This window comes from Nannobrachium achirus (assembly GCF_963921795.1).
Source record: "Nannobrachium achirus genome assembly, chromosome: 3".
Lineage (NCBI taxonomy): Eukaryota > Metazoa > Chordata > Actinopteri > Myctophiformes > Myctophidae > Nannobrachium > Nannobrachium achirus.
Window position 1 is genome coordinate 26,876,790 of NC_137812.1, and position 60,175 is coordinate 26,936,964.

At 42.1% G+C, this 60,175-nt stretch overlaps 3 protein-coding genes and 1 long non-coding RNA gene across 6 annotated transcripts; 2 read left to right on the forward strand and 2 right to left on the reverse strand.

Annotated features, from left to right (window-relative positions):
* The first annotated feature begins 4,161 nt into the window (after nt 1-4,161).
* On the forward strand, nt 4,162-19,357 carry LOC308281298 (SERTA domain-containing protein 2-like). Its single transcript, XM_080721443.1, has 2 exons — nt 4,162-4,301; nt 15,865-19,357. Exon 2 carries the CDS (start codon nt 15,869-15,871, stop codon nt 16,946-16,948), a length of 1,080 nt encoding a protein of 359 aa, XP_080577569.1. The 5' UTR covers nt 4,162-4,301; nt 15,865-15,868; the 3' UTR covers nt 16,949-19,357.
* A 3,055-nt stretch (nt 19,358-22,412) lies between these two features.
* aftpha (aftiphilin a) lies at nt 22,413-41,359 on the reverse strand. 2 transcript variants are annotated; one of them, XM_080721436.1, is made up of 10 exons: nt 41,225-41,359; nt 37,188-38,875; nt 35,259-35,425; nt 32,536-32,662; nt 30,697-30,753; nt 29,914-30,036; nt 29,041-29,104; nt 26,761-26,844; nt 25,910-26,036; nt 22,413-22,637 (listed from the first exon to the last, which is right to left on the reverse strand). In XM_080721436.1, exons 2-10 carry the CDS (start codon nt 38,835-38,837, stop codon nt 22,493-22,495), a joined length of 2,544 nt encoding a protein of 847 aa, XP_080577562.1. In that variant the 5' UTR covers nt 38,838-38,875; nt 41,225-41,359; the 3' UTR covers nt 22,413-22,492. The 2 variants fall into 2 exon arrangements, with proteins under 2 accessions (XP_080577562.1, XP_080577563.1); XM_080721437.1 differs by lacking the exon at nt 26,761-26,844.
* Nucleotides 41,360-44,327: 2,968 nt separating this feature from the next.
* LOC308281301 (galectin-related protein-like) lies at nt 44,328-59,574 on the reverse strand. 2 transcript variants are annotated; one of them, XM_080721447.1, is made up of 7 exons: nt 59,403-59,574; nt 58,889-58,911; nt 48,568-48,610; nt 47,996-48,097; nt 47,792-47,880; nt 45,877-46,060; nt 44,328-44,850 (listed from the first exon to the last, which is right to left on the reverse strand). In XM_080721447.1, exons 3-7 carry the CDS (start codon nt 48,598-48,600, stop codon nt 44,707-44,709), a joined length of 552 nt encoding a protein of 183 aa, XP_080577573.1. In that variant the 5' UTR covers nt 48,601-48,610; nt 58,889-58,911; nt 59,403-59,574; the 3' UTR covers nt 44,328-44,706. The 2 variants fall into 2 exon arrangements, with proteins under 2 accessions (XP_080577573.1, XP_080577572.1); XM_080721446.1 differs by lacking the exon at nt 58,889-58,911.
* LOC308281303 lies at nt 54,155-56,391 on the forward strand. Its single transcript, XR_013961831.1, has 3 exons — nt 54,155-54,214; nt 54,313-54,392; nt 55,053-56,391. It is a non-coding gene; the product is annotated as an uncharacterized lncRNA (long non-coding RNA).
* Nucleotides 59,575-60,175: the final 601 nt, after the last annotated feature.

Below are 60,175 nucleotides of genomic sequence, written 5' to 3' on the forward strand. Positions count from 1 at the left end.
ATCCACTCCATCAACCTCCACCTACTTTCACCCAGCTCTATTCACTTTCCCCCAACCTCCACCCAGTTTCACCCAGGCCCACCCACTTTTACCCAACTCCCCCACTTTCCTGCCCCTTGGAGTCGGGTGAAAGTGGGTGGAGGTGGGGGGGCCAAAGTGGGTGGATGTGGGAGAAAGTGGGTGGAGTTGGGTGAAAGTGGGTAGAGGTAGGTGGGGGGGGGGGGGGGGGTAAAAGTGGGTGGGGGTGTGTGAAATTGGGTAGAGGTGGCTGGGTTAAAGTTGGTGGAGGTGGGTGGGTGGAGGTGAGTGAAAGTGGGTGGAGGTGGGAGGAAGTGAGTGGAGGAGGGGGAAAGTGGTTGGAGGTGGGTGGGGGGCTGAACGTGGGTGAGGTGGTACAGTGGGTGGAGGTGGGTGAAAGTTAAAATAATATAAATTTCGGAATGGTGGGGTTTCGGAATGGTGGGGTTTCGGAATGGACGCCCGTCCCCATATCGTAGACCTATGATGTCTGACATCAAACAATCCCTTTTATGCCCATATCTAATGTCATGAATAGTCACACCTGCAATCGAATTCCGTCCATGTCCCTTGTATGCCCATACATGGAGATCCCTGATGTCATCAATATTAAAGGGCCAGTTCACCTCTGGGACAACCAGATCTTATTTTATTGTTGTTTGGGACAAGATCAACACAATCCTGGGTTATTTGTTGTGTGTATGATGCAGCATGATGACTCATATGATCATCAATCATTCATGCTGAAATACTAAAATATCTCAAAACACAGATTGAACACGAAACATAGGATTGTGTTGATCGTGTCCCAAACAACAATAAAATAAGATCTGGTTGTCCCAGAGGTGAACTGGCCCTTTAAGCCCATATCTGGGAATTCCCATACTGTATATGGACATATTGTGTCAGTCTCATGTGGTCTACGACGTCAAACATCTATGCCAGTGTCAGACGTCAGTCATCTCCATATTTGGGGAAATATGGCCACATTTTGTCCAAAACAACCAACCGGGTCTGTGCATTTTTTTGGTCAAAGTTGATCCCATGCCAAAGCGCTAGGGCTCATCCAGCAGTCTGCTGTCACCCAGACGGATGCGTACATGCGCCCATGTGTGCGACCTCGCCTCTGGCCTCTTACTGGTACAGAATACTGACATGAAAGTTCCCTTTAAGAATGTTAGCAATACTCCACTGTTGTCCAGTAGTAAATGGTAAATGGTGCATTTATATAGCGCTTTTATCCAAAGCGCTTTACAGAGATTGTGCATTACATTCACCCATTCACGCACACATTCATACACCGGTGGCGGAGGAAACCATGCAAGGCACCAACCTGCTCACCGGGAGCAATGTGGGGTTCAGAGTCTTGCCCAAGGACCCTTCGACATTAACTCAGGGGGAGCCCGGATTCGAGATCAGGGTACTAAAGTATAATCTGATTTTTAGTAGGAATTGAATCTTAAAAATCAATTTTCTTTCAATTGCCTGATATTCTAGCTCCATCAAAAAATGAAATATTGGTTCATTTTTCCAATTTCCGAGCTTGCAAAAAAATCAGGAAATTGCTTCAAATTTTCTCAATTTTTTGAATGAATAGAGCTAGAATATCAGGCAATTGAAAGAAAATTGATTTTTTAAGATTCAATTCCTACTAAAAATCAGATTATACTTTAGTTCCCTGATCATTCGAACTGGGAACCCTTTGGGAACCCTTCGTGTTCTAATAACGGTTTCTCTACCCCTGAGCTATGCCGCCCCACAGTAGTATGAAACATTCAGCCATCATGCAGCCACAGATGGGGTGTGCCATATCTTTTATGTCCTATGTTCATTTGAAAGGGATCAGCTGCTAGTGTTGGAAAGTCCACTGCTTTTTATTCTGACCATCTGGTAGCAATTATGTCACGCTCTGCCTGACTCGGGGCTAACCAGCACATTACCAAACAGATGCCTCAGAATGGCACACCGTGATCACATCACTCTTTCCAGCATATAAGCGTCCCTGTACACAAACACACGCAAGCATGTGCCTAAAACACACACACACACACACGCGCGCGCGCACACACACACACACACACACACACACACACACACACACACACACACACACACACACGCACACACACTGTGATTGATTGATGGATTGATCGATCTGTTGATTGATTGATTGATTGAATACTTTATTAGTCAGAGTCAGAGATGTAAACGAGGTAGCCTGCATAAAAGGATAACAAAAAGGTCCATTGTGGTCCTACCGGTATGTATTCAATTCAACATAGCATACAAAATTAACAAAATAATACATATCCTCAACAAATACAAACACTATTTGTTCAAAAGAGATTGGAAATGACATTTACCTCCCATTTTGGTCTCCTGATAGATGTTCTTTGCAGGGATAATTTAGAAAGAAACCAGTGATACACCTCCTTTAATGCGTGGTGTCAGTGCATTCCACGTTTTGGTGTCAGAGCAATAGAAAGTGCACTGCTGACAATGTACACCATGCTGATGATGCCTTTGTGACTGTGTGTGCGCGCTTATGAAAGTTTTATGAAAGCTTTGCTTTGCATCTGAGCACCAAGAAGCTGAGCGGCTTCATGGTCCATCCTGTTCCATCTTCTCCCTAAGTATTCTGTCACATCATGCTGGGTTTGAACTGATTTTGCATACAGTAGTCTATAGTCTATTAGTAGGCTACTGTGCCTGCCATTGTTGCTTAATGCCCCCCCCCCCCCCTCACTCTTTATCAGGGTTGCCAACATTGGACTGTCAGAATTCAGGAGACACTTTTTTGGGGGGCGCGCGGAACTCCCCCACCCGGGGTATGGGGGTACTCCCCCCAAAACTTCTTAACGGATTTATATTTTCCTGTGTTCTGTTTTTTGCATGTTTGATACTTTTATCAGGCTTGCTTTACTAATATCAGACTTGAAATGCCAAATGTAAGTGTTTTTGACAGATTTGATGACTGTAAGACAAGACATCTTTAATAATGACTTCTCATCTTTAAGTCATAACTTAAGTGAACACCCCCCAAGACCCCCAAGCGGGGGGTCTGTGGGTCCACCCCCAGAAAAATGTTAACATAGTAGATGTAATTTTCTGTGTTCTGGTGAATTTTGGGAGTTTGTTACCAAATCCAGGTGAAATTCAGGAGAAATGACAAGTCAGGAGCACCGCAGGAGATGGGGTCAAAATTCAGGAGACTCCTGACAAATTCAGGAGTGTTGGCAAGCCTGCTCTTTATTGGCATGGGAAACTTATGTATTAAGCCTATATGAAAGAAAAGAAACAATAATAAATGTACAGTTAGGTAGGCTAACACTACAGAGTCTCTCTCTCTCTCTCTCTCTCTCTCTCTCTCTCTCTCTCTCTCTCTCTCTCTCTCTCTCTCTCTCTCTCTCTCTCTCTCTCTCTCTGGCAATTACCATGTCTAGTGTTGAATAGCTTGAATACTTTACATAGTTGCGGTCTTTCACTCTCAGCGGGAGGACCTGGAGTAGGCTACAGTTAACACTCCGATAAAGCAATAAGAATAATTTAGAATGTTATGTGGGCTACTCAATTTAACTCAAACAGGACAGAGGTGTAGTGTGAGAGAGCGGTATGATATTTTACAAGACGACTATGCATGTTTACAGTAGCCTATTATAGCCATATATTATAGCCTAATTATTTCTTCTTAATTGAATTTGGATAATAAGAATAATATAGCCTACATTTGCTCCTGTTCAACGCAACCTAGGCTATGATAGGCCAGTTTGATTTGGTATAGACTATCTATAGACTATAGCTGATCTTCATGCTTCATGCATATGGCAGGGATACTTGTAGATCTACTATTTTCTGCATAATATACGACTCCGTGTGTGTCGTGTTGTGGATCGTAGATGAAGAGGAGGGGGCGGACCTTCTTGTCGAGGCGGAGCAGCGATCCAGTCCAACTCTCCTCTCGACGTCACATCGGTGGTTGCTGCTCGGCGAGGGTGACACAGTCATCTGTCCTCGGCCTCTTGGCTCGCTCGCCATTTGTGTGTGCGTGCGTGGCTGCGTGCGCGATTGCGTGTGCGCGCAGATCTGCTGCTGCGACTACAGTCACCTCTCGCTCTCGCTCTCTCTCTCTCTCTCTCTGGCTGGGGGGAGGATAATGAAAGAAACGTGGGGGAGAGAAACGTGAACATTTGGAATCATCGATGTCCCTCTTCTCCACCAGCCCGTCTGCTGCCGACGGCCACTCGGTGACACCGATGCGGGATTGTAAGATCGAAGTACATGTGGTAAGTTATGGCTTCCATAATAATATCCCGCTTTGATTGCAATGCACATATTATCATTAATATAGGCTACTTATTTCACGCGTGTCTCTGTGTGGCGTTTAAAGAAACCCCTCCACGCCGGGCGTGCATAATATAATGAGTAGCCTATTGCAAAAAGACTCAAGACAGTAGCCTACAGTATGTGTGTTTGTTTGTTTTTTGGTCGCAGTGTGTCGCCGATAGGGCTGATCGAGTCACAGAGTTGTTCCACTGCAGCGCGCCGTCGTGACAACGTTGTTACATTGTTACAGCATTGTAACGACGAGTCGCTCGCCTTTATTAACAGAGAATGAATAACATTTCATCAGTCAGTCAGTATAGCCCATATTCCCATAATAACCCTCTGAGTTCTCTGTGGCAGCTGGCGGCCGGTCGGTCAGTGTGGGACTATGGCGCCCCCCACCCCCACCATCACACTGCACAGCCTTAATCAGTGGTGTAAAGTAACTAAGTAAATTTACTCTCAAGTACTGTTTTGAGGCTATTTGTAGACTACTTTAGTTGAGTTGGCTATTTCCAATTACCAATACTATTACTTCTACTCCACTACATCTCGGATCCAAACATTGTAGCCTACATTTATTTGACAACTTTAGTTAGGTCTACTAGTTAATTAGGCCTACTTTGTAGATTTTTATTATTATTACAAAACATACATTAACCACTTCAGCCCTAACATTTCGGCCATTTGAAAATAGTGAGCTTAGATATGCTATTTTCAAATATTTTCTATACATTTGAAAGGTTGCGAAATGTTACATTTTGCATTTTGAGTAGCCTACTACATGTTGATACCAATAGGCCTATACTTTTGTACTTTTACAATAGTAAATTTAGAATTCCCAACTTTTACTTAACAGAGCATTTATACAATGCAGTATCGATACATTATACTCTCAAGTAAACCATGCGAGGAGCCTATACTTCTTCCACCACTGGCCTAATGTTGTTGAAGGCAGCACTCAGCTGCTCTGGGACTGGGGGTCGGGGCAGCTGTTGTGACAGGTTTAGACAGGGGTCACTACTGAGACGCAGAGGCATTATAGACAGTGTAATTGGCATATTATAATATAGGTTGTAGCCTAAAACTTTAACTTTTTAGTGCTTTAGAGACTGGTGTCAGTGCATTGAAATGGAGCAGAAGCAGCAGGTATTATGCAGGCCGTTGCCTGTGAAGAATGTTTCAGTTTCAGACCTTTAAAGTTGGAGTGGGCGGGGCCTCTCAGCGACGTAACTGAGAGCTGTCGTGCGTGTGTGTGTGTGTGTGTGTGTGTGTGTGTGTGTGTGTGTGTGTGTGTGTGTGTGTGTGTGTGTGTGTGTGTGTGTGTGTGTGTGTGTGTGTGTGTGTGTGTGGGTCGTAGTACAATTGCTACTTTGTGAGTATTATGTTATGTAAGGCCAGGGGATGTCTTAAAATGTCTCACAAACACGTTTCTACAGCTGATCCCTCTTGATAAGGGCCATTATACTGAGGTCTTTACCATGTCCATAAAGTCTTGCATGCAAGGTCCTGTCATATGAAATATGACATATGAAACACACAAAGCTCACAGAAGGGACACTGTAATGATCCAGTCCAATCTGTCTTTTTTAATTTTTGATTTGTAATTATTTGTCATGATTCATAAAAAACAAAGTCTAACCAGGCGGTCCATTAGGCCTAGAATTATTGAATGCTTTAACCAGTGAAAAATAGCAGATATACAAGCTCACAGCGCGGCACCGATTGCCGCGCTGCGAGCTTGTAGATCTGCTATTTTTGAAAAAGTCGTGAAAATGTGTGCAAATCTTTGAATATATGTATTTTCAAAGCGAACGTTTGTAACTCAGATTTTGCTTCTGGGGGTGGTCCCTGGAACGAAATATTTTGAGATGCGGGTCCGTGGCCAAATACATATCATTTTGGGGGTCCTTGACATGAAAAAGTTTGAGAACCACTGACAAAAATAGCAGATCTACAAGCTTGTATATCTGCTATTTTTCAATAGTTAAAGCATAAAATAATGATACACAATAATGTGTACCCGTTCTAAATGGGTTAAATTTGAAAACAAATAACATGCAAGTTCTTTTTTACAAACAGCCAGGATTCACAAACTAGTAAGATGCCTCAGACATGCGACCTGGGCGAGGTCGCACCAATTCTTGGCCATCTGGCCAGTGATGTATATCGGACCAGTTACCCATAATTATGGATAACCCATGTACTTTATAGGCATATAGTACATCCCATTTATGCCCATACATGGAGATCCCTGTCTGAACCATGCAGCCACACAGATATGGGCTGTCTTCCTCCATATATGGGCAGTCCCATTTGAAGTCCTGTTAGATATGGGCTTAATATTGATGACATCAGGGATCTCCATATACGAGCATAAAAGGGATTCTGTTAGAGTGGTTCCCATGACATCACAACATACAATATCTTTTATGCCCATACATGGAGATCCTTATCTGAACAAGCCACACAGATATGGGCCATGTCATGGCCATCTGGCCAGTGATATATATTGATGACATCAGGGATCTTCATATATGGACATAAAAGGGATTCTGGGGAATACCCATGCATGGACTTTTACATAGGTGCTGTCACCGATATCACCTGTGATGTCACAGTGATCTGTCAAGGGAACCAACCCATAGACTGTAAAAATGACAAGCTGTGACATTTCTCATAGTAAACTGCGACCTTTGGTCGCAATCAACACACATTATGCTGTTAGACCTTGATATTTGCTGTACAGTAAAAAGAGGGAAAAGATTTTTAAAAAGCCCTATTAAAATGCCATATTACCTGTTAGCATGTATTATCAAAAATGGTGAGCATGCATGAAGATATTGAAGTGACTCACACTCACACACACACACACACACACACACACACACACACACACACACACACACACACACACACACACACACACACACACACACACACACACACACAGTGGCACCAAACAGACAACATTCCATTTCAGTGACTAAAGTCCACCGTAGCTTCCTCGACTCTCTTCACAATCTGGCCCGGTTTCCAGTAAACACATATATAGCCCCTTTTCCACTGGCCCAACACCACACCACTCCACACCACACCGTCCACTTGTGGCAGGTTTTCCACTACAAGGACCAGGGTAGAGTGGTGTGAAAGTGGTACTAAACGTGGTACTAAAAAAGTATCCAATCTAGAGTAGGTCTGAGCTAGGCCAAACAGGGCCAAACACTTCATAATGACTGATCACTCACTGACTTTTCATTTAGACCACCAGGATATAGTTGTAATACATGATAATAGATTCTATTGTGTTATAACCACTATTATAATCTATTATAGTTTATTATAATTACCATAGTAACACATTCATACTTTATAGTATATTATAATCACAGTTATAATCCATTATAGTGTATTATAATTTAGGATAGTTGTAATACAAATTTATATTTGTATTATATTTTATAATCACGGTTAAAACGGTAAATTTGTTTCTTACCGATAGGGGTACTTTTGTGTAATGGAAAATGTAGATATTTCTATGTGGTGCGGTGTGGTGCGGTGTGGTGTGGTGCTAAAGCTGCAGTGGAAAAGGGGCTTATTTGTGCTCTTTTTTTTTTTTTTTGAAAGAGAGAGCAAAAGTTTACCCAACTATTTAAGCCTAGTTGGGCTGCAGATTCCGCGCTTTCTCTGCAACTGATTGAAAATAGATCAACATTTCTTAAACCAGGCCCAATCATTTAAACCTAGAGCACCAACTTGAGAGAAGTCTTGCAGGGCTGCCCAGTTCTCTTGGTTGTTGGTTTCTAATATATATCAACCTAGATTTTAACACTTAAAATCCTGCATACAAATAGAAGACACATATCTATAAGGAATACGCCACTGATTGTAGTTTAATCTGAAGGTCATTTTGTGGGACATCAAGGCAAAAACAAATACATAACTGAGGGACATGGAATTGTCCAGGCATGTGTTCTCCTGAGTCTGAGCCTGCTTTTTAAGTTCCTTACTTTGAACACATACATGTTGTCTGGCTTTCCTATACACGGATATGCAGAATTATATTAGCAAGGTACAGAATCCAGAGGTATTCCTGGGAATCAGCACAGCAGAAATAGGCTCTTTGCACAGCGGCTCTACTTGGAAAGAAATTGGGCCCCTTCCTTACTTCCTTCACAGGTGTTACCAATACTGATTAAGGCTCTGGTCCAATCTGGTGAAACAGAGTTGGGGTGCTGATATTGTGCATGTTGCAAATAATTTGGCGACCCCCCAAGGGGTCCTGACCCACAGGTTGAGAAACACTCTGCTACACCAGTGTGTCTCAAAGTGTCCTTGAGGGGGGTTCCAAATGGCCCCTTATGGCTCTGTATACTCTCAGAGTTACGATGGTCCTTGAAATGAAGAAGCTTGAGAAACCACTGTGCTACATTAAATGGAACAGAGCCTTCATTAGTAACATTGATGACACCTGTGAAGGAAGTAAGTTCCAATATGGCTGCTGTGCATATAGAGCCTATTAGATGCCCGAAAAGCCTCTATACTCTAGGCTGCTTCCTCGACTCCACACACTGACCGGAGCCTCGCTGAACTGCAGAATGTTACTAGGCAGCTGCTTTTAAACAGCCACTCTCCCCCCACAAAAGACGGGTACAACGATACCCTGACCTTTCAGTATCAACGCCATTGAGGGCAAAGTGCTGAGGGGAGAATGCACACATTAGAAGTGCTGCCTGCGTGTGTTACTTGTGATTTACTGTATCCTTGAAGGCCCATGCAGAGAGTTCAGGCAGGGACGGACTTGCACCTCCAGAGATGGGCAGAGAGGGACGCAATCGTCCCTGGAGTTGTCTGTGTAATTTGAGCGCCAACACACAAGCTGTGGGCCGGCTGAGTGTAGTGTAGTGGCTGGCAGTGTTGCCAGGTTTTTGTGAGAGAAATGAGCAACCATGAAAGCAAGCAATGAAACCATAGACATAGAAAGGTAGACGCCTCCTTCGGCTAGGGGGCGTATGCATTGAGCAACTAAGGGAATTTTCATCGCTTCAGTGTTCATTGCTTCCGCGTGCGTCACACATACGGAAGTCGGTATGCCAATCAGAGGCAGGTGGGGGCTGGTCTTTACGTATGCAGCCTGTAAGAACAGCTGAGCAGCGCAACATCAGAACTGGCTCTGTTGAATTGAATTGTAGTCCTTGGATAAGGAAAAGACACGCTGTGATTGGCCAGTAGTCACTTTGACTGACAGCGTTCCCTTAGTTTTGCCAGGAAGTTCGGACTAGAACCTTTGCACATCGCTCCAATTAACTGCAGAGGAGAACGAGGCATCTAGCTCTTTATATCTGTGAATGAAACTATGAAAGCAAGCCCAAAAGAAGCTACTATAAAGCTACATCATCCTACATGGGCCCTTTTAACCTACTGTATGTACATCTGCTATTTTCAAAAAACTGTGCAATATTTATGAAACATATTAACAAAATCGTATGGGGGTCCCTGGCATAAAATATATTCAGACGGGGATCTGCAGAGAAATACATATCAATTTGGGGTCCTTGACATGTTCGCGAACCACTGGTTTAAACAACAATAGGAAACAAGCCCAAATAAGCAACTACACATTTAGAAACAACCCCCAACTACCGATATTTACAAGCGACTTTACAGACAAAAACAAGCACAAAGTCGCTCATAACAAGCGGACCTGGCAACACTGACCGAGCAGCAGTGCTCAGTGAAGGGCTGAACAGAGCGCTTGCAGTGGTGTTGTAACACGACACCGTTTCTTATTGTTTGCTCAAAGGAAAGGTATGTGGCTTCTGAGTCCACCCTATACACAGCTGCCTGTCTGCAGCACTCCCTCCCCCAGCACTCCCATGGCCCACTCAGTGTCTTCCTCATTAATTTTAGGCCTAGAGTTATTGAACGCTTTAACTATTGAAAAATAGCAGATCTGCTGCGAGCTTGTAGATCTGCTATTTTTGAAAAATGTGTGAAAATGTGTGCAAATCTTTGAATATATGTATTTTTAAAGCGAACGTTTGTGGGGGGGGGGGGGGGCGGGGGGGGGATTCAAAAGACACTTATAGAATCGGGTCAAAATTCTAATTTTCACGATTTTTCTAAAATAGCAGATCTACAAGCTTGCAGCACGGCTCTCGGTGCCGCGCTGTGAGCTTGTATATCTGCTGTTTTTCAATAGTTAAAGTATAAAATAATGATACACAATAATGTGTACCCGTTCTAGCTCTCTCAGCGCCTGATTTTGTTTGTCTTAAGTCCCGTCAGCGCTGTAACCATCCACTATTTTCTGGTAAACGATGAATCTGTCTATATTTATTTTATTAATCTATGCGTTCAATAATTTCTATGTTAAATGACTGATGTCAGAATTATGTTAAATGCTTGCCACACGTTACTTGAACACAGGTGTCTTGAGATTGCTTAAAGGCCTGCTGACACGCCCCGAAATTATAATAGTATGATACAGTAGGTTACATTATTATACACGTGGTCTCTCTGAAAACGGTCTGAAATAGTTTGAAACTCGTCACAGTGTAATCTGCCCCTAGCCCCCCAACAACAGCCGACCAGTACAGTAGTAGTCTAAGTACAGTCAATTAATTTGATTGGCTTATAATTGCGCATTCTCACAATGACATCATAAACATATTAACTAAAAATGTAAGATTACTTTTTAAAGTGACAGTACCCTTTTAGATGGCAGTCCTACTTTAAGTTGTGTTCTGTTAACCGATGTTATCGTTTACCCAGCAATAAAAATAAAAGAAACCTATTTATAATATGGACCTTTTGATGAAGTTGCGAATAGCACTCTCGAAACATTTACATGACACATCACAATACCGATTATTTGCTTAATAAAGGTTTATTTGAAACATCTTCTGTTCGATTCAATTAATTGTTTGTTTTTTCACCCATATTTATTCCCACCCCTATGCCATTTAGATTTTCCCCAGTCCCTCAATCTCTCTTTCTTTGCGTCTGCTCTCCTTTCCATTGATTGCAGCAATGTGTATCTACATGCTGTAGATCGGCTATTTTCACAATTTCTGCCTCTAATATTTGACAATTTGGCCAATGTTTAATTTGTCATTTTAGAGGTATTAAAAAAAGTCCTTAAATTATCACTTTAGAATGTGCAGATACCCTCTATACACTTAAACTGTATGTTGGTTTGTTTACTGTTGAGAGAGAGAACAATGTTGCACATTAAGTTAATCATTTGGGAACCCCCCAAAATAATTTGGGGACCCCACTGGGGGTCCCGATCCACAGGTTGAGAACCATTGGGCTAGAGAGAGATAGGCCCCACATTGCCCAGTCCTGAGTCTGTCTGTGTCAGCAGACGGCGACCTGGAAGGGCCCCACATGTATGAAAAGACTGCCTGGGTGCAGGAGGAGGGAGGGAGGGGGGCGGATGAATAATTGTGGGTGGGTGGTATGTTGGATAATATAATATAACCCCCCATACTATAGGCCAGGGGTCTTCAACGTGTTCAGGACCCCTTAGTTGAGAGAGAGAGATGACGCAGGGACCCCAACTACATATTGTATAAATGTGTGATGGAAATCTTCATCGATTTCATCGATAGATTGATTCATAGACTGACAGCACAGTCATCAGTCTATTTTGGATTCATGTTAATGTGTATTTTCAGACATTTAACCACTTGGTACTTGGTCTGCTCTTTTTCCCCTCCACACCAAACCTATTTGCCGAAAATAGCCGATCTATAAGCTCTCTGCGCTTGTAGATCTGCTATTTCTGGCTAAAGTTCTCAGAATAGGGATGCAAGGGTTCAAATTTAAAATAATTATCCTATCACACAAGGATTTGGAGGCCCCCCTATAACTCTTTAAGGACCCCCTAGGGGTCCCGGACCCCCTGTTGAAGACCCCTGCTATATGCACTTTCAGCATGAGCACAAAATGCAGCCGGGGTGGACTCGTGGCCCGGTGGTCAGCGTATACCCGTCCCTTATAATCCAAGGTTTGTTCCACGCGACAGCAAGTGCATTACGGTGCGTCCCCTCAGCTGCCACACGCTCAGAGGACATGTCCTTGAGTGATGCGTGATTCGTGCTCTGTCTGTCGTACACCCGTGTCACTCGCTCAAAACAGCCGCTCTTCGAGCTCACAGTGGGCAGCAGATGTGACATGACCCTAACCCCCCCAACCCCCCCCCCCCCCCCCCCCCCATTGCCAGCGCTACCAAAGGCCCAAAACGGCGGTTTTGGCCGTGTGTATGTGGAGCACACGTCGTAGGCCTGTCACAATTATTACATAATCGTCTAATCGTCTAATTGAGGTAATCGCAATTATTTGGCATAATCATCATAATTTCCATGTTGAGAAATGTTCATATGGTTTCGAAATGTCATAATCGTGACAGCCCTATAAGCACACACTAGGGATGGGACGATAAGCGATATTATCGTTTATCGTGATGAAAAACACCCATATCGTGGAGATTTAATTTATCGTGATATCGTCCTCCGTCATGCACTGGGATCAATTCACCTTTTATTTGCCGAGCTGCATATCTTGTACCACTTAAACCCACTATAATTGGTAAAAGGTACTTACGTGCTTGATACAGTTTTTATTCACTCTCTATCAAATGTCTTTTGCGTTGTGAGCTTGTAGATCTGCTATTTTTTGGCAAATGTTCCACCCCGGGATAATGGATTTTGATTATCGCGATAATATCGTAAATCGCGATTTATTTTGTCACAATAATCGTGATATGAAATGTTCATATGGTCCCGTTCCTTGCACACGCCGCACGTGGATCTGCCTCTCACCTCTCCTCTCATCTTCACACTGCAGCATCAGCTGCAGCCGCGCTGGCTGCAAGAGAACCCCCCCCCCCCCCTCCCCACCTTTCTACTTTCTTCCACCCTGGATTCCCAGCTGACCGCATTCGTCATAGTAACAAGCCAGTGCAGAGCTCGCCCCGGCAGCAGTACCAGTGCCGTCTCTCTGCACGTGTGAATGTGCAAGCATGCACCTGAATGTACACAGTACAGTTTTTATTACGTATTGATAATACTTTTTCAAATGTTGCTCACAAACTGCTCTCTCTCTCTCTGTCTTTGATTTCGACACGCAATCAAAATGAACCATTCGCAGGGGAATCCTTTCCTTTTCATGAATCCTTCTTGCGCGCGTGTGTGTGTGTGTGTGTGTGTGTGTGTGTGTGTGTGTGTGTGTGTGTGTGTGTGTGTGTGTGTGTGGTGGTGGCAGCAGCTCACCGCAGAACCACCTGAAAGAGACAAGGCTTTTTAGAGATTGCTCAGTTGGCGTGCTGGGGTAGAGTTACACACAGAGCTGAAACCATGCACTCTAGGAGAGGTGTGTTCCGTCTTGGATGACAGTGTGGAGCAGCTCAAAGGCATGCGTTCCCTTGTCTACCAACACAGCTTCAGTTTGTATTATCTTGGCCTTTGTCTGCTTCAGTGTTGATCTTGACAGCAAATTGTGATTTAGTTTTAGTCCTTAGTCTTTTGAACGAAATTCCATTTAGTTTTGGTCATGTTTTAGTCGTCTTGAAACGATTTAGTCTAGTTTTAGTCGACTAAATATCATAAGATTTTAGTTGAGTAAATCTACGGTTGATTTTGACCACACAAAAAAATATGTGGCCTTGATGGCGTCGTAGAGGCTGATTTTACACTTGGTTGCAAGCTGATAATAGCCGATCTACAAGCTCACAAAAGGTCACCGCACTGTGAGCTTGTAGTTGTGAAAGAACTGTGATTGACTCGCTGAGGGATGTTGCTGGCCATGGTACGAAGAAAAAGGATTTGAAAATGTATAAATACCGGCATACAGAATGAAAAAAAAAGAAATCTTCTTTTTTTCTGTTCTTCCACGTTGGTAGGCTAAAAGTTAGACTGGTGGACTTGTGAACTGAAGGTTGCTGGATCAAATCCCCATTCTCCTGTCATAAAATATCTACACCAGGGTTCCCCAATTAGTTTTCCCCAAGGGCCGAATTATGTCTAGGGTACCAAGCCGAGGGCCACAACATTGCAGGGGGCGACGGTGGCGTTCCCGCTACTCCAGCGACAGTTCAGATATCGTCGTTGTCGGGTGAAAATCTTGTATGTCCAAAACCGTTCGTTTTGCATCATTTAAAAAATTATTTAAACTAGTGAAAACAGCCGATCTACAAGCACACAACGCCTCCCACTTTTGTGAGACGGCCTTGTATGATGAAGCAGGGCTTTACTTTGCAAAAGAACATACACATTTGGAGATACGAGGTTTCCACCCGACAACGACGATATACTCGTGTTGTTGCTGCTCTTATACCACTATTATTACTGGGGTTGGTGGGGGCCAGACAGTAGCCTTGCGGCCCGCGGGCCACCTATTGGGGAACCCTGATCTACACCTTGAACATCGTTGAAAGTCTTTGAACAAAGTTGCTTAAAGGCTAACTGTTTCTGTGGAAGTGCACCCAGTTCACAAGTCTAGACGTCTGTGGTCGCACTGGGGAGCTCCCAGGTATGAACTGTAACTGTAGCATAATTACTGCCTGAAACCATTCATGCATACTTGGCATTCCTAAATGAGATGGTGTTTATACATATGTTTCCATGGTGACAGTGTAGACAGTGTAGATCAGGATTTATTTTTGGATGGTTTTCCTACATGCTGATTCCCTGCATGTTTCCAGCCTATGTAGGGACGAAGTGAATCCGGTGTTGCCAGGTTTAACAAGAGAAATAAGCACAACACATTTTTTTTACCAACACAAATCTGGTACAGGGGTCCCTGACACGAAACATTTTTAGATGGGGGGGGGGGGGGGGGTCCTTGCTTGGACAAATACATACCGGTATTAATTTTGGGGTCCTTGACATGAAAATGTGAGAACCACTGGTTTAAACAACATCAGGAAAAAAGGCCAAGATAAGAAACTACACTTCAGAAACGAGCACAAGATAAATAAATAAAAATAACGCAACCCGCAACTACCAATATTTACAAGCCACTTTACAGAAAAACAAGCCTCAAAGTCGAATTGGCTGGGTGGGGGGCTGGCTTGTGGGTGGTAATAAGGACAGAAGCTTGGCCATTTCCTGTCCTGTTGACACGTGTTGCCTTGTGCTGTGTGTTGTTGTGAGGCAGTGGGGAGGGGAGCGCTCACTGCTGCCTCGGCCTCCCACCCGCAGTCAGCTGACTCCTGATCACATGGGAAGTTAGGAACTATTCAGCTGACAGAGGAAACACCCCCCCCCCCCCCCCCCCCCACACACACACACACACACACATACACACACATACACAATTCAATTAAATTCAAAAGACTTTTTTAAAAATGTATAAAAACTATTATAAAAAAAGAACATTTAAATGTATATACCGGTATATTTTAATTACTACTCGAGTCGTGACCCATGAGAATTGGTCTGTGACCCACATATGGTTTAGCTAACGGTCCTACCTGTCGCTGACATGCTATTTATCCCCCCTGTCTCTGCTCCACAGATACATGTTGGGTAACGGGGTGAAGCGGAAACTGCACGAGGACGAGGATGGACTGGAGGAGGAGGGCTTGGCGGCGGCGCCGGTGTTCGGGGGCGTGTCGCGGGGGCCGTCGTACGCCCTGCAGCGCCAGACGGTGCTCAACATGTCCCTGGTGAAGCTGTACGGCCCGCGAGCCGCCGGCCCCGACCCGGGCCTGCAGCGGCGCGTCCTCATCAACAACACCATCCGCCACATCCACGAGGAGTTCAAACAGGAAGGGGGCGCAGGAGGCATGCGCGCCGCCCTCTTCTTCGCCGTGCAGCCCGCCGCCGCGCCCCTCCCTCCTCCCCCCTCCTCATCCTCCTTCACCATCCTCTCCTCCCTGGACTCCCCCGGCCTCACCCCCGCCTCCCTCCTGGACGAGGAGGACTCCCCGCTGTTCTTCGCCCTGCCGCCCCCCTCCTCGCCGCACCCCGCCGCGCACCATTGCTCCTCCTCCGCCCGCCCGCCGTCGCTGCCTCCTCCCCTCGCCCCCCTCCCCCCCTCGCCCAAAGACAGCTTCTCCACGGCTCTGGAGGAGATCGGGGAGCTGTGTCCCACCGTTGTGGCGGCGGAGGAGGCGGCGGAGGAGGCGGCGCCGTCGTCGTCCTCGCCGTCGTTCTCTCCCCCCTACGTCTCCTCCGGTGCGCTCTCGTCGCCGCCGCCGGCTCAGGCTCTATCGGTGGATGTGAGCATGAAGGAGGCTGGGCTGAACTCACAAGAGGAGGAGGGGGAGGAGGAGGAGGAAGAGAGAGCAATGGAGAAACCTGCTCCTCCTCTTCCGCCTCCCAGTACCACGGACAGCTCCTCCTCGCCGACGAGCTTTCTGACTGACTTTGCCCTCGACGACATCCTGTTCACCGACATTGACACGTCCATGTACGACTTCGGCCCCGGCGGCGCCTCGCCCGCGGTCACCTCGGCGTCCAAGATGGCTCCCGTGGTGATGGCGGACGACTTGGTGAAGACCATCTCCGGCTACGGCGGCGGCGGTTCCCAGAACCAGCCCTTTAAGATGGACCTGGCCGAGCTAGACCACATCATGGAAGTGCTGGTGGGCTCCTGAGGGACTATCAGAAGCACCTCAGAGGGACATCATTTATAGCTCACCAATTGAGCTGTTTTGTACAGTTTTCTACCTGTGTCCGAGAATTGTAAGAAAAGCTAGACATTGTCAGAGACTTTTCTACTCTGTGCATGCTTTTCCCGATGAGAGAAAATGTCAGATGCATTTTTGACAAAAATAATTTATGCAGCCGAGTGCCTTCGTCCATGTTCGACCATTTTTATCAAGCGATTACATGTTTTTGTTTAGCCAGAACAGAACTACACATTTTCTCTGAAAGGTTTCTGGCAAAGAATGGACTCGGTTTACAATAACATTTCTTCACTAAACCTTTTTTTTTTTTTTTACGTAGTCTTGACTCTTACCCAAAAGTTTCAAAAAGTCACAATGAACATGCAAAAGTTTCAAATCCAAAGTTTCCATCCAATCCATCTAAGGTTGATGAATCTACCATCAAGTGGTTTCTATGTAGCATTTTCACAACTGGTCTACCTTTTATACTGAACACCACTACTGCTGGTACAATGTACTGCTACTAATGGGTAAAACGTATTTTCAGAAAGTATGTTTGTCATTTTCTCATTTACGATTTTTTCCCCCCTCAAAATTAACCAGTGGGTATGTTAATAGGTTTCAATGGCCCAGAGGTCAGGGGACATACTTGTATGTACAGTATGCTAACTGACCATATGCAGGTAAAAAAGGAAAAGAGAAACACCAAATGAGCTGTTTCCAACGGCAGCGTCATGACTGCTTTCATCTCCTGTTGCTGGCTTACTTTCGCTGTGTGACCCAGATGGAATTGGTCAAGTGTGAAATGGAAGTGTATCTTTTATGAGAACATTTGCACATGCACCAAACACAAAAACAAAACCATACTTTGAATCGTCTATTTCTGATGAAGTTATTTATTGTCTCTTGGCTATGGTGTACAAATATTTATTGTAACATTAATATTTTGTTTGTACAGAACATAAATGCATAATATTCTTTTTGTGGGGGGGGGGAATGAGTGATGTATTGCATATTCTGTAATATATTTGAGCATTTCAGCTGTCAATGCCCGTATTCCAGCCTACTCAGTCCATAGTCCCTGTGTGTGTGTGTGTGTGTGTGTGTGTGTGTGTGTGTGTGTGTGTGTGTGTGTGTGTGTGTGTGCGCGTGCGTGCGTGCGTGCGTGCGTGCGTGTGTGCACTGAGAATGAGAGATAAAGGAATTTGCAGATTCCTTTATTTTGTCATACTATCCACATGAATTGATTTTCAGCAATCAGTGGTGTAGCTATGTTAAGTTTATTCAGTTGAGTTTTAGAACTGAGCATCATAATGATGGTGTCAAAGTATGAATTAAGATGCTTTTTAATAACTATTGGGTACTCACTGAATAAGCTTCACTCTGCCACATCGGTTTTTATTTTCGTTTCATTTTGTTTTTACTTTAAAAGAAAGTGTGCAATCAGCGCCTAATTTATGCTCCATCATCGTACGATGGTGTCATGCTCTGAAAATAGCCGATCTGCAAGCTCACATGTCACGACACCATTGTACAAGGGTGCAGCAGGTCTACCATGTCGTTCCAGAGACGGGGTTTGCAGTGCACTGCCAATGCCATCTCTTGGGCACTGGAGTGTTTTACAAATCTGTCGGGCAGAAACCTCCATATTCTAACCCAGGGGTCTTCAACAGGGGGTCCGGGACCACTAGGGGGTCCTCAGAGTTACTACAGGGGGTACTCCAAATCTTTGTGTGATAGAAAGAAAAATCCTTTTTAGCCAGATTCTTAACCAGATTCTGAGAACTTCAGACAAAAATAGCAGATCTACAAGCTTGTACATTGGCTATTTTTGGCAAAGAGGTTTGGTGTAGAGGGGAGAAGTATTGACGGTTCAAGTGGTTAAATATCTGAATCCAAAATACACTAATGATTGTGCTGTCAAACTATGAAACGATATGGAATCTATGAAAAGGTTGTGGGGGTCTCTGCTGCATCTCTCTCAACTAAGGGGTCCTTGGGCTGAAAACGTTGAAGACCCCTGTTCTAACCTTTAGTTTTATTCCCCCCACGTAAAGTAATGGCCTACTTGATCATACTACAGCGTTACACAAAAGCATCAGAAGTAGCGTTTTGAGCTTGTGGATCTGCTTTCCACCTGACAGAGACGATATCCAATATTCTGCTGTAGGCTGACTGAAAGGAGAACGCAGAGCCAACCATCTCTAATGAAAAAAACATTTTGACTGCTTCTCTTGCTGGTCTGTGGCATAAAGCATGGGTCTTCAACAGGGGGTCTGGGACCCCTAGGGGGTCCTCAGAGTTACTACAGGGGGTCTTCCAAATCTTTGTCTGATAGAAGCTTTTTTTTTCTCCTTTTTTATATTAACCTCTTGAACACTAATGTCCAAATTCTGAGAACTTTAGCCAAAAATAGCAGATCTACAAGCTCACAACGCCTCGCGCTGCGAGGCGTTGTGAGCTTGTAGATCTGCTATTTTTGGCAAAGAGGTTTCGTAAAGAGGGTAAAAAGAGCAGACTAAGTACACAGTGAAGGGTCAAGTTTATTAAGTATTGACGGTTCAAGTGGTTAAATATCTGAAAACACAAGTTGACATGAACCCAAAATACACTGAGAAACTATATGGTATCTATGGGTTGTAGGGGGATCCCTGCTTCATCTCACTCTCGACTAAGGGGTCCTTGGCCTGAAAACGTTGAAGACCCCTGGCATAAAGTAAATGCCACTGTTATTTATTTGTTTTTCAGTTTTGTGTTATGATGTATCTTGCATCTGCCTGTTTGACCATACAGACAAAGGTCAAGCAGGTCAAGCCTAAGGTAGGCTAAAATTGTTCTTTCGACATTTGTGTGATTCTGGTGGTTAAATGGTCAGTCAGGTGCTATGATATTGTAAAATTGCGCTTCATTGCTGACCTCGAATCTGTGCCTTGTCTTATGCAATATATTACATTTTCCTGAAAGATATTTAAATGTCTATGATATGGATTCAATTCTGATGGGATTACAGTTTTATAATTTTATTTTCTACAATAAATTAAAATGGAGAAATGTTGTGTCCTCCTCATCTCTATTCTTACTATTCCGAACTAAATGAAAGGTTCGTACGGATAGGAATTAGTAAGCCTAACAAAACTAAATGTATACCATTCATTTAAACTTGGAATGCAATGTGTTCCGACTGAGTGAGTTTGTTTAAATGGAGAAGCAAACCCAGGCTACTGCAAATTCCAAATTGTGGAGCTCATGTTACATGAGTCAATCATTCCATAAACACCTTGTATTTATAAGTTTTTGTTTTTAAAGGAGAACTTTTGTTTTACAAAAAGGGCTCATATTTTAGATTGTAATTAGAGAAAAAAGATGTTAAAATGTTTTCACACAATAAGCCAGCGATTTCTTTACTACTATTGACAGTAACACTACTAGCCCCCATAAGTCACATCTGCGCATGAAGGATTGCTGTGCATCTTGGAATTGCCTGGGCGTATTGTGTCTAAAAATACATATTTAGCCACTTACGCATGCCCCCATGCACTGATACGAAATCGTTAAAATCGCTAGAACTATAGAAAGCAGTACATTAATTAACTTTACCAGGCACAGACAATTTCCCCAAAGTAGCCCTCTCTCCAAAACTGGTATATGAAGATATTTATTGTACATGGTACATAACCTGACTTAATATATTTGAAGAATTCTGCATGGGCACAAGAAGGCGGACCACAATATTTCTCTTAAATTATTTTAATTTCTTGTGTACACTAAAAGTAAAATTTACACACTTAAATTCTCAAAAGAACCCGGGCATGCATGTTAACCTTTTTACAGGCTCTTCAAGTGATTCAGTTTTTTCCATAGGAATTTTCCCGTACATTTTACAGTCCATAGTTTTACTGTACACAGTCTAAAGCCACAGTGAACTATGATTACATCCATTTCATCTTTACAATGTGCAAAATCCTCCTGGGAGACAGGGCTGACAGTGGTACAACAAAACAAATAGAAAATGAGAGCCAAAGAACAAAAAAAAGCACTTCGTATCAGAACAGTGTAACATTGTGTAACCAAATGCATCAATGCAGAAATTGGTCCCTTTTACTTTCCTTTAACGCGATTCAACCTTCAAAGTCTAGTCATCTTTACATGTTTCAGTGGTTTCAACCAATACATACGAGTCATTCTTAAACCCACTCCCACCCAAAAAGAAAGGTGAAGAAAAACATAATTATATATTAAACACAAAAAAAAAAAAAAAAAAAACTATCAGTGTCATGGTACGTCTCAAAAATCAGCCAGCCACTTTGAAGATGAGATGAAACTTTGATTGATCCACAGTGGGAAATTAGGTAACGTGATGTTTTATCAGCATACTGGATTTTTAGATCTGACATCTGAATGATGGATGGCTACCTGTCAAAGTGGCTGGTAGTAGTGTAGACAAACTTCACAGCCCTAGGCCAAAGTTCGGGTTGCATTTGGCCAGGGTTAGCCTGGTTTTCTACCCTTCTACAAAGTACAGTTATATTCCATTCTTATGGAAAACGGCTGGGCTGCACTGAAGGGGGTTAAGCGATAAAAACAAAAGCAAACTTTAATTACGAGACAAGAGTTAACAACAGCGCATTGTAGCCATGGGTCAAGAAATTAAGTTCAGGATAAAAATCTATTTTCTACGTAGATTGAACAAAACAACATAACAAAAACTAAGGCCTTTGACACAAAAGGAAAAACATTCAGCTGGATTTTGCAGGCAGTGTGGTTTCAAGTTAATATATATATAAATGTATATTTTTAAGCTTATATATATATTTATATATACTATATGTCGTATATCCTGATTCACTTTTATTTGTCCCTCACATATAGAATTGACCAGTGTTTAATTTCCTTCACAAAGACACGAGTACACACTCCCACCACAGAGAACCATAAAATAATCTTTCAAAAATTATAATAAAAAAACAAAACAAAAAAAATCTAAATAAACAAGTTTGTCCCTGATTATATACACATCGATTCTCCCAAATATAAACGGGACACCTCTCCTAGGAACCTTTAAATTAACAACTCTACAAATATGATCTCTTCTGCTAGTTTAGCTTTTCTGCTTTAGCAGGTCGTCAGCTAACCTTTCCCCCACACACACTGTATGACAAGATCATTTCCATCTCAGATGGACTACGTTTAAATGCTTCAATTGATAAAAAAAAGAAAAAAAGAAATCAAATTAAAATCAGGAGGGGAGGAACGCGCCTTTAAGCCACAACACGTAAGCTAACACAAAAACAAACAAACAAAATGAATCCTCATTTATACTTGGTTGCATGCTGGTGTTGGATGCAGTAAGTAGCAGCAGATCTACAAGCTCACCACACGTCGCGACGCGTGGTGAGCTTGTAGGTCTGCTGCTATTTACCGAGCACAACACCAGCATGCAACTAAACGAGGCTCGAGTTTGAGAAAGCAAGAAGAGATAGAACAGATGAGTTAGATGAGTACAGGGGGTGGGGGGTAAGGGGGGAGGGGCTATCAGTCCGGTGTGGGCTCTGTGCAGCCCAGGGGTGTAAGCGTTGTGGGGAACATCAGAACCTTGGCCGTCATGAAGGAGAGGTCCGGAAGACCCGCGATCACCTTGGACGCCTCCTCGCTCAGGTTCTCCTCTTTCCTCGGCTTCCTGCCAGTCAAAGAGGAGACAAGGAGATGATGATTTTCTTATTGACAGGGTTCCCACACATTTTTACCAATTCATTTCCAAAACTTTTCCAAATTTTCAGGACTATATAACAATAATTCAGCTCAATAACGAGTCGTTTACTCCTATGCGCAATGCCCAAAGACAGGTAGTGTATGCCAGTGGTTCTCAACCTTTTCAGGCCTTGACCCCCGAAATAATCATGTTTTAACTGGGGACCCGGCACCCTGACAAGCACTAAGAGTTGAGGAATTTTGTATAACACGGTTTTATTGTGAAAATAGCAGATCTATTCTACATGCTCACGTTGCGAGGCGTTGTGAGCATGTAGATCGGCTATTTTCACAATTTCTGCCTCTAATATTTGACAATTTGGCCCATGTTTAATTTGTCATTTCAGAGGTATTAACAAAATCAATAACCAAAGACAATGCATAGCTATTTTTTCCGGGACCTTCCAGGACCCTTGATAAATTCCAAAACTTTTCCAGTACTGAAAAATATTTTTCTAATTTCAAAATATTTCCAGGAATTTCATGACCGTGGGAACCCTGTATTGATTACACACAACCAAAATCAGTTTGAAAACATGACCAACGACAAAAAACTCCCATACCTACTGGGAGAAATACAACAACGTGCGAACACAGCAGCAAGATGTGTTAACTGTTGCGATAAAAGAAGGCTAGAGACTGGAACACAAGCACCCTAAGGACTACAAGCCATTGATGGACATCTAGACCTACTGCACATACAGTATGAAACAGAGCTGCTACCTTTAAACACATTTTAAATCTGAGTCTTATTCTTATACTATTTAAATTGTATTGAGAAAAAACAATGCTGCTATTGTTCCAAAAGCTTTATACCCTGTATATATAAAATGACACAATGCGACATAGCTCTGTTTACACAAATCTGTACCCCCTCCAACTGTATATAATGTTCCCCATTTTCAACAGATTTTATTTTATTTTGACACTTGCTTTGGCATAAAAGATCAATGGGATTGGTATTTAAAGGGACAGTGCTCTAAATGTCCCTCATGCCAGTCTAACTACTTTCTCTAAAGTGAGTGACACCCACAGCCAGTCTGGTAACACCCAAATATAGAACAAACATGGGGAAAGTTCTCATTCTACTGCTCTGCCACCAAAATGTGGAATTGAAGGATGTGTAACACTGGTTTCTTTTCAAATTGGCCTGAGAGAAGAAAAAAAAGGAGACCAGCAAGGAGAGGTGAATTCCCGTCAAAACGGCTGCCGGTTTTCCTTTTTCCCCTTTGTATCTGTTGATATGTACATTTTTATGCTATGTTGATGAATTGAATGCATTTTTTGTGTTATCCTTTTTGCCTTGTATAAATGTCTTCAGTTTACATTTCTGACCAATAAATCCACGACACGTTGGGACCACCAGACCCATTGAAAGAGAGTTGTGACTATTTGATCTCACCGCGACCACATGGTTCATGCATCATGAATGCTCCATTATGAGGAATCAGTGTTTGGAACTATGCCCAAAATGTGCACCATCTTGCTGGAGCAATGAATTGTGGGGTCGCCTTTCCTTTCATAACGGATGGTCCTCCAGTGTACCCTATGATAACTAAAGGAAATAAGAAAGGGAGCAATGAAATACCTTTCCTTAGCATTTAGAGAATTCAACCTAATCCTTATCATGGCTGCTGCTTAAGATACATCCAGGTCCTTTAACTCTATTAGGAACCTTCATAAGTGGAAAGTGGCTCCGCCTAGTGTCCAAAATTAAATGTGCACACTGACTTTCTCAGGTTCTAACCATTGATTGATTGAATACTTTATTAGTCAGAAATGCAAACAGCCCGAGGTACAGTCAGACGTTTATGCCAAAACAGTATAACACAAACAGTCCTGGGGACTTGTTCCATTGTGGTACCATTAGTTGGTATGTTACAGATCAGCCATAGGGGATCACTCAATTTAGATGCAAAGCGTAGCTTGATGTTCGAGGTAGTTATTGGGTTCCAATTCAGTAAGGTGCGAAAGAGACTTGCTTTAGAGCCCTGCGTGGCTCCGCAATGATTTCATTTCTGACCGCCCGCAGTTAATTTCTGCCCACCGCTCCGTCCCACAACAAAATTATTAAATGCCATTGGGTCCCATTGCGTATAGTACCGTGGCTCCCGGAGTCCTGCAGCTTATATATTTCCATTGAGATCCAAAAACATTACCAAACTGAATGAGAAAGTGAGCAGCCGTGCACGAGAGGGGCTGTTTATTTGTGAGGAGTTGCTCACAGACACAGACAGAGGTTAAGTCGTTATATTGCGATGTGACATATAGGCTAGGGTTAGGTAGACTATATATTATATTGTGACACCGCGACGAGAACGAATGAGAGAGAAAGAGACGCCACGTGCGTTGTCCGCAGCACAGAAATTATGTTCTCCTCTGCATGTAGACATGCTGTATGTTATATACAGTATATATATATCATGTATATTTATTTTGACCGCCTGTTCCTGACCGCAGGTATTTAAATACCACCCGTGCCTGCAAGATTTGCTGTGGGTCGTGCGGGTAACGCAGGGTCCCTCTCCCGATGCAGGGCTCTGACTTGCATGACATAAGTAATTTAACCCATTCAGAACGGAACACTATATTGTGTATCATTGTTTTATGCTTTAATTATTGAAAAATAGCAGATATACAAGCTCACAGCGCGGCACCGAGTGCCGCGCTGCGAGCTTGTAGATCTGCCATTTTTGAAAAATCGTGAAATTTAGAATTTTGACCCGATTCTATAAGTGTCTTTTGAATCCTTCTAAGATTTTTTTGAAAAATCTATGTTTCTATGTCAGCAATCTGGCTAGCAATTGTCAAAGAAAAGGTCCTTTTCACTTAAATGGAGCTCAGTTAGTCTGTTCTTGAGAGACTACCATGTCAGTGGTGCTCAAACCTTTTCATTTGAAGGACCCCCAAAATGATATTTATTTGGCCACGGACCCCCATCTCAAAATATTTAGTTCCAGGGACCACCCAGAAGCAAAATTTGAGTTACAAACGTTCGCTTTGAAAATACATATATTCAAAGATTTGCACACATTTTCACGACTTTTTCAAAAATAGCAGATCTACAAGCTCGCAGTGCGGCACTCGGTGCCGCGCTGTGAGCTTGTATATCTGCTATTTTTCACTGGTTAAAGCATTCAATAATTCTAGGCCTAAATGGGTTAACAAATTATTTAGTTGGCTTTCTGTCCTTCCCCTGACCTGGTGGTGGATGTGCTGGTCTTCTCCATAGTGGACATCAAGCGGGCGAAGGCATCTGCCACTCGACTGGAGGAGCCGCTGGGGTCCAGCTTGGCGGTGGTCAACTCATAAAGCTCTGGGTCCACACCTTGGGAGAAACGTAACATAGGAGGGCCAGAGTTCAGAGTCCGTTTCAACAGATTCCCTTTACCTCTCCACACACAAAGGCCTCTTATAACACAGGCCTCTTATGACACAGGCCAGTCTGAGATGTAGCCATTAGTGAAATAGTTTTAGGCCATACGCATTCGCAGTCTTAACATTAGAAAATATGAATTTCATATCCGATTGGGGTTTTGAATTCGGTTGGTTAATTTCGATAGGGAATCAGATGACGCGAGGATCTTTTAACCCATTAAAACTGGGAAAGCATCTATGCCATTTTAGATTTTTGCATGGCTATTCAAAAATAGCAGACCTACAAGCTCACACAGCACGTCACTTCATGCTGACATTTTTGAAATATCTTGAAAGTGTGGGAACTACTGTTTCAGAAGGTGTTTGTAGAATCGCTCTCATTTAGACCTGAGGCCGATTCTAAAACTGTCTTCTAAATCCTGACCCAAGTTTTCTGAAAAACCTATGTATCATTTAAAAAGAATATATTATGTTGCTAATTGCTATATACTGTATATAGCAACAACTACACACAGAGGTGTTCCCGGATTGAAAGGTATAACAACGTATAGGTGTTCCACGTCTAATTAATGGGTTAAATAAATTAGTAGAAGTTTGGAGACAAAAAGCAAGAAAGAAGAGCTAGGAGGCGCGGAGGCGAGCTCAGTGCTGCTGCTGCCGGTCCTCCTGCTGACCTGGTATGGAGGGAGTGCTGGTAGAGCCAGAGTCCTCCACAGGGCCAAAGAAATCCAGGTTTAACAGAGAGGAGCCGCCGCTTGCTGCACAGCCAACAGGAGTCAGCAGGTTAAGAGAACAGCAGAGAGAGAGAGAGAGAGAGAGAGAGAGGACAGACAGGGAAGAAGAGACCAACCAGAGAGACATGCAGCTCGATCAGAGAAGAGTTAACTAGCTAGAGAGGGTTAATAGAGAACAGAAACTAAGACTAAACATCTACAGCTTGAAGGAGATAGGCTTGAAATAATGAGAAGGTATGAAACGTTGACATGCAAAAGGAAACAAACTGATTTGCCATTAATTTGATGATTGTGATTGATAATAGGATGTGATTTAAGGCTGATAATCTAAAAAAGAAAAAAAAAATACTCATGACGAATCTTAAAAATTGTGAAATCAAAGCGTTTAACATCTTTCTCTAAATGTGTTAACATTGACACATTTTTGAGAACCACTGATGTATGCTATGCTATTAATGTGTTGGTTCAGACACATTTCGTGGATTAATGACATCATTGAATGCGGTCCTCCCTTGTCACACGTCTTACTGGTAAAGACTAGTATAGATTGCTGTTGAAAACTTGCATTGCTACAGTAGCCTAACAGCTGTTTAAGATGGTTTAACAATGAGCTAGTCATACCATTGTACAGTATTTTAAAGGAGTGGTTCACCCCAAAAAGGACTTACGGTATTTCTATCAAATTACACACCCCATGAAACCTTGAATTAGTGGATATTGTTTTGTTTTTGAGCGGTACTAACCGCTCCTATATCTGGCTTTGTCTGTATATGTATGTCCGTCCCACACATCCCGCACATTGGCCAAGCTTCACTTAATGAAATTAACTAATAAAAAGGCACCGCTCACTTCACACTGGGTGTGATTTTTGTTGCATTCCTAAGCCAATCATTTGATGACCAGCGGAGTCTCCTACTGACCCGGTCATCGAATTATTGGCTGAGGAATGCAAAAACAAAACAATCTCCATGGATTCAAGGCTTCACGGGATGTGTAATTGAAAGAAAATACGCCATTGTTTCGGTGAACTACTCCTTTAATTCTCTTAGGCTCCATTTCACTCCATTTGATATTTTTTTATGTGCCCCTCGCCTAATGTTTAGTGTAATTCTACATTCACTTTAAACTGAGCTTATGATTTAAGGCAAAAATTTTAACAGCAACAGTCACCTACACACCGTTTCACTCTGTGTGGCACATTACTGTCAGTCGACAGCCAAATGTGGCTGTGGCTGGCAGGTTTGGGAGCAATAACATCTAGAGTTGCTCGTAAAACACGGAGAAAGTGCAACGGCTGTCAGGTTTGGCAGCAATCGGCATCTAAATCGCAGTGTGCCTTATAAAACACGGGAAAGAGCGGATGCCGAATTTCCGAAACTGACATTCTCTGGCAATGGGCCCTGATTAACCTCTCCAAGAGACAATAGCAAGCTCAACAAAAGGGACAGGCAAGCGTTGTTGGTGCTTGGTGAGTTGGTGGTGAAGCATGAAGCAGAAACACAGGCCTGAACAGGAAGTGAGAAGGATTGTGTCAGTGGTGTCCAGAGGAGAGCAGACAGAAGAGGTTACAGAGGAGGAGGTTGGGGGCAGTCTACGTTTTAGTCTACAACAGGGGTCTTCAACAGGGGGTCTGGGACGGCTAGGGGGTACTCAGAGTTACTACAGGGGGTCCTTCAAATCTTTGTGTGATAGAAACTTTTTTCTACTTTTTTATATTAAGAAACTGGAACCCTAACGTCCATATTCTGAGAACTTTAGCCAAGCTTGTAGATCGGCTATTTTCGGCAAAGTGGTTTGGTGTAGAGGCAAAACAAGAGCAGACTAAGTACAGAGTGAAAGGTCAAGTTAATTAAGAATTGATGGTTCAAGTGGTTAAATATCTGATAACACAAATTGACATGAATCCAAAATTCACTGATGATTGTGCTGTCAAACGATGAAACTATATGGAATCTGGGGGTCCCTCGTCCCTGCTTCATCTCTCTCTCAACTAAGGGGTCCTTGGCCTGAAAACGTTGAAGACCCCTGGTCTACAAAATCAACTGTAGATTTAGTAGACTAAAATCTTATGATATTTAGTCGACTAAAAGTAGAGAAACACTAAAACATTTCAGATGATTAAATGTGACTGAAACTAAATGGAATTTCATTCAAAAGACTGACTAAAACTAAATCAAAATGTGCTGTCTATATCAACACTAGGTTGGGGGTTGGGCCTACCGTCCAGAGGGTTCGTAAGGCCACTGCTGCTCCAGTCAAACTGGACGGGTGGGAGAGTCTCCTGCTACAGCAGGCAGGAACCAAGCGCAGACATCCACCAGCGTACCGGGTGGGGGAAGGAGGAAGAGCATGTCAACACACCAATTAGTCATACAAACATTAGAATAGGTAGAGCCTGAAGTTTTGGGTTCAATGCCAATACACAGTATATGTACAGTAGGCTGGGAACATGACACATATAGGCTGGGAACATGACACATTTTGCGTGAATTCATGCGTTGTCAACTTGTCATGTAAACACAGACAAAACGAGGTGTAAACCCGATGCTGTTTTGGTAGCAAATCCAAAATGAGACCGGCAGCGTCTCCATGTGTCTCCATATAAAAGGGCCCTAAGACTAGAGCACAGACTGCAAATGATGGGGGGTTACCTCTCTCAAAGTGACACAGTGAAATAATGTACATGCCAGAAACATGAGTTTTGAAATTACAGGAGTTTCAGGTTTTGTATTCTCTAAAAGTAACAAGACAGCCCTGTCATTTGATAATATAATATAAAACATTACAGTAAAGTTGTGTCCTAACCAATATTCTATCAACTGGGAATTGTGGTTGCTTTTAATGTTAGTTCATCATCTCTGCCAGGGCGAAGGCACTGGGAGGGGAATATGTTTTAGACCCTGTCTGTGTGTTTGACAGCCTGGACTGATCAGCTACACATTTCTTGTGTACAATGTTGTTGTTTTTCCATGTTTTCTATGTGTTTTTAAATATTTTACTTTAATGTTATAATGGAAATGAATGGCAGAGATCCAGTACACATGCTCCAATGAGCGCAGTTTGACTTGTTTTGGGTGTAGATTGAGGACCCACCTGGGCTGTGTCGGGCGGACAAGAGCTTTTGGCTGGCACCACTGGAGGCGTTTGTGCTATGGAGGCGATCATCTCCGCTGCGGAGACGGGCTTCACTGGCTCTTTGGTAGGTTGCAACATGCCCTTCCATGAAATAACAAATAAATAATAATGTACGGTACGTAGAGGACATACACACTTATGCATGCATATGCATGTAAACTGTAGGACAGGTGCAGGACAGAAAGGTCTTCAGGACAGACAGGTCTTCACACTTTTATGTTAGCACACAATTCTTTATTTATGTTTTGGCATCCATACCAGATGGCATATTCTTCATTTTAAATTAATATCTAATATTACTCATTGATAAACCCAAGCAGTCAAATCCACAGTAAGTCCTCTGTGTGTTCATTTATCCAGTTGTACCTCTGAGAGTGTACACAAATGTACTGTAACCAAATAGACCCTTTGTAATCTCAGAAGTTATATTAAAGGAGTAGTTCACCCCCAAAATGTTTTCTTTTTCTATTGATTACTCACGCCATGAATATTCAATAATATTTTTTTTTGTGGCATTCCTAAGACAAAAGATTTTTAGTAAATTTACCAACATTGATTCCGCATTTGGGTCCCCATCCGGAATCAATGGGGATACATTTATTGTAATCAAATTATCATCTCAGAAATGCGAGAAAAAAAATGAATTATTAATCTCAAGTCTCCATGGCGTGAGAAATCAATAGAACATTTTTCATTTTGGGGGTGAACTACTCCTTTAACGTGAAGGAGAGCTGAACTCACCAGGCTGGCAGCATACATGGGGACGATCACTGGCTGTTTCTTCTGCCCTGTGAACAACTGTGTGTGTGTGTGTGTGTGTGTGTGTGTGTGTGTGTGTGTGTGTGTGTGTGTGTGTGTGTGTGTGTGTGTGTGTGTGTGTGTGTGTGTGTGTGTGTGTGTGTGTGTGAGAAAGAGAGACGGGATAAACGACAGGTTACAACCTTTCGGCCTGTTGCAATTCTTTCTAAAGCCTTTATACAGTAAACTTGTAATAACTTCATTAACATTTGTATGTACAAATACGGTATAGTAATAATCACACCCAGTGTGAAGTGAGCGGTGCCTTTATATACATGCTCAAAACGTCCCGCTTTGAGCATTACATAGGAATACGTAATAAGTATTTGAGAGCCTGTCCATTTTGCATGGGCATACACACAAGGTCAGCTACTGTATCACCACTCACAAAATAATATTAGCACTGTGCATAATATTCCCATCAAACAATGACCTTGGCTTGAGGCACAGAATGAATTCGCTTAAGCTGCCTAGGTGGACAGATGAAGGGCATACAACAAGGTATAAGAATTCAACCCCTTGTACATGGGCGTGTAAAAACAAAACAAAAAAGGATGAATGAAACCAGTTTAACTACTACAAAAGGTATAAACAAAATGTATTTTTGACATAACATTTAAGATTTTTCCAGCTTAATCCTCCTCAGCCTCCTATTGAACCATGTATACTGTTTGTGCTGATTGATTGATAGGACATCATCAACTGTCAGCCTGAGGATGAGTCAAGCAGGCTGAGCAGACATATTGTCGCTGGGCAGCATGTTTTCATCTCCAGAATAGGCCATACCAATCTTGCATAATTGATGAGATGTGGACAGTTCTGGCTGCATCAATACACTGGCTGCTTCACAAGGTCACGGGAAGAGCTATCTATCATACTCACTTCTTAAGGCCCTCCTCCACCACCTTTTTGAAACACATTGTTATACATTTGTATTCTTTAACCCCACTTTGTTCGGTAGGCATGTATTGTTACTGTTGGTTAATATTTTCTTTACTGCCTCTTCTGCAAACATTTGGATCTTCTTTACCGCTTCTAACTTAATTTCTCTTTCTCTTTCTCACCGCGGTGTAGTCTTTTAAAGTCAGAAAACGACATTATTACGTCATTCGCCACGAGGGGTTTGAGGCTATCACCACAAACCCAGTCATCTCTCCTCTATTTTTACCTTCAGACATCTCCCCATCACCCCGTACACTGACTGGTCGATCTTGACCAATCAGTGTGCCCCCTGGTTTCAGAGGCACAGAGGCGCGGTGATAGGACTTCACCGTGAGTCCGTGACTATGATGGCTTCCACTTCTTTTCACATTTTTAGGTGATAGCTTATCACCTAAAAGTTCAGGTGATAGCTCTTCACCTCGGACTATGAAAAAGCCTTTAATGGTTGGTGATAATTCATGTTTGGACTACCCTATCAAACCCTCCGTCTATCACGAATAGCCTATAAATAGGAAACCACACGCAAATTCCCAGAATTGCACCTTTCTAGTTAGTGTGGTTGCCGATAGGGGAACACTATCGTTCTGTTCTAGCCAATGAGGAAGCAGCATTCTGGTGACGTCACCTTTATGCAGCTTCCTCATTGGCTATAGCCTATTTTTGCTGCTTTTATTGGCTTAAAGTTACTCCATAAAATAACCCCATTGACTTGAATGGGAAAATGCAAAAGCGCCAACCACACTCGCAATTTCCCAGAATTGCATCTTTCTAATTATTATTCAATTATATTATATATGAAGGGTAGGATGGAGGTACACAGATGAAAACAAAATAACTTACAATGTTCCGGATGTCGATGCCCAGGGAGCAGAGTAGCGTCTTGTTGCTATGGGAACCACCCCACTGGTATCTGAGCCCGAACGCCCCGTGGATGTCCAGAAGTTGCCTCCATACATCCTGCAATGCCCTGGATTACATGTCAAACAGCTCATTAGACCAGGGGTCTTGAACGTTCTTTTTTAGGCCAAGAAGCAGGGATCCCCACTACATACTGCATATAATTGTGTTGATTAGACTTCATATAGTAATTGTTTGACAGCACTATCATAGTGGATTGGTGGACATGTGTATTTTCAGACATTAACCACCTAAACCCCCAATACATAGTAAACCTGACCTTTCACTCTGTACTTGGTCTGCTCTTTTTTCCCTCTGCACCAAAGTGGAGGAGCTTGTAGATCTGCTATTTTTGGCTAAAGTTCCCCTCAGAATAGGGATACTAAGGTTAGTGGTAAATAAAGAATTATCCTATCACACAGAAGAAAAGCAGCGTCCGAGCGATTTTTTTTGTCATCAATAAGTCTTAATGCCTTGCCAATTATTTGGGGGCCCACATGCAATATCCTCACAGCCCACAGGTTGAGAAAGGGATAGAGTGGCCAGCCCACAGCCAAATGCTGGCTGGATGGTTGAATGGTGGCCTTTTCCTGCCCAAGTGGTCGTTTAAGAGAAGACAAACGTGAAAGTCACTGGTAAAATATAGCTGTATTTGGCAGCTTGCTCATTTCACCATCCTCATCCAAAGAAGCGGGCTTGATTAATGTTTAATTGGACAGGATTCTTGTTTTTACCAGTGACCACACGTCCACTGTTGGTCGGTGAACCCGTTTGTCTGAAATGTTCCAAGTGCCAACCGAGAGCTGGTCGCAGTTTATCATGGATTATGTGTTTGTTTTCTGGGCAGTTTTTTTTTTGCTTTAGATCAGATAACAGACATGCAACACAGCTCCTCAGTTAGATAATGCTATTATGTAGACCAGTGGTTCCCGGGACCCAAAATAAAAAAATATACATTTGCCTGGGACCCAAATTAGTGAAAACAGCAGATCTACAAGCTCACAATGCGTTGCTTTGTGCCGCGTTGTGAGCTATGTAGATCGGCCATTTTCACTACTTTTTCAACATCTGTTTTCTAATTGATGACATTTCTTAAGATTTTTTTCTTTTATTTATCAATGAAATGAATTAGATACTTCATGAAAATCAGGGCAGGGGAAATGTTTTATTGAAAATGTTTTGAAATAATAAAAATGAAAAACAATGAAATTAAGGGACCCATAAAAATGTGTCCGCGACCAACAAATGGGTCCCGACCCAGTGTTTGGGAAACAGTGATGTAGACGACAAACTATCACTGGTGGTACTAGCTACCAGCTATAGGACAGCTTGCTAAAATAATCCTTATTCTCATAACATCCTCAGTTTTTATTTAACTGAGTGTCCAAATGTATATTTTACACTCTCAAGTTCAATTAACACTGAGCATCTTTCTGCATAATCTCCTGGAACAGGCAGTGAAGCACATGATAAAAAATTATGTCATGACCATTTTGTTAGGCCAAGTGCCAATCTATGAATTTAGACTAAGGAGCACACTAGCACTGTCTGTGTGTGTCCTAAACAATTAAGTTTGTAAAATGTTTAGGTATTGATTGATTGATTGAAGAATTTATTAGAAGTTTGCATTAGAAAAAAGGAAAGTTTCATGACAGCACAAATCACTGGTACAAGGTCTACTAAAAGGAGATCCTAGAAAGCCAAGGCTTATTTCCACAGGAACCACACTTTATGTATCTCATATCTATACTATAATTTTGCGAATGTCTGAGTGTCTGTCTGTCTCAGCGTTTCTCCTCGGTGGCTGGAGCAATTGATCTGAAATCGCATCACCATCAGCATATGAACACACCTGACATAACTGTGAAGCCCGTTTGTCACTTTCACAAATCGTATGCTGTATAATAGCATTTTTATGGTGTATCTATATCTATTTAGCCTACAGTACCTTTTGTGACCACACATGTTAAGGGAGGGGCGCTGTTGTTCAGGCCATGCACAATCACACACAAACCCACACACACACACACACACACACACACACGGGGGGGGGGGGGGGGGGGGGGGGAGTGTGTGTGTGCAGGCGGGCGGGCGGGCGGGCGGGCGGGGGGGGTTCTGGCCCTGTTACAGATGTTGTCCAAAATCATGCAGATCGGCACACAGTATCTCTGTAGCCATTAAATGGAACGGGTATTTACATTGATGCTCCTACATATTAGCATGCAAGCACCAGTTAAAGTTACTTTCCATCCCTCATATATTGTGTGCACAGTGCACATCCCATAATCCACACACTGCACATCATTTCGGAGCTCATATCTTTGAACGGGTAAGGGCTAGTAACATTGAAAGACAGATGGATAGAACATAGTACTTTATCTAGGATAACATCTATTTCAAAAGCAGAAAAACATAACATCAAATACAATGGCAGAAAAAAGGGGTGGTGGGTATTAGTAATAGGTTTACATTCTAAACCTATGTTTTTGCTGTTTTACATAGATCCGACCAGTTGAATAAATCACAGACTTTTTCGGTGCCCAAAAAGCTTCCATAGACGATATGCTGGCTTCTATGGAATCCAAATGACCGAAATCAGTCGTGGCGACTGAGAACTTTAATCCATGGTAGCAATGAGGAGGTGGAAAAAGAGGTGGTTGACTCACCCACTGCTTGGGGAGCATGGCTCCTCCTCCTGTTGCCCTGGGTGTGAGCTCCCCTCTGAGGGCTCCAGCAGGTCCTTGAGGGGAGTCACGTCTTCCCCCACGTGGGCGACCGGAGTTTCTGGAAAGCAGCTCTGAAACAACCTCTCCAGACGGCCAGACAGCAACGCCTAGCAACACAGAACACTTGGTTTATGTCTAGGAAACATCATGGCACTGAGGTGTTGTTGGGTCATAACATTGGTATTTAGTATGTATGCGCTAGATCCGTTTTGGACATCTAAAGCAGATCAGGATGTTTTGGCATCATTTCCTTTTCCTCACAAACAGAATCTATCGGTCGCCTTTCCTACAAGCTTATAACCCTATAAGTATCCACAATCATTAGTTGAAAAACAAATAAAATATGCTCGAGTGCTGTTGAAAAAAATTGTTTCGAGTATAAACAGTTCTTTGTTAACATGACAGACAGCATTTACAAGCTTCAATCATTAGAAACTAGCCAAACGTTCTAATTGTGAATTAATATATTTATCATTTTATGAAAGTCAAGGCTTGAATTTTATTAAGTGCCATTTACACTAAGCCTTATAACTATATCGTTCACCATTGTAATGATTGTATATGTTTTTTTTACAGTTGGTGTGAGCTCTTCCATCTACTTGAGTTGATTTCTAACTGCTCAGTGTAAACGGCCCTGTATGGTCTGAAGAAATCCCCACCCGACAAACTTATTTTTACAATAATCTTGACAATTGGAATGCAACTGCTTCCACATACCTATATGTTGTCACAATGAGTTTCAAAACAGTAACCCTTTAGTCATAAGATCACTTCTCTAGTCTTCATGTTACAATACTGCTTCCCTCATTTCTGACTGGCAGGCAGCTAACAGAGGAACGTAGGAATGAGGAAACTTGTCTTTCTTGACTATAATATAATGAATAAACGAATAATAATCATAATAACTAATGTGTAGTCTCTCCATTGAGTTGTAGTTGTTAACTTGTTGTACTGGCTACTCAGTATAATAATCCTCTGTGTTAGTTTAATTCTTTCCGAGATTCGTCACTGCTAAATTCACAGAGGAATGCACTGTGTATTAGGGATCTATGTTAGCGTAGAATGCCTCTCTCCAGGTCACATTCCTGAGGGGAGGGCAGGTTATGAGTTCTCTGTGCTTAAGATTAATCATCACTTGTGTGGGTCAGAATAATGCTACCACTAAGCACATTCATTAGTGCAACAATGACGGTATGTATTTCTGACATTTTCTACAGTCTGTCTTGATACCTGTCTTGAATAGACCTGTCTCCCTTGAAAACAGGGCTATTGTCTTTCCTGCTTAAATGAAGGCTAAATGAAATACATTCAAACATCAATGTTCCTGTCTGAACAAAATTACCTTTCCTATTACAACAGATTAATACCACATGACCACATGTTGAATACATCCACATAGCTTCCTGGACTCAAGAAAAAGACTGTGGTTATGACATAATGCAGGGGTCTTCAACAAGGGGCCGGGGACCCCTAGGGGGTCCTCAGAGTCACTACAGGGGGTCCTCCAAATCTTTGAGAGAATATGGACGCTAGAGACCCTAGCGTCCATATTCTGAGAACTTTAGCCAAAATAGAATACTCTGCGAGGCGTTGTGAGCTTGTAGATCGGCTATTTTCGGCAAAGAGCTTTGGTGTAGTGGGGAAAAAGAGCAGATAAGTACAGAGTGAAAGGTGGTTAAATATTTTAAAATACAAATTGACATGAATCCAAAATACACTGATGATTGTGCTGCCAAACAATGAAACTATATGGAATCTATGAAAAGGTTTTGGGGGTCCCTGCTTCATCTCTCTCTCAACTAAGGGGTCCTTGGCCTGAAAACGTTGAAGATCCCTGACATAATGTATTCTATACAGTAAAATACTTACTGATTGACTATCTCTCCTGCTGGTTTGTTTGTTGAAGGCAGGAGGTGCTGCCTCTTGCCACTCCTCCTCCTCTTTGTTTTCCAGGGGTGCAGCGACACTCGGCTCCTCGCTGAACGCCGCCCAGGACTCCTGCTCTCCTCCCTCACCAGGCTCGGGTTCATCGAAGGCGCTCCACCCTGCGTCTGCCCCAGAGTCTGCGCCATCGGGAGCCGTGGTAAAATTCCCAAAACTCTCGCTGCACGGGAAATCCGCAAACGTGCTCCCATCCTCCGCCTCCTCGGAATGAAATTTGGGGGTGTCAAAATCACCAAAGTCATTGTCCGCCTCTTCGTCCGCCATCTCTTCTGCAGGTTCGTGGGTATCTATCCTGTCGTTCTTTTCCTCCTGCGGCGGCTCCAGCTGGTCAAAATCTGCAAAACCCTGGCTGCTGAAGGAGACAGCATCTCCAAAGTCGCCGAAGTCTTCGTCGTCATCCTCTGCTAGCTGGCTGTGGTCAGCCGGTGTGGCGGTGTCCTCTGGTAGGGGAGGAGACGGCACAGAGCCGGTGGTACTCATGTCCCCATACTCCTCCAGGGCGTCCGTCGACAGCGGCCTGCCGAAAGATGTCTCCGTCTCAGTTTCCGTCTCGTTACCGGACCCCTTCCCGTCCAGCTGCCCCCCCTCACTATCCTCCGCAGTCTCAGGCGAGAGGCCGTTTTCACCGCCGCAAGCTGCTTCCTGGAAATCGTCCCCGTCAACCCCATTGAGAGCGACCGGTTCCTTAGTGCAAACTGCCTCCGAAGTGGCGTGCTCGTGTGCAAAGGCTATGTCCCTTTGTTTCGAGTCAGCATCTGTATGAGAGCCCCTGTCCCCATTACTTGGGTCATCTGGGGCCTCAGCAGAGAAAGATATGGAATCAGAGCCGGACATGTTGGATCCGGTTCTGTTTGTGTCCCTGATATCGTCCTCTAAAGTCATTCCCTGTTCTATATTCGAGTGCTCCTGGCAGACATCCTCCTCTAGCCTGGGATTGTTCAAGTTCCCGCTTATGTCTGCTGCCTGAACGTGGTGTCCTTGGGCACCGGGGAAAGCGTCAAAGTCTGCAAAATTGTCCTCCGGGCTGCAGGGAGGTAGGGCACCCATATCCTCTGTGGAGTTTCCTTTTTTATGAGCGTGGACAAACTTCTGCAAGGGAGGGCTTTCCTGAACCTCAAGCGTCGCAAATCCATTCGTTAGAACCTCAGCGCCTGTGCCGTTGCAGTCGACAACCTCAATGTTGGCTTGTCCGCTCCCGGTTGAATATGTGTCGTTGGAAAGGGCCTTTTTTTTCTCGTTGCCGACAGTTCTCTCCGAGAGACTGTCAGTCTGACTCTGACAGAAGCCTCCTGGCACTACGCCATTGACCTTCGAGAGGTCGCGCGTCCCGTTCGCAGAGGCCAGGCTGGAACGTCCCACCACAACTCCGTTGTTGAGCAGTTCAGGTGGAGAGGTGGCGGCCAGGGCTTGGGACTGGTTGAAGGACGTGGGGGTGTCAAACTCAGTGAAGCTGATGCTGTTCGGGACGCCGCCGGAGAAGCCACCAAAGTCTCCAAAATCGTCATCCTCCTCCTCTGCGCCATCCTCCATGGGCGGCGGAGAAGACGAGTACATGCGGATCACATCTGGCTCCATGGTTCTCAGGCACACACAACGAGTCCTTCAGCTTACACCTGGGAACGGAAGAGACGACATTGTATGAAGTGAATTATAATTCTAGCTCACTAATCAGAAAAGCAATTTGTCTCAATAGTGCTCCAGGGCCTATTAGCTTAGGTCTGATGTGTTGCCATGAGTCTACGACCTTGCCACAAATTAAGTTACCGAAAGCACTCTCGAGTAAAACAGGACAAATTGTTGTCAAATTGACAGTAATTAAGTGTTACTGGCTTTCAAAGAGGAACTGTGGTGTGAGGAAATAAGGCTAGTTAGGAATGTGAACACTAACACGGTTGGATAACTTTTAATACATTTCTACGGGTAAATAACTTCTACACATGAATGAACTTGAGTTCACGTGAACACACACAAATGATTTTACACAAACTTCAAAGTCAAGGACTAACCACGGCGCAACATGGCTTGAGCTAGCACAATCTATTGATGGGAGGCACGTTATGACCCACTGTGTTGATACAGTAGCCATTTGTAAGTGATAGATGCATATGTCATGCATACTGTATATTCACTGGAGATAAGAGTGTACATTACATTTACTGATAGCCTGCCCTACATTATGTTAACTCATCCAGGCTGAGTGCAGAATGCAGATGGGGTCAGACTATATCTATATCAACCTATTTCCTTAGAGCCCCTCCCTTCTTGCATCTGACAAAAGCTGAGACCCCCCACACACGTGCACGTACGCATGCACACACACCCACACACTGACAAATAGCTAATCTACAAGCTCACAACGCATTGTAGATAGGCTATTTACACTATTTTAAGAAACATTTTGAATGTATTTATTTTTGACAATAATGATGAGCACAAAAAAGGGGTTTTCAGCAACATGTTTAAACTACGAACTTGGACTACCTCCAAATATCACCAATGTAGGTGTCGCACTTTCTTCTTTGACAATGGGTTCCCAGATTGCCACTCTACCTTTACTTGTATGTATCCCCTGTGTTACATGCTGCTACAACAAATTTGTATTTGTTCCCCCTCAATTTTTTTCAAGTAGAGGACAGACAACTTTTTAATTTTGGCCAACATTGACAGAAGAATATTAAAAACAAGAGTTTCGACTTCTGAAGTGAATTGCAATACATGTTCTTGCAGTTTTACATTAGTCTTAAGTTTGTTCCTCACGGCTGCATATTATATTGCTCAAAGCAGTTTACCCCTCCGCCTGCCTCTCCACAGAACCAACATCACTGATGACCTCAACCTTTAAGCCCCATTAGAATATCTATTTACATTCTCACACAGCAGCAAGTGAAGCAGTGGGTGTCAACAAAAGACTTCCATAAATCATATTTATTTTATAAATAAAAATAAAAAAAGGAAAAGAGGAGGGGGGAGGGGATAAAATAAATGTAAAGTAAGTGATTTGTGAATTTGGTCTAAATAGAGGTTATGTGAACTTGGAGTGAAGAAATTCTCCAGAATATAGTGAGAGTGTGTGTGTGTGTGTGTGTGTGTGTGTGTGTGTGTGTGTGTGTGTGTGTGTGTGTGTGTGTGTGTGTGTGTGTGTCTCAAAAGGGGGAAGACAGGTAGTGCCATGTTGTATTTAATGACTTTAAATTCGCGAGATTATGCTGTCATGACGCCGGTTGTTCCAAAGAACAATACACTGACGTGGTCAAGCCAGCCGCCTCAGCTGAGCTGTCAAGCAGGTTCTCCTTACTTAACTTAGCAAAAATAAAAGTTCCGCTGCAGCCACGTTTAGTTTGCTTTAAGCCAACTATCAAGTTAGTCAACTTTCCCCATGGTTTCCCTCGTCAAAACGTTTACTGAATGAACCAAATTGGATAGAGCTAAGAGACCAAGCAGCTATCAGCATTGCGTGTCACTTCAGTCAGTACGAACGTAGATAAGCCATTAAAATCAGATAACATTAACCTGACGTGTAAATAATAAGGCTAGAAGCCATCTCACCAGAATAGGAAAAAATAACACTTTAGCTCTGGCTTGCTTCGCAGAGATATAGGGGTGGCAACGTTAGCTTCATTACCCTCTAGCTTGTGCAGCTAGCTCCATGACAAATTGTCATAAATGCAGATGCTTTAGCCCAGTGTCACTTACTAAAGTTAACGACAGTAAGCACCGACAGCGATGCACAGCCATCTCAAATACAACAGTCGCCGCTGCGAAGACGGAGACGGCAAAACAAAGTGACAGGAGAGCTGTCAGTGTTTGCTAAGTGCGCAGCTATAGCTAACACTGACAACAACAAGCATCATTCCCCCTATATGTGGATAACATGGAGCTGCTGCTAGGCTAGCTTATCGAACACATCCGGGTTGGTTGACACAGTATTAAACCATTTTACAAACAAGCGTTTTAGGGCTAACCGTGGGGTGCTGGCCGCTGGTTTCCATGACTCAGATGAAGTGGGAACTTTCCATGTTGTGCTGAAAGAAGCCAACGGTCTGGGCAGCAGCTCGTAAAGACAAACAGCCGGTTGATGATCCTCTCACTTTGGCCCCTTCTCCCTTCGACTGCCAGTGCCAGAATGCTACCCAGCATGCACCGCACTGTGGCTGCTATGCACTGCAACTATGCATTCAGAAATTACAATCAGATGGAGGTACCGGTATCCTACACCAGTGTTTCTCAAACTTTTACATTTCAAGGACCCCCCTTAACTAATCTTGAACTTTGACTGGGATCAAATGGAGCCAAATGGACTCTGTCAGAGTTACAGCCTTTGTGAGGGTCAATTAGAACCCTAAATGAGGAACCCTTACAGCAGGGTTGGGCAACTTTGATGATAGAGGGGGCCACAGTATTTCCACACTCACTCTAGGGGGCCACATTACATATTGTTGCTGTCGACAGAAACCTCTCTTAAATTGATGTCCCACTCCATCATTCTACTGTCACGAATAAGTAGCTAAAAAATAGCCAGTCTGCAAGCGCTAAATGTGTCGCAATGTGGCGTGTTCTTTATTTAGTTATTCTACTTACCAGTAAGACTCCCTAATCGGGCAAAAATGGGGTTTTCCAAAATCTTCCTGATCCATGTTGATGACATGAGTGTAGAAGACATGCTGTGTAGTGATTTCCGTGATTTTAGGGCAAAATCTGTAGGAGCAGTGTCCAAAAATGTGTTTTTAAAAATCGGCCTGAAGGTGGCGCTATATGGGACAGATTCATGTTGATGGGATGAGTGTAGACATACTGTGTAGCGATTTGCGTGATTTTAGAAATCGGCCTGCAGGTGGCGCTAGAAGAGGGCCATGTGAGAAATGAGGGGTGGGGTCTCCGCGTTGCCTTGGCGGACGAATAGGTACCGGCCCCGGCTCTCCCGGACGCTCCAAGCCCGAGTTACGGCATTTGATGTGAGCTGCAGTGGAGGGGGTCCTCCACTGGGGGCGCCACCACTTTTGCATCCGTTCTGGAGCACCAGGAGTGGGTGGTCCCCAGGAATTCCCCGTGAGCAGCCCCGTTGGGGTGGTCATTTGGTCATTTTTGCACATGTGGTCATTTTTTACACCTGGGGGTCCCCCAGGGACCTGGGGGTCCCTGGAGCTCCGGGGGTCCTTGGAGGTTGTAGTTTGCCAGGTAAGGAGTGTGTGTGCAAAATGTGCCATGGATGGGGGCAACGGTTGTGGAGATATGAGCAGGGCAAAAGTGTGACGTGTGACGTGTCACTCACGGAGGGACATTTTTTTACACCTGGGGGTCCCCCAGGGACCTGGGGGTCCCTGGAGCTCTGGGGGTCCTTGGAGGTTGTAGTTTGGCAGGTAAGGAGTATGTGTGCAAAATTTGGCATGGATGGGGGCAACGGTTGTGGAGATATGAGCAGGGCAAAAGTGTGACTCACAGACAGACAGACAGACAGACAGACAGACAGACGGACAGCCTGTGGAGGTTTTGGTAGTAAATGCGACCTTACAATATGTAAACTTTATTATAAATAAGTTGTACATAAAAAAAGAGTACAATTGTAATACTAGTCATCAAAAACTACTAATACTGTTTTGCATGTTTGGAATTAATATTAACCTGTGGGCCGCTTTAAGTGAAGGTGGCCCCATGTATGCCTTACAGTATGAGTCCCTGGACCCCACAAACCACACAGTCCTACACCGTTATATACACAGATGGGACATAGTGATAGAACATTGCAAACAAAACCAGGGTAACCTAGAGGTGTGCATAATTTGGGCTGTGTTGCTCATAACCAGAAGTGACCTCTCAGTGTCCTAATAAAAATGAGATAGGCCTAAACTGTCAAATGCAACCATGGAACGGTGGCAATAGTTCAGAATGTATTCAGTGTTGAAAGAAGTACTCACGTGTTTTATGTAAAAGTATTAATATCACAAGGTAGTATTGTAGGTGAGTCCACCTAAAGTGAGTCCAAGTCAAGACCAAGTCTGAGTCAAGACCGAGTGCGGGAGGGGGTCGAGTCCGAGTTGAGACCGAGACCAATGCGGGTCAAGACCAAGTCAAGACCAAGACCAGAGTACCTACAGTACCTACCTCATTTGATAGGTAGCCTACTGTGGAGACAGAAACGAAACATGGAGAGAGAGTATAGGGAAGTGGCATGTAGCAAATGGTCTGGCTGGCCAGGCATCTAATCTAATCTGGCCTTGTGTTGGGGTGGTGGGGGGTTTCTTAAGTTTCTTTACATTTGTAAATTAAATGTGACTCTGGTAGACTTTGAGGGCAAAATTAAAAAGATAGATCTATGTATAACGTCAGGGTTTCTCAGGACATCATAAACATCTTATAGTTCAAGCTATTATTTGAACGAGATTGACACATTTTCCGGTCTATGGGTTTTCTTACTAAACCTTTTACAAACATCATCTAGAAATATTCATTAATGAAAAGTGCCAGACAGCAAAGTTAATGTGAAAGGGCTCCTTATAATATGGGTATAATACAAGTATTTCATTGCATAATTATTTGAGTCAAGTAGTGACTTGACTTGAGTGGACTGAAGAGTCCCAAGTCCCTTAGTCCGAGACCGAGTTGAGTCAATGAAAATTTGGACTCAAGACTTGTCTCGAGACAAGTCATTGACTCAGGTATACAACACTACCACAAGGTAGTTACTCTGTTACAAGTAAAAGTCCAGTAATAAAAATGTACTTGAGTAAAAAGGTACAAGTGTTGGCATCACAATATACAGAACACTAAAAGTAAAAGTATTCATTAGGCAGAATGTCCCATTTCACATGTTTTCAAAATGTATAGACATCTTTTGAAATAAGCAGATCTACAAGCTCACAACACGTCTCTTGTAGGTTGGCTATTTTCAAATAGACAAAGTATATAGTGGTTAAATGTATGTTTTGTAATAATAACCAAAATCTGCTTTCAATCTGCCAGTTTGACAAAATTATTTTTGTACACTTAAATGCAAAACATTAAAGAATATTTAAATGGGCTGGATATTCTTTTTAATAATAATAAAATGAAATAAAAACACTCCTGCACACCTTTATAGAAAAATAAACCATATACATTAGGAACAAAGATCAAACATCTGCACACTGTCTTGTACTTGTGTAACTTTAAATTAATTATGTCATTAATGAGCAATTGTTTATTAATAAAATATACAAAAATACTATAATGAATTAATGATACAGTAGCTTGATATTCAGTATACTCATTATGATTCTACAGATTTGTTGTTTTGCAACCTTCACCTTAAATTCAAAATCTCAAGTCTTTTCCATTGTTCAGAAGCACATTAACAAACACGAGTGTGCACTCATCCAAATGCGAGGACAGCCGTTTTGTGGAAGTCTTGTGCTGAATACTGAATCGGCATCTTGTCAGAAGATTTGCTGAACCTATGGAGTCCTTTACATTAACCCAGTTTTGTAATCCTCATATTGCCATTAATCCATAGTGTATCGATGTCCTTGACCAACGGCACTCTGTGGTGAAAGTGGAAGAGTTGCTCTCCATCTACAAAAACTCGCAGGCGGCTTTGTTCACAACGAATCTCCATCTGGCAAAGAGACAAGAAATAACATTTTGGTCATGAAAAGCTTGAATCATCATCAATCTGTCAATAGAACAATGACCAACTTTGACATTCTATGTTTTACATTCAAATTGACTGGGTTTTCAACAATATGCTGATCCATACAGTACTTAAACTGTGAGTACTCAGAATTACTCTGAGAAAGGTAGCATTTATAGTAGAACAATGTGTGAACTTTTAAGGCCAGACCACACCAATGCAACTCCTTGCAACATGCAACTACTTGCAACCATTATCCCCATTGGCTGTTGCAAGGAGTTGCATTGGTGCCATCGATGGTAAAACTGTTTTGTAGCAAGAGAGTTGCGATTATTTGCACTGGTACGGTCTGGCCTTTAATACTCGTCTCACTCGAACCCATGGACAAAGTAAAAATATTTTCAACACCTCAGCACAAATCTATGATACTTAAAACAAACATCTTAGTAATGCTGTAACTATCGATTATTTTCTTAACAATAATTATATTCATATTCTTTTCCCCGATTAATCAAATAATCTTGATGCAGGGCTTTTTATGAACTTCTTATAGGTCTGTACATTTTCTATATCAAGGAATCAATGTAAAAACACATTAAATTTATTTTTTATAATTGACTAAATCTATAACTTACTTTGTTGTGCAGCAGCATTGTGCAAAAATAGCAGAAATAGTAGATATATAAGCTTACATCATGGTGGGATGCAAAGCTGTGTGAGCATGTAGATCAGTTATTTTCTACACCCCACATTGTTTTGTATAACTAATCAATTCAATTAATTACTTAACGTAAAATGTATGAACAAAAAAGGAAGGGGAAAAAAAAACATATCAACTCAGTGATACACCCATATAGCTTATCATCTGTTGTGTTAAGGTGTGAAACATGAATGTGTGTTGTCCCACACACAGACACAGAGGTGTTGATAATGGTACTTTCATTTGTAACATGCAGTTGAGAACCATAAAACTATCCTACAGAAAAAAGGGTTCATAACTGATATTTTTACCCTGAAAGGCTGATCTCTGATGAAGGGGAAAAAAGGAACGTCTCTCTCTTTGTCACCCCAGGTTCCAGAGACACGGGCCCTCCGGAGGACCTGGCGGTCCTTGAACCTGACACAGAGCTCCAGTGCAACATCTGTGGGAGGTTCCTTTGAGGTTCCACGTCCACATGTAAGGCCAATGTAGAACCTAAGGAGGTGCAGACAGAGCCAAGGCCTGGTTAGCTTTGTAACAAACACTACTTCTATTCAATTTGGTTTCCAGCTCATGGAAACCAAATTGAATAGAATGAACAGCTTTCTACTGAATCATGTTTATCTAATTCATAACACCTGAACTGGCTGCCATAGATTTGGGATAATACTGCTAAGGAAATGACCTCTGTTTCATGGGGAAGATTGAATGGTCTGCCACTCTTCTGTGCTGTGAAACCAAATCATGTGTTACCATGGGAACAAATGAGCTTTCTATGAGTGGATTGTGCTTGCTCAATGAATAACAATGTTGCCATTTTCGTGCCACAAGGTGCGCCACAAGGTGTTCCAAAATCTCCTGACATCACCAGTGGTATCACCAGGAATGCTGGTCTCTCATTGGCTGTTAATGATGACGTTGCCAGAGATCCCTGATTGGACTACGTACACCGACCCTACATCCATACATCCATACACTGATACATTCCCGGCCAATTCAGGGCTACGGTCGTCAAAAAGGGAGACACCGATATACATACATACCCAGCCGATTACAGTATTTGCACGCTCTGCTTGTGCAAGTAACTAGAACTGCACTCTGTCGAGGTGCCAACTAGCTCCTTGTGCACAAGTTGGCCATGTATGTATGGCCTACTTGTGCTTTAGCAGAGCGTGCCATGAGTGAGCACCACTGGTGCAAGTGACATCACCACTGGCATCACCAGGAATGCTGGTCCCTCATTGGCTGTTAATGATGGCATTGTCAGAAATGCTGGTCCCTGATTGGGCTACGGGCTTAAACACACACAGCTACCTACCTACCTCCATATGCAGCCGAAGCGTGCTCTGCTGGCGCAAGTAACTAGAAAGGTGCAATTCTGGGAAATTGCAAGTGTGGTTGCATATTTATATTATATATATCATGATGTGATATCATATATTGTGATGTCACGTGAAGCCTGACCAATCCTCAAAGGGACATTTGTGGTTAATATAGTCTGCATGGGCTTACACACTGCTAATAATAATAATAGATAATAATATAATAATAACTAGACCAGGTCAACCTGGTTGTGCCAGACCCCCTGTCTGTCATCATCATTTATGACATCATGCCTTTTATAGGCATGTCATCATCATGTCATCATCATATATACCCTTTATATAGAAAACCCGGACAGACCGACATTTGCTTATGTAGGCCTACCCATTTCATGGGTCTGGCAATAACTAGAAAGATGCAATTTGAAGTTGCAAGTGTGGTTGCTGACGGTTGCTGACTATATTCTACAGTAAGCTAACTGTCATGTGAAGCTCGACCAATTGATTCCCTATTGATTCCCACTCCCATTGATTCACTATACCCTAGGAGTCAATAAACAGTCTATAAACGTCTATAAACAGTCTATAATTACCCCATAAGTCTATAAAGTTTCCCTAGAACTATAAAGTGTTATGCCCTGTCAGGCAACCACACTAATAATAAATTATTAATTTAATAATACATCCAATATAATATAGTCAATCTCATTATTCAACTGTCAAATTAACCTCAGTATTACACATGTACTATACTCACTCAGACATTCAAGTTCAATGGCAGAGCAGAGCACATACATGTATGCACAAAAGACAGGTTTCACAATTTATAATAGGCCACATAAAATGTGAAAGGGAGAAAGCATGGACTATTACACATTATTGGACAATTGGAGGTTCATTTTACCTGTCAGGCCGTGAGTCCACTATCCCCATCACCATGAGCCTCTTCCCTGGGCGCATCCCACCAGGAATGTGGCCTTTGAAAGGAACCGCCTATAAACACAGTCACAGACAATTATACTACAAAATAAAATAAATATAGGCAACATGGGCAACAGTAGGCTATAACCACTCAACGACAGATATTTATCCTACTGTATGATTTTACCATTACTGTCTCTGATGCCTGATCATCAGGAAAGGATGGACGGAGTTTGTTGTCCACTGATTTGGATGGCGCACGCTCTGACCTCTGTGGAAAGTCCTGTGTCTGAATGGATAGGCAGTTAAGGCACTAATTCACATATCAAAAAATGAGTTAGCAGGCTATTCTCTAATGTAATGTCTAATCTCTACCTATTACACAAACCAAACACGGAAAAAAAGCGCAGGCAAATCATGAGGCAAAACCATTCTGTCAAATTGCAATGCATGAAAGTTATGTACAGCAGGACCTTTTACAACTACAAGAGCTATGTTTTGCAGTTTCACTAAATCACAGCGTGACGTCCTGTGACCATGACCATCACGTGACACGATCACCGAGTTATTATGTCTTTACTACTTATAAGCAAGTCCATTGAATTAATGGGTAAGTTAAGGTGTCATTTATTGTCATCTTTATAAAAAAAATAGCATTTGTCTGATCGGCGTTACGGCGTAAAGTTTTGAAACTAGATTGCCTATGAAATAGCTGATTAGCTGTCAGTCAGTTGTTATGTGAATGTAAATGAGTCTTACCTTTTTACTTCTAAGTGTAACCGTTTCCGCCATCTTTCTTGACCTGTTGGAACAAAACAAAACTTTGGTCTCTTCTCTATCTATCTCAAAGGGACGCACCACAGATGTCCCGCATCCGCAGGTGGGCGGCGATGTCGAGTTGATAGTGATAACGGTAACACTTTCTCATAACCTCCAAAAAAAACTATTAAGTAATACTTTACTAATACATTAGTTAAATATTACTATTACATTACTTAAGCATTTATTAAGCTTCAATTCATGATGAAGTACCATGAATTGATCATTACTTCCTGCTTTAGTAACACTATTAGTTAACAGTGTTACTTAATATATATTAATTCATATGAGCCTACATAGGGGGGTTTGTAGATCTACTTTTTTCTGTAAATTTTATGCCCAGCACGAGTGCTCATATTAGGGGAAGGATATCAAGGATCCAGGGCTAGAGGGGGAAATTGGGACTTGGGAACCAGGCGCAAGGGGCCTTCATTGCTCCACTCGCATCTGACTCTGGGGCCTCGGCCTCGGACCGTAGAGTGGGGACCACCCCCGGGGACCACCTCCAGGGACCCCTGGCAATATGATGACTGTGGACTATATGGCTCTGGAGAAACAGGCGGCCGCCGCTCTGCTCCTATCCGACTTCGGGGACTCGGCCTGGGACTGCAGGTGGCACACGCTCAGGGACCCCCTCCAGGGACCCCTGGAGGTATCGCAGAGCTCTGGGGACCCCCTGGCTGCACCGCGCCGCCTCCTGCTGGAAAAATTACCTCTCCAACGGAGCTGCTCACGGGGGATTCTCAGGGACCACCGCTCCGGGGACCCCCAGGACGGAAGCAAAAGCGGTTGCGCCTAGTGGAGGACCCCTGCAGCCTGCTAAAAAGGCCGTAACTCAGCCCCTGACACTGGTTGGTCCACTGTTACTTAATAGTTAGTTACTTAATAGTTAGTTAATAGTTAGGTGGAGTTTGAAGTAAAGTGACACATTATTATTATTAACTAATGAGGTACTAATGAGGAACTAATACTTACTTGGAGCCCCAAGTAAAGTGACACACTATGCATTATTAAGTAATGTTGAAAGTCATTAAGTAATGAATAAACAAGACAACATTTGCTTCTCAATGATTTATTCTCAATTTATTCAAAAAGACAAAAAGTTGACCGTAATATCATTGTAAACACAAGGCAGCTATTGCAGAACTAACCATTGTAAACCCAAAGAAATATGAAGAATTAAAGGGATATTCCACTTTCAAAAAAACATTTGGTAATTTTATCGTCTAATCAGGCTTTTATGAACACCCTGAACAGTTTTTAATTTACTTCATTCAATATTTAGAAATCTGATGTAAATGTTATCAGGCCCTCCAGGCCCAGGTTCTCTCCCCACACACCCATTGTAACTTCAAACATTTTAACCATGATAGATTCTTTAAAAACACCCATTATTTTTCTGGTGACTCATACTACCCTCCTAATACGTGAGCAGGCCGTGTTTTTTCAATAACTTTTTTTCATTTATTTGTAATAAAATATTGTATTACATTTTTTTCATTTTCCAGAAGAATTATTAAAAACAAATACGGTGCACACACAAGTAGATAAAACGGTACTTTTAAAAAAACAGACGGAAGGTGGTGAAGCTTGTACAAAAAGGAAGGATTAAGACCAGCGCTTACATCAAGGCTAAAGTTGACCATAATACCATTGTAAACCAGGAAGCTATTACAGAACTAGCCTAATACCTTTACTTTCTTACTTGGAATCAATATATTACATCAAAAAGATGTAGGCACTCAGAAGTTAAAGGGAGGAACAACCTTTATTTCATTATTCTAAAAAGCCGACATGTTTCGACCAGAAGCTGGTCATCATCAGGGCATACTGAGATATGCCCTGATGCCCAGTATGCCCTGATGATGAACAGCTTCTGGTCGAAACATGTCGGCTTTTTAGAATAATGAAATAAAGGTTGTTCCTCCCCTTTTAACTTCTGAGTGCCTGGATCACTTTTTTCTTTTTGATGACTTGATCCCGTCGATCCAAGAGCACCATATTGACTTGTTTTTACTAGTCGTATTCTCCGAAGAGCACCTGGTTTTCTCTCCCTCTCTCTATATATTACATATTGCTTTCTCCCCCACCCACCCCCACCAGCAAAAAAAAGAAAAAAAGGGAGATGTACAATAACACAACCTGTTTAGCCAGTTCCTTTTTAAACTGAATAATTTCTTTGAATAATAATCATAATAAGAATCACCAATCAGCCAAAATGTCTATAAAATGTAGAAGCACTCCTGGCCTTTAAAACAGGCAGTCGACAAAAAGTAATACGTAATATTATAATAAAGTATATTTTTTTCAAAGTAATATGGTATGATATTACTGTTTTGGCAGCGGAATCCCTTACTGTACTCATTACTGGCTAAAGTAATAATATTATAGTAATATATTAGGCTACTAGTAACTAGTACTGCCCAACATTGAAAATGAGAAATTAATAATAGTCTTTTTCAGTTTGCCCAACTCTGCTACACTGTGCTAAAGAACCACATGCATTAAGGATCTGAAAAAGAGCTTCTTGATATAAACATGTAGTTTAAATATGTAGTTTTTCTTGATTTCACATCATTTGACATAGGGGCAAGGGTGGCGGAGATCTGAGTAGGTCAAAAGTGTGACATGACAGACAGACTGACTCACTGACAGCCGGTGGATACAACAACTTGAGTATTTAAAATAAAAAATAAAAAGCCGGCAAAAAAGAAAACTGTATTTCCCAAAGTTTTAGGTTTTGATCGATCTAGATGGGGCCCTTTAATTCTGTATCTGACATTGTTCAGATTGTTTTTTGTGAGGGATGAGGGGAATCAACGTTGCACCATCAGTGTTCCCTGGGTTAGCTCACCTCCCAGTATGCACTGTTTATCTATAGATCTGGGGAACTTTGTCGGGTCGTGGGAATGGAGAATGTGGACCCTCACATACACCTGGGCTCCTCAGTGAATGGGAAGGGATGTGCTGTCCTTTTCTCCATGTGAAGCACTCCAGGGGATGATGGTAGTTGGAATCTTCACCACCTAATAATTAAACCCAAAATACACACTTAGACAAATGACATGTTCCTCCACTAACAAAACAATAATACAATCATTGTTTCAGCATGTAAAATAAATCCTGACAACATTTTGGCTATTACATCTATAAACATAACCAGTAGTTTGTTGAATCAACCCAACAGTTATTAACTCACCGATAATCAATGGCACAGACTGCAAGTCACCTAGCATTAAGAATAAGGATGAAAGTATTGGTATCAAAATGTACTGAAAAGTATCAAGTAAAAAGAAAAGTTTGAAAATAGCCGATCTACAAGCTCACAACGTGTCGCGATACAACACGTTGTGAGCTTGTAGATCGCTATTTTCAAACAGCCACGGTATAAAATAGGGTTACATTTTATGTATGTTTTGTTATATTATACATTTTATCTACAAAGTAATTAGTAACCAAAGTTTTCAAATGAATGTAGTGGAGTAAAAGTACAATATTTAGATCTGAGATGTAGTGGAGTAGAAGTAAAAGTACTGAAAATTGGAAATTCTCAAGTAAAGTACATACTAAGTAAATGTACTTAGTTACTTTACAACACTGCACTTGGCACAGTAACTGTTCGGGAGGTTTGAAAGGACTGTATGAGTACTATGAGTTTGTCACATTCGCCCCCGGGGCGTTGGTAAGAACACAGTTGACAGGAGATTGAAGATGGGTTTTATGGCAGCTTTACTTTGTTATAGGCACAGTCAGGTAGGCAAGGCAGTCAGGTAGAAATACAGGCATGGGTTGCAGACAGCACTGGGTGCTACGGATTAGTGAGTGTGGTTCTGCAGTAAACAGATGGGAGAACAATAGCCAGTATTAGCACAAATACCATACATGCAGTAAATATCCCCACATATCACATTATGGCAATAATATAAAATAGTAGGCATTCATATCCATTAACTGACTGAGATACACAAGTATGTGATTAGATATGACTGAGCTACCATAAACATCCATAGAATACCAGTAACATACAGGCTGCTTAAGGGTCAGGTGTAAACCAGTAACTCTAATAATAATAAAGTAATGATAATAAAGTAGACAAAGGGCCGCCCGCAACGGCGGGACAACACAAAATGGCGGCGCCCATAGAGTATACATGTCCAAACTTACTGACCACAGACAGAACTGAATGACATGCTGGATAAAGTGATTTACCTCTAGTAACATACAGTATGTACATACCAGTCCCAAATACACTCAAATACACACTTTGTATCACAGATGAACTATATTGCACATGCGCTCGGGCACGTAACAGGGACGCTGACATGAAGAGTGATAAATCAATCAATATCAAAAAGACCAGCATCGGAGCCTAAATAACAACACAAACAGGCAGAACTCTAATAAGCATTAACCAATAATTAACTTACGATCGTCAGCAACGCACACAGGCACGTAGTGCTGAATAATACACTTGTAGGCGAGTGAATATATGTGGCTGTTATTCACCGCTACGGACATTGAATGAGAACGTGAACCATAATGCAGCGCGCCTTAAGGTGGCGCAGGTAAACAGCGCTCACCGTTCTTAAGGTGGTAATTATTAAGGTGGCCTTTTTAACAGTAACATTGGTGTGGTCTAAACAGGAAATAATAATGTCAATAAAAGGTACAAAACAAAGATAGGAATAATATTCTATATGATTATACAATCAACTTAAACATAAATCAGTTAGATAAAACAACTACCAATTGATATCAAATGCTCACTACACAGCATTAGTGTAGGCTAGGAAATGGCATAGCTCACAAACATTTCCTTCAAATACAACCAAGGTATAAATTCCTCCTGTCAGCTAACATTTAACCAAAAACATAAGGAACGTGGAAGAGGAGAAAAGTCCTGGTGAGGTAGAAATGTCTCTTGAGCAGGACTGAGAGTGACTGGCTTCTGTGTGGAAAGTTGAGACTGACTCTAATCAGAATACAGGTGTAGGGAATTAACAGGTGCAGCGAGTTCACCTAATTAGGCCTAGGCTGGGGTTGCCATGGCAATCAATTGGCACAGTACTTTTCCACTGCCATAGTCTTAAGCCTTGTCTACAGCAATCACAGAGCAAATCTCCATTTTCTATTATAATTCAGGCATGGTAATTACTAGTTTCAATGAACATGCCTGAATTATAATAGAAAATGGAGTGAATACAGTTTCTGTTGATTTATAAAGTGCTAAAAACGATCTAAAGGTGCTTTTAAAAATAATAAATTTAAGTTCTATGAATGCACTTTGCTCTACTGTCTTCAAGTTGTTTAAAGTGACTATCTATGTACATAGAAGGGAAAACGTTGAAAAAACTAACAAACAGGGTGTCTCACAGGTTTCTGCAAAGGTTAAAATTACCTGGCTCTGTGATTGCCACCCTAAGTGGCCAATCAGTGAGCCTCTGTGCCTTTTAGGTCCATCCCAGTAGTATTCTACTTCCTGTACTATATAATCAGACAACTTCCTGTTTCCTGTCAAAACACATGCTGCATTTCATGTACATGTGCTGACATACAGAGAGAAGTACAATCCTTTGCAATCCGCTTGGTAAGCCTAAAAAATTATCTTCCAATTCCAATCATCCACATTCTTAATGTTGTTAGACAACTCCTGGTGTGTATATTGTATCATTTTTAACTTTGTAGAGCAGTGTGTGACCGGGTGTTGCAGATCACTAACCAGACAAGTGATTTGCAGTCTGTGCCATTGAATCCATTGATCAGTGGTGAGTTAGACAATGTGTAACTGTTGGGTTGATTTAACAAACTGATTATTATGTTTATGGATGTTACATGCTGAAACATTGTTTTGTTACTGGAGGAACATTCATTAAGTGTGTATTTTGGGTCTAGTGATTGAAGAGGTACATTTTAGCTCTCACCTGTTGGCACCCAGGGAGAGATATTAAACCTGTTTGAGCCATTAATGCCTCCAAGTTACTGCACAATAACACTCTTTTGGACAAATTATGGTGCACAATACACAATTTACATAATTTCATTGTAAATTAAAGAAGAATTTTATAGAATTAAAATTTTGGTTAAAAAGAACAGTTCATTGATTATTTTAATATATTTTAAAGAAAATAAGTGCTTTGATCACTTTTGAATGATTTTCAGTGTACTTTGACAGTACACGATTACAACAAAAGAAGACCTAATGAAGCTAATTAATCCAAGTTAAAAGGTGTTAATTCATGCCAATTCAGAGATTTTATAACGTGTGTGTGTGTGTGTGTGTGTGTGTGTGTGTGTGTGTGTGTGTGTGTGTGTGTGTGTGTGTGTGTGTGTGTGTGTGTGTGTGTGTGTGTGTGTGTGTGTGTGTGTGTGTGTGTGTGTGTGTGAATAACACATGCTATTGGGTCCTCCACCATCATCCCCTGGAGTGCTTTATGTGGAGAAGAGGACAGCGCCCTTCCCATGAGGAGCCCAGGTGTATGTGAGGGTCCACATTCTCCATTCCTCACGACCCAGCAACGTTCCCCAGATCTATAGATTCCCAGTGCATACTGGGTGGTGAGCTAACCCAGGGAACACTGATGGTGCAATGTTGATTCCCCTCCTCCCTCACATACTGTGTAGTAGGACATAAAAACAATCAGAACAATGTAAGATACAGAATTAAAGGGCCCCAACTAGAGGGATCAAAACCTAAATCTTTGGGAAAGACAGTTTTCTTTTTTGCCGTCTTTTTCTTTTCTTTTATTTAAATACTCAAGTTGTTGTATTTTTGCGACCGCCAGGTCTCAGTTACTATCAAAACCTCCACCGGCTGTCAGTCGGTCAGTCTGTCCATCATGTCACACTTTTGCCCTACTCATATCTCCGCCACCCTTGCCCCTATCCATGCCAAACTTTGCACACACACTCCTTGGCATTTCTTACATGGCCCTCTTCTAGTGCCACCATGAGGCTGATTCTTGCAAAACACATTTTTGGACACCTACAGATTTTGCCCTAAAATCACACAAAGCGGTACACAGTATCTCTAAAGTGATGTCATCAACATGGATCTGTCCCATTTCCCATATTCCCTTCCTGATTGGCTACCATTGCCTTCTAAAGTTTGTGTATGCGACCTGACGGTCGATTATCTCCCGATTAGGGAGTATTACTGGTTTCTATGTTGGTTGTAATAAGTGATCACTCAATAATCTGAATTCACTGTTATCTGTGTCATTACTGGTATGCAACACTGTCTCTTAAAACACTAGAATTCTTCTGATACTAGTCCAGTTTTTTTTCTGTGATAAAAAACAAATGTTTTTTCTTTTATTTTTAATAATTCTTCTGGAAAATGAAAAGAATGTAATACAATATTTTATTACAAATAAATGAAAAAAGTATAGAAAAAACACGGCCTGCTCACGTATTAGGAGGGTAGTATGAGTCACCAGAAAAATAATGGGTGTTTTTAAAGAATCTATCATGGTTAAAATGGAGTTTGAAGTTACAATGGGTGTGTGTGGGGAGAGGCCCTGGGCCTGGAGGGCCTAATAACATTTACATCAGATATCGAAATATTGAATGAAGCAAATTAAAAACTGTTCAGGGTGTTCATAAAAGCCTGATTAGACGATAAAATTACCAAAGTTTTTTTGAAAGTGGAATATCCCTTTAATTCTTCATATTTCTTTGGGTTAACAATGGTTAGTTCTATTACGGTCAACTTTTTGTATTTTTTTCCTTTGTGAATAAATTGAGAATAAATCATTGAGAAGCAAATGTTGTCTTGTTTATTCATTACTTAATGACTTTCAACATTACTTAATAATGCATAGTGTCTCACTTTACTTGGGGCTCCAAGTAAGTATTAGTTCCTCATTAGTACCTCATTAGTTAATAATAATAATGTGTCACTTTACTTCAAACTCCACCTAACTATTAACTAACTATTAAGTAACTATTAACTAACTATTAAGTAACTAGTAACTAACTATTAAGTAACAGTTGGACCAACCAGTGTCAGGGGCTGAGTTACGGCCTTTTTAGCAGGCTGCAGGGGTCCTCCACTAGGCGCAACCACTTTTGCTTCCGTCCTGGGGGTCCCCGGAGCGGTGGTCCCTGAGAATCCCCCGTGAGCAGCTCCGTTGGAGAGGTAATTTTTCCAGCAGGAGGCGGCGCGGTGCAGCCAGGGGGTCCCCAGAGCTCTGCGATACCTCCAGGGGTCCCTGGAGGGGGTCCCTGAGCGTGTGCCACCTGCAGTCCCAGGCAGAGTCCCCGAAGTCGGATAGGAGCAGAGCGGCGGCCGCCTGTTTCTCCAGAGCCATATAGTCCACAGTCATATTGCCAGGGGTCCCTGGAGGTGGTCCCCGGGGGTGGTCCCCACTCTGCGGTCCGAGGCCGAGGCCCCAGAGTCGGATGCGAGTGGAGCAATGAAGGCCCCTTGCGCCTGGTTCCCAAGTCCCAATTTCCCCCTCTAGCCCTGGATCCTTGGTATCCTTCCCCTAATATGAGCACTCGTGCTGGGCATAAAATTTACAGAAAAAAGTAGATCTACAAACCCCCCTATGTAGGCTCATATGAATTAATATATATTAAGTAACACCCTTAACTAATAGTGTTACTAAAGCAGGAAGTAATGATCAATTCATGGTACTTCATGGTACTTCATCATGAATTGAAGCTTAATAAATGCTTAAGTAATGTCTAAGTAATGTAATAGTAATACTTAACTAATGTATTAGTAAAGTATTACTTACTAGTTTTTTTTGGAGGTTATGAGAAAGTGTTACCGTGATAACTAACTACACGCTGGAGGACCTGTTTGTCTGGCTTGGGTTCTCTTGACTCTTGAAGAGTGCTGACGTAGCCTGACCAAAACTAGCTCCCTGCATCAGTAACTTGCTTTTCTTGCAGTTTGGCTCTAATCTCCCAGAGAACTCAGAAGCACACAGAAGGCTGTTTAATAGGCTATACTTGACTTAAGCCATTTGGAAGTTATTGTTTATAAATAGGCCTATGCACAGCCATCATGTGTAAATTATACAAATTTCATTCAGTCAATAGGCTTAGCCTATATCTAATGTCTTATATCTTCTAAGCTGATAGATAGCCTATTTCTAGAAATATCTTCTAAGCTGATATTGCCATAATGTTATTTTTGTATCCATGTTTTTTGCAAACTGTAAAAAATACATGGGCTGGCTCAGAGTTACAGTAGACCATTGGACTGAATAGAGTGAAAGGGGGACAGACAGTGAAGGTATTACAAATGCACATTTCAATAACATATATTTGTAGGCTACTCTGGACTTTAGACTGAGAAAAGTCAATAATCAGTGAATGAGATCATTGTAGACTTCCATTTGCAGAAGTTGTAAAATCTAGGGTCTATTCACAGGCTTAATTAGGAAATGCAACTTTGAGTCCAGTTGTTACACAGCTCTTATTAACTGCAATTGTTTCAAATCAAATCATAATCAAAATACTTAACCTTTTATGTAAAACATACTACTAATGTTAGGACAGAGTATAGGCTACACTATTGTATACTGTATGTATGTTATTAGTTCATAAAATATTGTGTAAATGTAATCAATTTGAAACTTTATGACATATTATTATATATATATAAAACTATATATAGATATCACTTGTGTTGGTAACTGGTCAGTGGTCACTAATACTCACTATGGTAACTCTCTGTCATTTAATTTATTTTAGGCCTATATATTCTTTATATTTCCTTCCATCCATCTTTCTTGTTTTTGTACATGGTAGGCTAGCTCCCAGGTGTAATTAAAAGTGCAAAGCTTGGAGAGTAGGCCTATGCATGCCCAGAAGTTGCCTGGTTAATAAACCAGACCGAACACAACAACACCCCCTGGCGGTAGTGGTGTTAGAGGCTGGCAACGCCAGGCAAGCTCAGAAGACCACTGGATAAGTAAAGGCTATAAAACATATACTGTCCCTCTACAGAGGGTGGTGCTAGAGGATAGGTCTTTGGAAAAGTGTTCCTGGTGTGCATGGAGGAAATGTGCTGTGTATTGTTGTGGAAGAAAAGATGCAGCACACAGCCACCAGATCTGTGTTACTGTTCAAATTTCAAACTCAGTGTACAAATCCATTTGTTACACTGTCAGAGTTATAGACCTGTATGGGTCAATTTAGACACCCCTAAGGAACCCACAGTCCCTGGAATCCACTTTGAGAACCACTGTTGTAGTAGATAGAAAGCACACACAAAGACGGTGGTGGAAAAAGCATTCCCAAGTCTTACCTGAGTAAAAGCACCAATACTGGCTGCAAAGTAATAAGGTCAATATAAGGGCAAGGCAATACTGCATTGGCAGAATCCACCTCATAGGTACAATAAAGGTATGGTGTGACCATGCCCTTATGCAGAATGTCCCACTGCACACGTTTTCAAATGTATAAACATCCTTTGATACAATGTATTGTGAGCTTGTAGATCGGCTATTTTCAAATGGCCAAAATATATAGGGTTGAAGTGAAGTGGTTAATGTATGTTTTGTAATACTAATATATAGTAAGTTGCAACTTAAGTTTTCAATAATTGTATAGTGGAGTAAAAGTACAATACTTGTCTCTGAGATGTAGTCCAGTAGAAGAAAAAGCAATATATAGAAAATTGGAAATACTCCAGTAAAGTAAAAGTACTTCAAAATTGCACAGTACTTGAGTACATGTACTTACCGGTACTTACTTTCCACCACTGATTGGGTCCAGTGAAACAGAATTCAGAAAGAATCAATGCAAGCTCAAATACTTACCAAGTCTGCAGTTCTACAACAGGATGTGGTGATAGCTTGTTACACGTTTTAAACCATTCCTTTCATTCAGCTAAAAACCTAAAATATAAATACAAAACTTCCAATGTCTGCGTTTAACTTTTCACATGAATTACGACCCATTAACTGCACTGAGCAGACATGTCCTTTTACTGCTCCATGCGGAGGCTTAAACAAAGGGAGGAAACAAATCTGCTAGCAGAGCACAGGTCAGAGGAAAAGGCTGGGCAAGAGCACAGTAAAATCACCAAATGGACCTCATGGGTCCATTTGGTTCCAAAGTGTACACTCTCTGAGTTAAATGAACACTGAGGATTTTACTGTGCAGAAAGAATGCAGCTCTGCAAGGAAACTAAAGCTGGATTAGTGCTGTCAATATAGACCTCTTACTAGGTTTTCATTTAGTCATTGATGGTGGTCAATTGTGCATCCAGTTTTTTAGAGTAACCTTATTGTTCTGCTACCAGGCTTAGGGCTCTATTATGATCCAGGTCTTATGCCTTAACTTCTTTGCCTTTTTTTACTATATAGACATATTTTTTTTAATATTTCAAATAACTGATCTGCAAGCTCACAACGTGCAGATGTAGATCAGCATTTGAAGTATTTAAAAATGTTTTTCAAAATAGTAAAAAAAAAAAAGGCAAAGAAGTTAAGGCATAAGGCATAAGGCCTGGATCATAATAGAGCCCATAGTCTTTTCTGAAGTGACTGAATCATTTTTATTTTTATTTTTCCCCCACCAGGTCTCTGTG

Coding starts and splice junctions, on each gene's coding strand:
- LOC308281301 (XM_080721446.1), bottom strand. CDS start 48,600: ATGGCGGAAACGGTTACACTTAGAAGTAAAAAG. Junction 48,098..48,567: donor TTACACTTAGAAGTAAAAAG/GTAAGACTCATT, acceptor CTATCCATTCAG/ACACAGGACTTTCCACAGAG. Junction 46,061..47,791: donor GTGGACTCACGGCCTGACAG/GTAAAATGAACC, acceptor GCACCTCCTTAG/GTTCTACATTGGCCTTACAT.
- LOC308281298 (XM_080721443.1), top strand. CDS start 15,869: ATGTTGGGTAACGGGGTGAAGCGGAAACTGCACGAGGACGAGGATGGA.
- aftpha (XM_080721436.1), bottom strand. CDS start 38,837: ATGGAGCCAGATGTGATCCGCATGTACTCGTCTTCTCCGCCGCCCATG. Junction 29,105..29,913: donor GTCCGCCCGACACAGCCCAG/GTGGGTCCTCAA, acceptor TGCCTGCTGTAG/CAGGAGACTCTCCCACCCGT. Junction 26,845..29,040: donor CCTTACGAACCCTCTGGACG/GTAGGCCCAACC, acceptor TTGGCTGTGCAG/CAAGCGGCGGCTCCTCTCTG.